Source organism: Triturus cristatus, chromosome 1_1 (genome assembly GCF_964204655.1).
Source record: "Triturus cristatus chromosome 1_1, aTriCri1.1, whole genome shotgun sequence".
Lineage (NCBI taxonomy): Eukaryota > Metazoa > Chordata > Amphibia > Caudata > Salamandridae > Triturus > Triturus cristatus.
Window position 1 is genome coordinate 569,361,832 of NC_140579.1, and position 72,089 is coordinate 569,433,920.

Below are 72,089 nucleotides of genomic sequence, written 5' to 3' on the forward strand. Positions count from 1 at the left end.
CAGATTAAAGATTTAATTATTTTACTAAAAAAATGGGGCGATGTAGACAAATGGAAAAGTAGATGGTTTCGAAAACGAGATGATGCAACGGACAAAACGTTTGCAGCTTATCCGGTAAGTGAAAAAGAAAAGGTAGCAACTGAATGTCCCATGAGAGAGATTCTAGGTGGAGGCTATGTACATGTCCCCTGGACCAGACAAGATATTTTATCATTCACCAATGACTTTCCTCGCTTGCGCGAGAAGCCGGTTGAATGGTACAGGCAGGTAGACCGGTTTGTAAAATTATCAAAAGTACTATGGATTGATTTGAATAGTTTATTTGACATAATTGTACCAGCAGATATATGGACAGAATGTAAAATTACAATAAGTTGGCCTACTCAAGAATACCCTAGAGATCCAAAAACAGGTGCCCCTGATCCAGAAGTAATGAGAAAATATGAACAAGTAGTTACCTTTCTGAAAAATAAAGTACCTCCTAAAGAAACTGATTGGTAAAGATTGATAGAACTCATCAAGAAGCGAAGGAATCCGTACACGCATATTACGAGAGGTTGATACTTGCCTTTAAGCAGTACAGTGGTGGTGAAAATTTGAGTGAGAAGGATTTGAATCATTTTGTATATCGATTTGTGTATGGGTTACGACCTGAAGTAAGTGAAATGATTAAACAGCATACAGTAGATTGGCAAAATAAAAAGATAGATGAAGTCCTGAGACATGCAAAATATTTTAGTGATGAAATTGAAGCAAAGCAGCGTAAATTAAAAGAAAAAGCCATGTGGGCTCAAGTAAAAGTGGCAGAGAGACAGGAAGGTCAATTGATTGAACAAGCAAATGGTACGGTGTTAGATCTGGGGGTCTCTAGTTGGCAGAGGTGATCACCTTAGACCAAATAGGGACCCTTGCTTCTAGTCAGGGTACAGGGACACACACGGTAGATAACCCCTGCTCACCCTCTAGGTAGCTTGGCTCGAGCAGACAGGCTTATCCCCAAGGCAATGTGTAAAGTATTTGCACGTAACAACCACAATGACCCCCCTAGTACACCACAAACTTAGACCACACAGGTGAGTATATTAAAAAATATAGCTTTATCTAGTTTCAGCAGTAAAAATCTATTATCATACCATTGCACATTAATCTTCTGTTTCTCTTTTAGCTTTCTTGGATCGCTAGGTACGCAAAATAATTAGTCTCTAGTCTCTTGTGAGCGTTAGGTGTCGAAAAGAATATGGCTTTAGACTCTCAGGACGGAAAACACCGTTTTAGCTATGCCCCTGCGCTTATAATTGAAGCGCTCCTCTCCGGCTGCTCCTCCAGGCTAATGCACCCCGGGCGTTGGTCTCCGGGCCCCACAAGCTATGCGGGACGTTCGGGGGTTAAGCGTGCTGTCACACCAGTTACTGATGCTCTCTCTCCCTGCACGGACTCACCAGGCTGCGGGTCGGGGCGCAAGAACTCTGCGCGTCGGAGCCCTTCCTCGGGACAGAGTTCCCGTAGCTCACGGACGGCGGCCAATCAGGTCGCGGCTCCCTCGACGAGCCCCCAGGGACGACGTCAGACGTCACCAGGCCTCCGCCAATCGTAGCGCAGTTCCTCCGGCCAGGCCTCCGCCGTCAACCAATCAGGTCGCGACCACCTCGCTTCGTTCTTCGCAGTCTGTGGAACGGAGAGGCACAGCTCCTGGACGATCTCGGGCCCCCGGGCCGTGGCGGTGAATTACGGGCAGGATATTTCAAAGCGCCGTAGTACAGGTACCGATAAGCACGTTGATCTTCTCAGCGCAGCAGCCGGTTTCAGGCACTAAACAGCGCCGCTCTCTCAAGCAAAGCAGAGAGCAGACAGCGCACTTCACGGGACACAGCAGAGTCTTGAAGTCTCGGCAACCTTTATATCCCTGGGTTGCCAAACAGGAGGCCAGCTCTTCTCAGGCCCTTGGAGATTCAGAGTTGAAGACACAGCACACAGCAAAGTCTTGTCAGGTCAAGCAGGCAGGGTCACAGCACACAGCAAGGCCCCTTCTCCTCCTCAGCTTCAGTTGCACAGCAGAACAGGTCAGCCCTTAAAGCACACAGCAAGGCAATCTTCCTTTAGTCCTTCAGCAGTCCGTCTTTCAGCAGAGGTTCCTCTTGATTGTAGAATCTAAAAATCTGTTGTCAGGGGTCTTGTACTTATACCCCTAAAAGTCTTTGAAGTCTTTGTGCAAGTGGGTCCTGAGCCCGGTCTGATCCAGTTCTGGGTGTTGCTGGAGCACTTTGTTTTCCTGGCTTCTGCTTTCTTTTCAGAGTGAGGGGCAGAGTCGTCAGCCGCCCAGCAGGAGGTGGAGCCAGCAGTGGGGCAGGCAGGCACAGCCCTATTCACTCCCAGGTGCTATCTCCTCCCTCCACTCTACTTGCAAATGTCGCCATTCAGCAAAGGGCTGACTCAGCCAACCTCCTGGGGGATCCCCAGCCCCTGTCACTCTCAAGCCAGACAGTCAATCCACAAGCATGCCCAGGCACACAGAAGGGTCAGACGAGAGAACAGCTACTCTCTAAAAAGTACTATTCTCCAACTCAGGATTTAAAAACAACCTCTCCTAAAAGATGTGTTATTAAATGCTGAGCTCAGGGATATCAAACACTCATGTCTTATCTTGTTCCTATGGGAAGATAGGCGGATAGCCATTGGCACCAGCCTCCCCCATGTTAGCCTATGGAGCAAGATAACCTTGCAGCAGTGAACACACAAAATGGCCGTTGTTCACTACCAGAACATGTTACCTGCACCAGTACATGCTCTACCTTTTACATACACTGCACCCTGCCCAGGGGGGTACCTTGGGCCTTCCATAGGGATGACTGACGTGTATAAAAAGGGAAGGGTTAGGCCCGGTCAGTGTGGACACTGGCCAGGAGGACATGGCAGTCTGGGGACTGCAGGCAGGCCTGCGGTGGCAGGCCTGAGACACCATTTTAGGGCTACACAGGTGGGTGGGGCAATCAGCGCTGCAGACCCACTAGTAGCATCTGTCATCACCAGCCCTGGCACACACAGTGCACTTTACTAGGGACTTCATGGTGATACAGATATGCCAATCAGGTATATCCAATCAATATGATATTTTACACAGGGAGCACTTACACTCTGGCACTGGTTAGCAGTGGCAGAGTGTCCAAAGCATCTAAACCAGCAAAAACGAAATCCATCACAGCATCAAAAATCCAGGTAGCAGAGGCAAAAGATAGGGGAAAAACCCACGCCAAGGATGTCAGGTCTAACACGTGTCCCCTCCAGCTGAAAGTGGGGAGAATTACCCACCCTCTTGGGAGTTCTCATCACTAAGGCGGAAAAACCTGGACAGACCATCAGCATTGGCGTGTTCTGTACCGGGACGGTGTTCCACCGTGAAGTCCATTCCCTGTAGGGAGATGGACCACCTCAACAGTTTTGGATTCTCACCCCTCATCTGCATTAACCATCTGAGGGGCCTGTGGTCGGTCTGAACACGGAAGTGAGTCCCAAACAGGTAGGGCCTCAGCTTCTTCAGGGCCCAGACCACAGCAAATGCTTCCCTTTCAATAGCGCTCCACCTCTGTTCCCTGGGAAGTAGCCTCCTACTAATGAAAGCTACGGGTTGGTCCCCGCCCTCGTCGTCCATCTGTGAGAGTACTGCTCCCACGCCTTGCTCTGAAGCGTCTGTCTGCACTACGAACTCACTCGAAAAGTCAGGCGCCTTAAGCACCGGTGCTGTGCACATTGCAGTTTTCAGGGCATCAAAAGCAGTTTGACAGGCCTCGGTCCAATTCACTTTCCTGGGCTGATTTCTAGAGGTTAGTTCTGTCAAGGGGGCAACAATGGTGCCGTATCCCTTGATGAACCGTCTGTAATACCCGGTGAGTCCTAGAAAGGCTCTCACCTCTGTCTGCGTCTTGGGGGGCTCCCAAGCCAGAATGGTATCAATCTTCGCCTGTAGGGGCGCCACCTGGCCGCTCCCCACCTGGTGTCCCAAATACACCACTGATCCCTGCCCTATCTGGCACTTACTGGCCTTGATAGTGAGGCCTGCCTTTTGCAGAGCCCTCAACACTTCACAGAGGTGTTGCAAGTGTTCCTCCCAAGTGGAGCTGAACACAGCAATGTCAGCCAAGTATGCGGCGCTGAATTGCTCCAGCCCGGTCAGTACCCGGTTGACCAGTCTCTGGAAGGTGGCAGGGGCATTTTTCAATCCAAAGGGCATGACGCGAAACTGGAAATGCCCCTCTGGTGTTGAAAATGCCGACCTCTCCTTTGCCCCCTCAGTTAAGGCAATCTGCCAGTACCCCGAAGTCAAATCAAAGGTGCTGAGGTACCTGGCAGCTCCCAACCGATCCACGAGCTCATCAGCTCGGGGGATGGGGTACGCGTCAGTCTTGGTGACCGCATTGAGCCCACGGTAGTCCACGCAAAACCGAAGTTCTGACGGGCCACCGGGTGTAGCAGATTTCTTGGGAACGAGGACCACTGTGCTAGCCCAGGGACTGCTAGAGGGCTCAATTACCCCTAATGCCAACATCTTGGAAACTTCTTCCTTGATGCTGGCCCTGACCTTGTCAGCTACTCTGTAAAACTTCTGTTTCACTGGCAGACTATCTCCAGTGTCCACATCATGGATGCACCAATTGGTGACACCTGGGGTCAGGGAGAACAGGGAGGCAAACTGACCCAACACCTGGCGACAGTCTCTGCTGTTCTGGGGTCAGGGTGGGCGAGAGGACCACACCATCCACTGACCCGTCTTGCTCCTTGGTGGCCAGGAGGTCAGGGAGAGGATCACTATCCTCCTCCCCACCGTCATCTGTAGCCATGAGCATCGTCACTTCAGACCTCTCAAAGTGGGGCTTGAGGCGGTTCACATGCAAGACTCTCAGGGGCTGCCTAGGAGTCTTCATGTTGATCAGGTAGGTCACCTCACTCTTGCGCTCTACCACCTCATATGGCCCGGTCCACTTGTCACGGAGCGCACAAGGCTCCACCGGCGCCATTACCCACACTTTCTGCCCAGGATGAAATTCAACCAGAGTGGTATTCTGGTCGTACCATCTTTTCATCTCCTCCTGGCTGGCTTCTAGGTTCTCCTGAGCGAGCTTCCTGAAGCGCTGCGTCTGGTTGTGGATGGCCAGCACATAGCTGAACACATCCTGGGGGGTTTTCCCACGGGATTTCTCCCACCCCTCCTTCTCTAACAGGGTGGCCATACAGCAGTTCAAAGGGGCTGAACCCAAAGGACTTCTGCAGGCAAACAACAGGCATGGTAACAAGACGTCCCACTTCCGTCTCATGGGCTCCGCTAGGCCCATAATCATGCCTTTCAGGGTACGGTTGAACCTTTCAACCAACCCGTTTCCTTGAGGGTGGTAAGGAGTGGTGAACTTATACGTTACCCCACACTCCTCCCACAGTGACTTCATGTACCTAGAGATGAAGTTGGTATCTCGGTCGGAGACCACCTCTCTGGGGAACCCCACACGGGAAAAGATCCCCATCAATGCACGGCCCACCACGGGGGCTGTGATTGTCCTGAGAGGGACGGCTTCCGGGTACCGAGTGGCGTGATCCACCAAGACCAGGATAAACCTGTTGCCTAAGGCGGTCTTGGGATCCAGGGGCCCTACGATATCAATGCCCACCCGCTCGAAAGGGGTGCTCACTACAGGAAACGGCTGGAGGGGCGCCACGCACTTCCCTCCGCTCTTACCACTGGCTTGACAGGTTTGGCAAGACTTACAAAAGGTACCGACGTGCTTCTTCATCTGGGGCCAGTAGAAGTGGGTGACAAGCCTGTGATAGGTCTTGTCTTGCCCCAGATGTCCTGCGAGAGGCACGTCATGAGCCAGACCCAGTAAGAAGTTCCTGAAGCGCTCGGGTACCACCAGCACACGGGCTGCACCGGGCTCAGCAAACTTAGGCTCACTATAAAGTAAGTCATCCTCCCAGTAAATCAAATGTTCTTTGGACCCTAGGCCCGCTGCCTGGTCTGCAGCCTGCTGCCGCACACCAAGGAGAGAAGGGCACTCCTTCTGAGCCTGGCAGAATTCCTCCCTGGAGGGACCACCCTCTTGCTGCCAATGGGTCAGCTCAGGCAATTCCCCCAGTTCGGCCACCTGTTCCCCTGTAGGTTCCAGGGCATCCCCCTCAGGTTCTGCTTCCTCCTGGACCGTGGGAGCAGTGGGGGCCGGTTTCCCGCGCCCTCTGCCTCTTCCTCTCCTGACAGGTTCCTGGGCCATTGTTCCAGGCTCCGGTTCTACTAATCCACCCTTACTGGCTGTCATGGCACGTGTGGATACACAGATCCACGCTGGCAGTCCTAACATCTCCAAGTGAGTTCTGTGCTCTACGTCCTTCCATGGAGAACTCTCCAGGTCGTTACCCAACAGACAATCTACTGGCAAGGCATCACTGACACAGACTTCCAAGGTACCAGAGACTCCCCCTCATGTAAAGGGAACACGCGCCATCTTGCAGAGGCGCACTGAAGTGTCAGCTGCCACTACTGGGCGGAGCACATTGGGAATGACTTGCTCTTCAGACACCCACTGACACCTGACAGATGTCACACTAGCCCCGGTGTCTCTCAGAGCCTCTATCTCCCTCCCATTGATGGTCACCTTTTGCCCGTATTTCTTAGTGTTAGCGGGTATCAAGGTATCCTGGACCATCTCTTGGTCTCCTAAAGAGACAAGGGTCATCATAGATAATCCCTCTTCCCCACTGGAAATCAAATCCCCTCCCAAAGCTACACTAGTTAACCCTGGGACTGGAGCAGCAGCTGGTACTGGGGGTTTCTTGGGACACTTAGGGGCGATGTGCCCCACTTCCCTACAAGCATAGCAAGTAGGCGGTGGTCTGTTATCCTGTCTGCCCTTATGGGGCCAAGACTTCTTAGGCTTGGGGGCTTGGGACTCCTTCTCCTGGGAACTGTTTTGGGGCCCTTTAGAGAACTCCTTACTGTTACCCTTGTCCTCCCCACCTTTCTGCTGGGGACCCTGTCCACCCTTGGCTGGGATACTTACCACCCCTTTGTTGACCCTGGTGCTAGTCCAGTGGTCTGCCTCTTTAGCAAGCTCACTGGGATCAGTTAACTTGCTGTCTAAAAGATGCTGGCGCAGCTCTGGAACACATAGACTACTCAAGTGCTCCCAACTAATCAAGTGACACAACCCCACATAATCAGTAACTTTGCTGCCCTTTATCCAACCTTCCAGTGCACGCGTGTACATACTCACACACTCCACCCAAGTACTTGAATCAAGTTTCCTGAAGTTCCTAAACTTCTGGCGGTACTGTTCCGGTGTAAGCCCATACCTGAGGCATAAGGCCTCCTTCATAGTGGGGTAGGTTAAGGTACCTGCTGCTTCTAAGGGTGCTAAGACCTCCCTCCCAGAGGCCTCAAAATGCTTCCACAAACCTGCCCCCCAACTCTTCTCAGGCACTTCATTCATCTTCAAGGCAAGCTCATAGGATCTAAACCATGCATAGATATCCTCACCCCTCTGATAATTCTGCACCAAATCTTTCGGTATGTATACTTTACCCGCCTGTACTGGTTGTGCGCTGCCACCATTCGGACTGGACTCCACCTGTTTAGCTTTAATGTCCAGCTCCCTCATGCTCAACTCATGAGCCAACTGGAGTTTTCTCTCTTCCAAAGCGAGAGCATTCCTCCTCTCCTCCGCCTTCTTCTCACTGTCAAGGCGCAGTTTCCTCTCTTCTGCTTGAGCTTTGAGCTTAAAAAGTTCAATCTCATGGGCCCTAATCCTCTTCTCCTCCAGTTCCTCTGGAGAAAGGTCCCTACTGGAATGGGTGCTGCTCGCCCTAGAAGGCGACACATTTACTGGCAAATCATTGGATCCAAATCCATGCTCCTGTGTATCATCCTCTCCAGTAGTATCTTCTGTTACAACATTTTTGGCCTCCCACCAGGCCCTTAGAGCTTTCTGTAGCTCATCTTTGTTAGCGCTGCCCTTCACTGGGCATCCAAGCTCTTTGCAGAATTGCATTAGTTGATCCTTCTTATATGTGAGCAACTTTTCTACTTCAAATTGCAATTCCACCTCCTTGCCTACTCCATTCAGAGACATGATGCCTAGGTCTTCCAAAAATAGGTTTCAAAAACTTTGTGCAATGCAACTGCTAACTAGACTAGTGATGTACAAAGAATCACTGCAGGTAAAGTGCAAATACTGGTTCTAATCCGCACCGCTGACCACCAATGTTAGATCTGGGGGTCTCTAGTTGGCAGAGGTGATCACCTTAGACCAAATAGGGACCCTTGCTTCTAGTCAGGGTACAGGGACACACACGGTAGATAACCCCTGCTCACCCTCTAGGTAGCTTGGCTCGAGCAGACAGGCTTATCCCCAAGGCAATGTGTAAAGTATTTGCACGTAACAACCACAATAACCCCCCTAGTACACCACAAACTTAGACCACACAGGTGAGTATATAAAAAAATATAGCTTTATCTAGTTTCAGCAGTAAAGATCTATTATCATACCATTGCACATTAATCTTCTGTTTCTCTTTTAGCTTTCTTGGATCGCTAGGTACGCAAAATAATTAGTCTCTAGTCTCTTGTGAGCGTTAGGTGTCGAAAAGAATATGGCTTTAGACTCTCAGGACGGAAAACACCGTTTTAGCTATGCCCCTGTGCTTATAATTGAAGCGCTCCTCTCCGGCTGCTCCTCCAGGCTAATGCACCCCGGGCGTTGGTCTCCGGGCCCCACAAGCTATGCGGGACGTTCGGGGGTTAAGCGTGCTGTCACACCAGTTACTGATGCTCTCTCTCCCTGCACGGACTCACCAGGCTGCGGGTCGGGGCGCAAGAACTCTGCGCGTCGGAGCCCTTCCTCGGGACAGAGTTCCCGTAGCTCACGGACGGCGGCCAATCAGGTCGCGGCTCCCTCGACGAGCCCCCAGGGACGACGTCAGACGTCACCAGGCCTCCGCCAATCGTAGCGCAGTTCCTCCGGCCAGGCCTCCGCCGTCAACCAATCAGGTCGCGACCTCCTCGCTTCGTTCTTCGCAGTCTGTGGAACGGAGAGGCACAGCTCCTGGACGATCTCGGGCCCCCGGGCCGTGGCGGTGAATTACGGGCAGGATATTTCAAAGCGCCGTAGTACAGGTGCCGATAAGCACGTCGACCTTCTCAGCGCAGCAGCCGGTTTCAGGCACTAAACAGCGCCGCTCTCTCAAGCAAAGCAGAGAGCAGACAGCGCACTTCACGGGACACAGCAGAGTCTTGAAGTCTCGGCAACCTTTATATCCCTGGGTTGCCAAACAGGAGGCCAGCTCTTCTCAGGCCCTTGGAGATTCAGAGTTGAAGACACAGCACACAGCAAAGTCTTGTCAGGTCAAGCAGGCAGGGTCACAGCACACAGCAAGGCCCCTTCTCCTCCTCAGCTTCAGTTGCACAGCAGAACAGGTCAGCCCTTAAAGCACACAGCAAGGCAATCTTCCTTTAGTCCTTCAGCAGTCCGTCTTTCAGCAGAGGTTCCTCTTGATTGTAGAATCTAAAAATCTGTTGTCAGGGGTCTTGTACTTATACCCCTAAAAGTCTTTGAAGTCTTTGTGCAAGTGGGTCCTGAGCCCGGTCTGATCCAGTTCTGGGTGTTGCTGGAGCACTTTGTTTTCCTGGCTTCTGCTTTCTTTTCAGAGTGAGGGGCAGAGTCGTCAGCCGCCCAGCAGGAGGTGGAGCCAGCAGTGGGGCAGGCAGGCACAGCCCTATTCTCTCCCAGGTGCTATCTCCTCCCTCCACTCTACTTGCAAATGTCGCCATTCAGCAAAGGGCTGACTCAGCCAACCTCCTGGGGGATCCCCAGCCCCTGTCACTCTCAAGCCAGACAGTCAATCCACAAGCATGCCCAGGCACACAGAAGGGTCAGACGAGAGAACAGCTACTCTCTAAAAAGTACTATTCTCCAACTCAGGATTTAAAAACAACCTCTCCTAAAAGATGTGTTATTAAATGCTGAGCTCAGGGATATCAAACACTCATGTCTTATCTTGTTCCTATGGGAAGATAGGCGGATAGCCATTGGCACCAGCCTCCCCCATGTTAGCCTATGGAGCAAGATAACCTTGCAGCAGTGAACACACAAAATGGCCGTTGTTCACTACCAGAACATGTTACCTGCACCAGTACATGCTCTACCTTTTACATACACTGCACCCTGCCCAGGGGGGTACCTTGGGCCTTCCATAGGGATGACTGACGTGTATAAAAAGGGAAAGGGTTAGGCCCGGTCAGTGTGGACACTGGCCAGGAGGACATGGCAGTCCGGGGACTGCAGGCAGGCCTGCGGTGGCAGGCCTGAGACACCATTTTAGGGCTACACAGGTGGGTGGCGCAATCAGCGCTGCAGACCCACTAGTAGCATTTGTCATCACCAGCCCTGGCACACACAGTGCACTTTACTAGGGACTTCATGGTGATACAGATATGCCAATCAGGTATATCCAATCAATATGATATTTTACACAGGGAGCACTTACACTCTGGCACTGGTTAGCAGTGGCAGAGTGTCCAAAGCATCTAAACCAGCAAAACGAAATCCATCACAGCATCAAAAATCCAGGTAGCAGAGGCAAAAGATAGGGGAAAAACCCACGCCAAGGATGTCAGGTCTAACATACGGGCATGAGACAAAAACCTAACATTGGGAAAGGGAAAGGACAGATTAGTTTAGATGAAGCCAAAAATAAATGGACATGTCATAATTGCGGAAGAATAGGGCATTGAGGAACCATGTGTAAATTTCCCCGAAGTGCTAATGGTGATAATGCATCATTGAATCCACAGGTGCAGAATGAGGTGAGTTGTCAACCGCAGCGACAGCAACAGGTTGTTGCCCAACAGAATCAGGCGCCAAAACCGCCTTTTCCACAGAGCGTTAATCCTCAGAAATACAGTAATGAGACAGGATTCTACAACGAAGAACAGGTAACTAAGCTGCCGCGCGCTAGTGCTGTTTCGCAGTATTGGCTACAACGCGATGAGAGTGAGTCAGAAGAAAGTTATTGATGGTGCCGAGGGGAGGAAGAGGAGTGTGTACTTGGCACAACTCTAGAAGTAGACCAGACAGGCCCATTTGTGAATGGAAAGGTTAATGATGAAAACATTACTTTCCTAGTAGATACTGGTGCTACTCGTTCAACTGTTAGGTCAGCTGGTGTTAAAAATCTTCCTCTCTCGGATGAAACGATCCAAGTAGTTGGAGTATCCAACAGACAGATAAAGCCGTATCTCACTGAACCAGTTAAAATTAACATTGGGAAATTTTCTGAAATGTACCGTTTTGTTGTCAGCGATTCAAGCCCTGTAAATTTGTTAGGGAGACACTTGATGTGTAAAATGTACTGCACAATATTCTGTACTCCGGATGGTATAGCTTTTGAGACTCCTGATGAGGACGTACTGTATAAAATGACTAAAGCTAATATGGAACCTGAGATTACTGAGGCATTTGCTGTATTTGACCCCGAGGAATTGCCCCAAGAATTGAAAAAGACAGTAGAAACGATGGTATGGGATTTCACAGGAGAAGATGTGGGATTAATGAAAAATGTAGATCCCGTAAAAGTTACTTTAAAGGAAGGAGTAAGTTACCCAAATATTCCGCAGTACAAATTGACACCCGAGATAATTGCAGGAGTCACTCCTATAATAGAGAGATTGATTGAACAAGGTATTTTGAGGGAAATAATGAGCAGTCCATGTAATTCACCAATTATGGGTCTGAAAAAGCCTAACGGAACTTTTAGAATAGTACAAGACCTGAGAAAAATAAACAAAATTGTTGTATCATGTTGTCCCATTGTCCCGAATCCATCTGTGATTTTGTATCAGATTCCTCACGATGCAGAATGGTATACAGTGATTGATTTGTGTCATGCTTTCTTTTCCATTCCATTGCACACTGACAGCCAACAGATTTTTGCGTTCCGGTTTGGCAAACGTATTTTGGCATGGTGCCGAATCCCACAGGGGTATACAGAGAGTCCCTCAATATTTAATCAGATTTTGAAAAAGTCTTTAGAAGATTTAAAAATGCCTGAGAGTTCAGTGCTGGTTCAATATATCGATGACCTGCTTGTGGCATCGAGAACTCGAGAAGCATGTGTAGTGGATACCATTGCATTATTGAATCATTTGGCAGATGGAGGACTTAAAGTATCCCCATCAAAATTGCAATTCTGTCAGAAATAAGTACAATATTTGGGCCACAAAATTGAAAAAGGATTAAGGAAAGTAACTGCAGACAGAATCAAGATAATAAAAGGAATGAGAGCCCCAATGACTCAAAGAGAAGTGAGAATGTTTCTTGGAATGGTTGGATATTGTCGTCAGTGGATCAGTAACTTTTCCCTGATTGCAAAACCTTTGGTACGCTTGACAAGAAGCGATGTAAAAGATCCCATTGAATTAAATAAAGAAGAGTTGAAGGCTTTTAAACAATTGAGAGATGGGTTGTGTGAAGCACCAGCTCTTGGCATGCCTGACTATGAAAAAGAATTTGAGCTCTATTGCAGCGAAAGAAATGGATGTGCACTTTCTTTGTTAATACAGAAACATGGAAAATTGAGGAGACCAATTGCATATTTTTCAGCTATATTAGACCCTGTAGCTGCAGCATTGCCTGGTTGTTTGAAAGCTGTAGCAGCTACTTGTAAGAGTCTGGAACAAAGTGAAGGAATTGTGATGGGATATCCTGTGAGAGTGTTTGTACCTCATGATGTGGCAATCCTTTTAACAAGGAGCCGCACTCAGTTCATGACGCATAGTCGGCTGACTAAATATGAAAAAGTCATCTTAGGTGCAGCGAATGTAAGCCTTGTGAGATGTCTGAATGTGAATCCTTCAACATTGCTACCTGATGCTGAGAATGTGGAAGTCAGAGATGATGTGGATCATGACTGTTTGGAAGTGCTTGATTTCTGTACAAAACCATGTCCAGATATAAAAGATGTACCTTTGACAGAAAGTGACTATGTGAAGTTCGTGGATGGATCATGCTTGAACGGATGAGGGAATTCTGAGTGCAGCATATGCAGTATGTACGGTAGCAGCTGTACTGGAAGCATCTTGTCTGAAAGGAGTAAAATCAGCCCATGTTGCTGAATCTTTTGCATTAACGAGAGCATGTAAGTTGGGAAAGAATGTGAGAGTGACTGTGATAACCGATAGTCAATACGGCTTCGGTGTAGTGCATGACTTTGGGAAAATTTGGTCCCAAAGAGGGTTTTTGACATCAAGCGGAACTCCTATAAGGAATGCTGAAGTGGTTGGAAAATTGCTTGAGGCGATACAGCTGCCTAAGCAGTTAGCAGTGATGAAATGTGCTGCACATGCTAAGTCCAATGATTATATTTCAGCGGGCAACCGGTTTGCCAACGACATGGCTCAGTATTGTGCACGTAATCAGAACTCAGTTAATCGAGGGAGAGAAAAAAAATGAATTCATGTCCCTTGTTGTTTACTAACACTGTGAATACATGGGAAGAAGTGAGGCAGTTACAGGAAGAAGCAAGAGATGAGGAAATGAGACAGTGGGTAAAAGCAGGATGTGCACCACGAAAAACAGATCATGTGTGGGTTTATCGGGATGGAAGACCAGTAATGCCTGATAGCATGGTTTCTACCATGGCACAGATGTATCATGGACAAGCACATGTAGGAAGAGATGCTATGATCAGACTTTTCAAACAGACACGGTATAATGCAAAATTTAGACTTGTAGCTGAAAGCCTTTGTCAAAGATGCCTTATATGTCAGTGTGAGAAGTTGGCCTGGTATATGATGCTCACTAGTTAAAGTGATCACCTTGTACCATGCCAAGCAACCCTTATGGTGTGGTTGTAAGTCAACCTTTTCGGACTAGCTGCCCTAGTGGTAGCGTAGGCTAAGCAGTCTTTGAGGCTAAACTCGTGAAGCGTGTTAAGCCAGCTGTTTTACCAAATGCAACCCCCTTTTATACCAATGAAAGGACACCACACAGATATATATTCAAAATATATATGTATTTATTTCTCAAAGTAACCCCTAGTCTCTTTATGAGCACAGGAGCACAAATCGTCAAACAAGATTATCACAGAATACACAGAAGTTGCACTTTATATGGATAGGCCCTGGTGGCCACTCGAACCATATACTAAAATAGTGGTATAAGTACCACGAACAGGAAAGGGAAAAGGCCTAGGGCCTCTAGAATCGCTGGGCCTACAAGGAGCTAACGTCAGTTAGTGACCAGGAGGTCCACGGGTGGCGTGTGCAGAGCAAATAGTCACACGCGTGCTCCCATAGGTTTCAATGGGTGCGTAAAAAGTACAAAGTTACTGCCAAAGGAATCTTCCGGATGACCTAGGAACTTAAGATTTGGAACACAGGCACTAGAGATGTAATACTACACTTGGGCACAGGTGTGCCAGCTTTACCTCACCCACAGGAAGCGGGTGCATAGGCCTCGAAGTGCGTCGGGTTTCTTCTATCTGTTCCGTGGGGCCTGTAGACAAAAGTGCTGCAGGCGGTCGGTCGGGAAGAGATGCAGTGGATCCAAGAGTGGATCGGAGATGTTGAAGACCTGTAAGCAGAGGGGACAGTGTTCACAGTCACTAGCCAGTGACCAGCGTGGCACCAGGTGGGTACCAGGCGATGTCGGGTGCAAACAGGTGATGAGGGGTAGCTTGTCTCCGCAGCCACGTGGTCCCTGAAGGTCGACGACGTCCAGGAGTCGGCTCACGAGCTGTCCCACGCAGGCTCTCGCTGTCGGCGGTGTCGGCGACTTGATCGAAGCAAACAAGCCTTGGCAAAAGCAATTGCAGGAGGATTCGGAAATCAGCTGTTGGTTCTGACCAGCAAGGTCAGAGGGATTGCTCCTTTGGAGGGGAGCAAGGGCCAGTCTGGAGCAACCAGACCAGCGGTGTTTGTCGTAGATTTCGTCGCCAAGATGGCCACTAGCCAGCGGGCCAGCAACCGGTTAGGCGCGTCGAGTGGCAAAATGCAGAAGGGCCCCACGCAGATCGTGGAGATGCTGGAGGGCTCACCTTTGGTGCAGATGCTGCTCGAGGGTTGGGCTTCTCAGGACCCAAAGCACAACTTGGAGGGAGCCTCGGTTGTTGCACTGGTCAGCTTGTCGTAGTCGTTCCAAGATGGCTGGCTCCACGTGTCTCGGTGCCTCCACGGGTCTCCTCTTTTCAGGGACTGTGGATCGGGCGGTGAGAGGTCTGGAGGTCCAGGTCTTGTCAGTCTCTGGGCTCGGGCTCCGGCGGGAGGCGGCGGCAAAGCAGACGGTGATTCGCTGGATGGTGCTTGCGTTAGCAAGGTGGTCACTCCCTGACCACAGGGGAGATTTTCTTCAGTCTTCTGTGCAGCAGAATGTCGAAGTTCCCGTCTTCTTCTTAGTTTCAAGTTGATTCCAGGATGTCTGAAGTCTTAGGACACAGCTCCTACCTTTATTCGGATTCTAGGGGCCGGACTACCTGCTAGGTCCCTCCCTATGGGTGGGACCAGGAAGGGGGGTGGTTACACCCCCAATCCTTTGTCCAGCTCGCCCCAGGCCCGGGACTGGTGTGCCCCAGGACCGGTTTGAACTGGCATATGCACCGAGGCTCCTTGTGAGCCACAGGCATGTCTGGTTTCTTTCAAGCCCTACCTGACCAATACACAAAATCCTGTCTGGGGTGGTGCATGCACCTCCCCTGGCAGGAAACCCTTTGTCCACACCTCCCAAGCTGGAAGGACTCCCAGCAGCAGGAGGGCAGACTTGTGTCTGTGGTGGCAGCATCCATTTTGTGGAGCTGAGGCTATGTCTGATTTTACCCGGGTTTCAGGTACTGTACATGTCGTGTCCCTCTAGAAGGGTGGAATGCTAACCCCGTCGCCAGAATTGGCGAGGGGTTAGTATTCCAATTCGTATGACACCTTACTCGACATGTTTTGATAAAGCCAAACCAAAGATAGCATTTAACCGCGAGGTTCATAATGCACTTAAGAGTATATGGTATGACGATATCTGGAAACAGTAGAAGGAAGTTGTTCCGACCACTGCAGACAGGCTCAGCTCATGCCAGAGCACCATCTCACATGGAACCAAGCACTCTGCCTTCAGGATTGTTAAGGCCTGCCATAGGAGTGACTTATAGGTTACCAGGTGTCCCATTTAAGGTTAGGTATAGGTATACTACACCTAAGTAAGAGGTGATTACACCAACTTACCCCAGCTGAGTGATCAGCCAGTTGTGTCAGATTGTTAGGCCAAGCCTGGGGTGGCATAATACATGCTGCAGCCCCTGGCAGGCCTTGGGTACACCAATGCCCTGGGTACCTAGTGTACACTGGTACAGGGGCTGACAGGGTGATCCAACCAATTGGGTATGTACCTAGGGTACATGGAGTCCATTTTAAAGAGAGAACAGCCAGGCTGAGATCCTGAATGGCAGGATCTCAGGCCAACTAAGTCGAAAAACCAGCTAGACACTAGGCAAAAATTTGGGGGTAACCATAGTCAGATATCCACCTTCCTACACAACCCCCCCCCCAAACGAAGGGAGATAAGGCTGACCTTGACCAGGTAAGCCTATATTGCCCAAGTGGCCATATAAGGAGGAACCAGCACTGGCATGGTTACCCCCTGTCTCATGGTCCACTAAGCAATCCCTCACCCTAAGGGTATCAGAGGGTCTCCACCATAGGGAATCTCTACCTTTGGTGTGTCTTGGCAAAGTAAAAGGCTGGTGTTGAGATGGAGTACTGAAGTGAGTGTCCTCAAAGTGAGGCCTCAGCTTCCTCCAATCATCCTCCACCATGGATGCCTTTCTTTCCTTAACTGAGTTGCACTGTGCTCTCAGGGTCAGCCTCTGGCTACCTAAAGCTGGAGGCTGGGTCCCTTTTGTGGGCTTACTGGAGGGACAGGTCAGGTCTGGGGCCCTAAGGTCCCATGTTTGCCTGTACCCAACAGAATCCCTCTGGGGGAGGTCCCTAACTACCTGTAAAGGAGATCCCTCAGGAATGTTTTTACCCATCACCTGACTAGGGCTACTAGCCAGGCAATCCTCATTCTTTTGATGGGGGGGTTCTTGTGGACAGGGGCCCTCTTGGGGTCCACTGGCCTCCCTGACCTCTGCAGCCCTGGGCTGACTGAGGCAGGGTAGAGAGAGGCAGGCTACCTGCACCAGACTGGGTCCCACCTTGGAAGGGGCCACTGACATCAGAGGCTCTGCCAGGCCAGGCCTGGCTACCTCTGGGGCAGTTCCTTCACAAGGGGTGAGGTCAGCTCCCTGAGGAGGCTGGCGTTTTCCTAATGTCTGGGGAGAGGGAGACTTTTCTTCCTCCCCACTACTCTCTGTTTGTGTGGAGTGATCCATAGTTTCAGGCTTCACTACACCTATGTCAGTCTGAGTATAGGCTGAGACCATTACAGCCTTGCCAACCTTTTCAGGGAGGCACTCAGTTTGTGTTTGAGCTGTGACTGTCACAGCTCTGCCAGTCTCTACAGGGAAGTCTGTCTGTGCCTGGGCTGTGGCTACCACTGCCCTTCCAACCTTTCCAGGGAGGAAATCTATTTGGACAGGGGTTGTGAATGGCACAACCCCACTACCCTTTTGTGAAAGGCCTACCATTTTAGAATGGGTGTCTTGTTCAACTCCAGCCCAAGCTGAGAGTTCTAAGTCATTCCCCAGTAAGCAGTCTACAGGCAAGGTTGGGGACACTGCCACCCTTTTAGGGCCAGTGACACCTCCCCAGCTGAGACATACCTCTGCCATGGGATGACTGTTCTGTTTGCCATCAATGTTGGTCACCTGGTAGGAGAAACCAGGCAAAAGCTGCTCAGAGGGAACTAGCCAATGGGCCACCATTGTGATGCTAGCTCCAGTGTCTCTGTAGGCCTCAGCTTTTGTACCATTGATGTAGGGCTCTTGTCTGTACCTACCCAAAGTGTTGGGACAGGCAGTGAAGTTGGCAAACCCCATGCCACCATCACAGACAAGAGTATCTGCTGCAGGGGAATTGGCTAAGCCAGGGTCCCCCTGTGTTCCCCAAGTAAACCCACCCAAATTTTTGGGGGCACTCCCACCACCTGGGGGATTACTGCTGACAGTAATAGGTGGTGTGACAGGAGTAATTGGAGGAACAGTTTTGTTTGTAGCCCTTGGGCAACTGCTGTCAGTTTTCCAATGCCCAGGAGTTTTACACTCATGGCAGTAAGGCTTTTTACCTGTGGTAGAGGAGGGAGCTTGGGACCCACCACCCTGTGTGGAGTTTTGGGGCCCTGAGGAAGATTTCTCTTTTGCCTTATCCCCTCCCTTCTCTTGAGGTTTGGTGGTATCTTTCTTTTGGTCACCACCCTGATTCTTAGGCCTGATCCTGGTCCTGACCCATTTATCTGCCCTCTTTCCCAATTCTTGGGGAGAGGTCAAATCTGAGTCTACCAGGTGTTGATGGAGGAGCTGGTTTTGACAGTTACTTAAAATCTGTTCTCTCATCATCAAATTGTACAATCCTGTATAATCAGATACCTTACTTCCCAGCAACCAACCCTCCAAAGCCTTAGTGGCACATTCAACATATTCAGACCAGTCCTGAGTCTGTGTCTTTTGGGTATCTCTGAACATTAACCTGTACTGTTCAGTGGTTAAGCCTAACCCATCAACCAGAACACTCTTCAGGACTCTGTAGTTTCTGACATCCTCTTCTCTAACAGTGAGGAGTCTGTCTCTGCCTCTTCCTTCAAAGGAGAGCCAGAGGATTGCTGCCCACTGGTCTTCAGGAACCTGCTGTACTTTGCAGGCTCTCTCAAGAGCAGTTATCCATTTGTGGATGTCATCCCCACTTTTGTAGGGGGGCACAACCTTAGACAGGTTCCTATTATCAAAGACCCTATCTTTGTCCTTAGGGACAATGCTGCCACCAGCGGGTATAGACCCACTCTCTCTAGGTTGCCTAGCCTTCCTCAGTTTTTCTTCCATCAGGGCTACCTCTAGCTCCTGCTTCCTGATCCTCAGCTGGGCTTCCTGCATTCTGGCCTCATGTTCCCTCCTCTGAGGGGTGGTCAGTCTCCTTCTGGAGTGACCTTGAGAGCCTCTAGAGCCATGGGAAGCATTGGAGTCACCTGAGCGATTCCTTTGCCTTCCAAGCCCTGTGTTAAGTCCACTGGGGAGATCCAATGGGGTGAACCCACTGTCAGTCCCCAATAGCCTTAGTTTAGCTGGGCCAAGTATAACACTTGGCACTGGGCTAGTTCTCCCTTCATCCCCACTCACATCTGTATCCCCATCACTTTCTTCCTCTGTGGTAGGCATCCCATCTAAGGGGTGACTATTGGAAGGGGGTACCTCTGTGGCATCTTCAGAAGGGGGGCCTCCTGTTCCTGACCTTAAGGGGGCTAACTGGGAAGCTTTCTTGAGTGCTCTCTGATTCTCATCATTCTGTAAGAGCTCTCTGAGCTCAGCAGAGTTTGGGTTCTTGGTCTGTTTAAGGCCTCTAAGAGTTGCCAAATGCCTGAGCTCATTCTGATTAAGGGTAGCAAAGATGGATGGTGCCCTCTGGGGGTCACTCTCGACAGAGATGGGTACAGTGGACCCCTCTGCCCCAGCCATTGCTCTTAAGTGTGGGTGGATGTGTTGCAATCTACCTACACTTGGGTTTACCTACTAAACCTATCTAGTAGTTGTAGTCAGGGTGTGCTACTCCCTTTGCTCTACAACAACTAAGTTCAGTAGAACTTATGTATATCTAATCTTGTTTTATATGTACCTACAGGTACCTATGTGATCTTTCAATTGGTAACCAAGAGATTACAATGGTAAAACACAGCAAGCTCAAATCCAACCGCTGCTCACCAATGTGAGAAGTTGGCCTGGTATATGATGCTCACTAGTTAAAGTGATCACCTTGTACCATGCCAAGCAACCCTTATGGTGTGGTTGTAAGTCAACCTTTTCGGACTAGCTGCCCTAGTGGTAGCGTAGGCTAAGCAGTCTTTGAGGCTAAACTCGTGAAGCGTGTTAAGCCAGCTGTTTTACCAAATGCAACCCCCTTTTATACCAATGAAAGGACACCACACAGATATATATTCAAAATATATATGTATTTATTTCTCAAAGTAACCCCTAGTCTCTTTATGAGCACAGGAGCACAAATCGTCAAACAAGATTATCACAGAATACACAGAAGTTGCACTTTATATGGATAGGCCCTGGTGGCCACTCGAACCATATACTAAAATAGTGGTATAAGTACCACGAACAGGAAAGGGAAAAGGCCTAGGGCCTCTAGAATCGCTGGGCCTACAAGGAGCTAACGTCAGTTAGTGACCAGGAGGTCCACGGGTGGCGTGTGCAGAGCAAATAGTCACACGCGTGCTCCCATAGGTTTCAATGGGTGCGTAAAAAGTACAAAGTTACTGCCAAAGGAATCTTCCGGATGACCTAGGAACTTAAGATTTGGAACACAGGCACTAGAGATGTAATACTACACTTGGGCACAGGTGTGCCAGCTTTACCTCACCCACAGGAAGCGGGTGCATAGGCCTCGAAGTGCGTCGGGTTTCTTCTATCTGTTCCGTGGGGCCTGTAGACAAAAGTGCTGCAGGCGGTCGGTCGGGAAGAGATGCAGTGGATCCAAGAGTGGATCGGAGATGTTGAAGACCTGTAAGCAGAGGGGACAGTGTTCACAGTCACTAGCCAGTGACCAGCGTGGCACCAGGTGGGTACCAGGCGATGTCGGGTGCAAACAGGTGATGAGGGGTAGCTTGTCTCCGCAGCCACGTGGTCCCTGAAGGTCGACGACGTCCAGGAGTCGGCTCACGAGCTGTCCCACGCAGGCTCTCGCTGTCGGCGGTGTCGGCGACTTGATCGAAGCAAACAAGCCTTGGCAAAAGCAATTGCAGGAGGATTCGGAAATCAGCTGTTGGTTCTGACCAGCAAGGTCAGAGGGATTGCTCCTTTGGAGGGGAGCAAGGGCCAGTCTGGAGCAACCAGACCAGCGGTGTTTGTCGTAGATTTCGTCGCCAAGATGGCCACTAGCCAGCGGGCCAGCAACCGGTTAGGCGCGTCGAGTGGCAAAATGCAGAAGGGCCCCACGCAGATCGTGGAGATGCTGGAGGGCTCACCTTTGGTGCAGATGCTGCTCGAGGGTTGGGCTTCTCAGGACCCAAAGCACAACTTGGAGGGAGCCTCGGTTGTTGCACTGGTCAGCTTGTCGTAGTCGTTCCAAGATGGCTGGCTCCACGTGTCTCGGTGCCTCCACGGGTCTCCTCTTTTCAGGGACTGTGGATCGGGCGGTGAGAGGTCTGGAGGTCCAGGTCTTGTCAGTCTCTGGGCTCGGGCTCCGGCGGGAGGCGGCGGCAAAGCAGACGGTGATTCGCTGGATGGTGCTTGCGTTAGCAAGGTGGTCACTCCCTGACCACAGGGGAGATTTTCTTCAGTCTTCTGTGCAGCAGAATGTCGAAGTTCCCGTCTTCTTCTTAGTTTCAAGTTGATTCCAGGATGTCTGAAGTCTTAGGACACAGCTCCTACCTTTATTCGGATTCTAGGGGCCGGACTACCTGCTAGGTCCCTCCCTATGGGTGGGACCAGGAAGGGGGGTGGTTACACCCCCAATCCTTTGTCCAGCTCGCCCCAGGCCCGGGACTGGTGTGCCCCAGGACCGGTTTGAACTGGCATATGCACCGAGGCTCCTTGTGAGCCACAGGCATGTCTGGTTTCTTTCAAGCCCTACCTGACCAATACACAAAATCCTGTCTGGGGTGGTGCATGCACCTCCCCTGGCAGGAAACCCTTTGTCCACACCTCCCAAGCTGGAAGGACTCCCAGCAGCAGGAGGGCAGACTTGTGTCTGTGGTGGCAGCATCCATTTTGTGGAGCTGAGGCTATGTCTGATTTTACCCGGGTTTCAGGTACTGTACATGTCGTGTCCCTCTAGAAGGGTGGAATGCTAACCCCGTCGCCAGAATTGGCGAGGGGTTAGTATTCCAATTCGTATGACACCTTACTCGACATGTTTTGATAAAGCCAAACCAAAGTTAGCATTTAACCGCGAGGTTCATAATGCACTTAAGAGTATATGGTATGACGATATCTGGAAACAGTAGAAGGAAGTTGTTCCGACCACTGCAGACAGGCTCAGCTCATGCCAGAGCACCATCTCACATGGAACCAAGCACTCTGCCTTCAGGATTGTTAAGGCCTGCCATAGGAGTGACTTATAGGTTACCAGGTGTCCCATTTAAGGTTAGGTATAGGTATACTACACCTAAGTAAGAGGTGATTACACCAACTTACCCCAGCTGAGTGATCAGCCAGTTGTGTCAGATTGTTAGGCCAAGCCTGGGGTGGCATAATACATGCTGCAGCCCCTGGCAGGCCTTGGGTACACCAATGCCCTGGGTACCTAGTGTACACTGGTACAGGGGCTGACAGGGTGATCCAACCAATTGGGTATGTACCTAGGGTACATGGAGTCCATTTTAAAGAGAGAACAGCCAGGCTGAGATCCTGAATGGCAGGATCTCAGGCCAACTAAGTCGAAAAACCAGCTAGACACTAGGCAAAAATTTGGGGGTAACCATAGTCAGATATCCACCTTCCTACAGTCAGCAATTCAATCCTGGAAGAAAAACGGTGGTAAGTCTGGGAACTATAGGACGAGAAGGAGGGCCTTTCACGAGAATGCAGATTGACTTTATTGAAATGCCTCCCTGCAACAGGTTGAGGTATGTTCTAGTAATGGTTTGTCTGTTCTCTCGATGGGTGGAAGCCAACCCAACAAGAAGGAGTGATGGAATTACAGTAGCCAAGCTGTTATTGAGAGAGTTCATTCCTAGGTTTAGTTTTCCAGTCACGATCGAGTCAGATAGAGGAAAACATTTCCATAATGAAATTATGAAATTAATTTGTGAAGCATTGAATGTACAACAGAAACGACATTATGCCTATTGCCCAGAGGCTTCTGGTGTGGTGGAACAGGTAAATGGCACCATTAAAAACAGACTAGGGAAAATGTGCTTAACCACAGGTTTCAAATGGCCTGATGTCTTGCCTCTGGTACTCATGACCATAAGATCTATTCCAGACAGGAGTACAGGTTTGAGTCCTCACGAGATAGTAATGGGAAGAGCAATGCGACATGTTTTCATACCAGTCAACAAGCTATTGCCTATATCTGATGACTTGGTGTTGGATTATTGCAAGGGGTTGGCTGATTCCGTTCATTTTGTGTTTCATCAGGTTGGATCGGATGCCACCACTATTGAAAAGAAGCCAGCTCATGATCCTAGCCCAGGTGACTGGGTGAGAATAAAAGTGCATAGACGAAACTGTTTGGTCCCATGGTGGGGTAAACCACGTCAGGTGATCCTAACCACGACGACAGCTGTAAAATGTGCAGGGAGTGAAGAACCGGATTCATGCTAGTCACACCTTGCGAATTCCAAATCCAGTGGATAACAAGGAAGGAGAATACTTTGAAGAATCAGATACAAGTTCTGAATCAGATGCTGAAGAAATAAGAACAAGACAAACTCCTGAAAGGGGGAAGTCCGAACCAAGTCCAACTATTGCACCAGAGAATCTTCCATTAAGAAGAAAATTGCAGATTTCTGACACCAGCTCAGAATCAGACACTGAACCAGTACAAGTACACGAGTGAAAATAAAAACAGTGAAGAGACTGTCAAAGGAATTCTTAATAAAGAAGTTCCAAATGAAAATTCAAGAGAAATTCCACCTGAAATAACAGAAATAGATGGTAAGGTACCAGATACAGAGAGTGAGGGAAAGATTTTTGCGGAAGACCCCCGAGGAGTTGTAGGGAAACCATACATCCAGGTAGAAGAAGGGACAGCTAGTCAGCAGGAAGATTGTGTGGAAGAACCACGAGGAGGGACAGAAGTAGGTAAGAAAAAGGAAGTGGTGGAAAGAAAGACTACTGAAAGTAAGAGTCAAGTTGGAACTGAATCAGAGGACAGTGATGATGAAATACCAGATGGTCGAGTCCTGAGGAAAAGAGCATGGATAACTGAGAGAAATGAAAAGGGAAGTAAGTTAAATAGGCCAGCAAAGGATGACATTTGGCCAAACAAGATAAAGAGATTGAGATACAGATTGACACGAGTAAATTCATCTAGAGCTGAACAAGTGAATGAAGTGTCTAGCCAAGAGAAATCAAAAGACGTTGAACAGACATCATCAGAAGAAAGCAAGAGAACGAGAAAACCTAACCAGAAGTAGAAGTCACCAGAATGGTCGTATGTGGCACTTCCTGAAGTACGAGAAGAGGCAGACAGCAAAGGAGATCTAGAGGTGACTATACCAGAAGTGGTTGAGGAAGACGAAGAATCAGAAATCCTGAGAGTTATCTTGTCCGACATGTGGGAAGAGACGGATGTTCAGGAAATTCTGAATCAAGATTGTGAAAGGAAAGTAAAAGACTATCAAATGCCAAACTGAAGAGACAAAAGTGCTCTGAAAGGAGAAACTTGAAATTACCGACAAAGACATAGAACTGAAAAGAACCAAGTAGGTGCTTAGAGCCTTGGGTTAGAAAAAACTAGTTGTGAAGTAGAAGAGGCCAAGTCAAAAGACACTGATCATTTTCCGAAATGGCAAACACAGAAAGTAGACAATCTAAATGTGTGTTCCTTAGAAGATGGTGCAAAATGTGTTGTTGTACAGAATTACTAATGCTTCTGTGGAGTGCGTTAGCTGTAATGGCCTCATTTAAGGTTACATTAGAAACAATAGAAGGTCATAGTGAGAATAAGACTAATGTAGAAAAGATTCAAAAGATTTATCCGACTAAAATAGATAGAAATTACTTACATAAAGATAGGTCCATTACTGATTTTTCTAACAATGTTTTTATAAAATTATTGTACGAATATGTGAAGACAATGGATGCGAGGGATTGTTATGTCTGCATGCATTTGCCTGCATCAGTATCTGAAGGAGTGACATATCATCACCTCCCAGTAACATATGGAATAACATGTAGTGTATTAGCAAGTTTGTTTTACAAAATAGGGAGACTAGAATATTATTTTTCAGATGTAGATAACATATTTTCACAAGTACCTGTAGTCAATAAACTGAATAAAGTAAAACCTGCGAAGGTATTATTCTAAGAAACTAAAGAATTAACATTAGAGTCAATTTTTTTAAATAATCTAACTTGTAGTCTGAAAAGAGAAGAGAAGACTTTCTTAGATATGGTAGAAAAAAGGAGATTAAAAATGCAAAAGAAAGTACTTGAGAGAAAAGACAGTTTGGGATGTTGAAAAGGAAAAACATTTGAAAGGAGAAGCTAGTCCAACAATGGCTTTAGATTGGCCTCAGAAAGGGAAGTTGTGTATTAGAAGAAATCAGACTGCATATGATAACTATTTTGTAGGCACAAGTGATTGCCATGATACTTATAGAATCATGGGTGGATGGGGATTTAAAGGAGGAAATGATCTGGTTTTTCCTGGATTTTATTTTATCTGTGGGAACAAAGCTTATTATCTATTACCTGACCATTGGTATGGCACATGTTATCTAGGCCTGGTTTTCCCAAAGATATTTCATGTGGGAATAGGAAAAGATGGTGCACATGAGATAGGTAGACAACTAACACGTAGGAGAAGAGAATCTTGGTCAGAAATAGTAGGAGACATCTTTGGAGCGTTGATACCAGCAGTTGTAATATCTCTGAATGCACATAAAATTAGAAAATTATCAACAGTAGTGGATCGCTTGTCAACAAGCACTGCTGGAGGATTTTTATTGGTAAATACCAAAATGGTTGCGATGAGAGCCATGGTAATGCAAAATCGACTTGCCCTTGATATAATTTTGGCAAAAGAGGGTGGAGTCTGTGGAATGCTGAAAGTTCAACATTGTTGTACTTACATTCCTGACGAAAGTCAAGATTTAAAGACGTACATAAAGACTATAACTGATTAGCATGAGGAGATTGTTCCACTGGAGGTTGAAGATATTTGGGAAAAGATTGGAAAAAGGTTTTCTACTATTAAAAACTTTTTACTAAAACTAGGTAGTACTTTTACTGGTAAAATATTATTTCCAATAACATGTGTGATTATTCTCGTATTAGTTCTGAGATTAGGATGTCTATGTAGCAAAAGAAGGAAAATGTGAAATAACATAAAAAGAGAAACTGTAAAGAAAAGAGAGAAAGAAAGAAAAGAAGGAGAATTTGAAGAGGTAGAATTAGAAGAGTGGAAAGAGAGTATGTATAAAAAGACAAGAGAAGAAGAGACAGGAGAAAGTCATGTGATCTAACAAAATATTAAGAACTGAATTAATTTCTATTTACCAAATTTTACAAAATTTAAGGTAGTGTGGTGATGTTAAAAATCACCAAAGGGGATATTGATGGAGCAGGTAGAACAAAATTTTGTATACCTCCTCTATTTTGCATGAAAAGACTAACTATATAATCTACTGATTATATTTTTACTAACGGATTGTTGTGTTATACTAAACCAACCAATTACATACACCAATTACACGTGGGAAATTGCTATTTGCATGGCAAAATAACTCTAGTAACAAAACTTTGTACGCATATTAAATGTAGTACATGTGGTAATAGATATCGTATGATTTATGTTGCTTATGTGATGTTTGCGTTCCTGTTTGGATCCTAATGGTGAGTATTATAGCTTTAAATGTCGCTATATGCTAGGAAAATACTAATATATTAAGGGATTAGTGAGGGTTTAACATTAGAATCATAATTTCTTTGTATTAATTATTCTTTTGTGTTTGTTTCGCTTAAGTTGACATTTGGGCATACCTAAAAATGGCGACCGAATACGAGTTCAGAAGTGGCCACCGTCTCGTGAGCGCGATGCCTACTGCGCAGACACGGATGGCTCCGTGAACTTCCTGACAACCCCTGTGCACCATGTCCTCGGTCAAGGATAGGATCTTGGTGGACTGCCAAACTTCAGTCAGTAAAAACTGGTCTAAATGAACAATTGGGACATGCAAGCAAACCTTAAACATTGTTGCATAAGGGCAACTACAGCTACGGAAATGAACAAGCAAAATCCATGGGAACCTCATAGAATAAAAATCGGACGTTTTCCAATCAGCCAAACACAGACTTTCGTCGCCTAAAAATGTTTCATGTTGTCCCGAAATTTATTATAAAAAGAGCAGAAGAATAGGAGGGGAGCTCCCTTTTCCCATTTTTCTTGATGACGGCATTCGGCGGTTTCTTTGACAGCACACCCTCTTTGACCCCACAGACGATGACGGATGCTTGCACGATTTCTGGTCCTTTGGAGATCTTTGGGACTATAATGTGCTGAGCAAAGAACTTTGGACTTTAAGCTTTGGCCTGCTTTATTTGGACAATTAACGGCTAAATTCAGTTTTGCAGAGCCAAATGAATTAGAGAAAAACCCAGATAGCAAGAATAGGTAAATATAAATGTCCTGCGATCTGTATTACTTGACTACATTTCTAAACTTCTAAAGTTTGATTAATCATAAATGTCAATTATTTGCAAACAATATTTAGATAAACATATTTGATTAACAGAAATTATGAGTTTGTGGTTTTTCGTTAAAGAGAATAAAGGATTCTGTGTCTTAAAATGTGTTTTAGCTGGTTCTAGATCACCATCAACCAATCCAACTAATTGGTACGTCGACCAAGTGGGTGGAGTGCCTTGATGTTTGGGATTAAGAATCTATAGGTGGTGAATGCTAAATGTATATTCTGTAAAATAACTTCTCTTTCGTATAGGTAATAAGGTACCCCCCACATGTCCAGCGCGAAATCATCATCCCTCCTGTGTGCAGACGCATGAGTAAGAGATGTGTGAGTGTTGGTGTTATGGGCCCCACCAATGACTGCGTGTGTGAATGAGCTAGTGTGACATTGGGTCTGCGACGCAGGGAGGATAGCTGTATATACATATTTTTCCCTTTCCCTTTATCTCCGGCCTCGCGCTGGATCAAAAGCACCACAAATTAATTCAGCCATAAATTATGTTAAGCAAAAACGTCTGGTTTAATAGGAAATAATATTGTATCACATGTAATAACATCAGGGACCGTATTACTGTAAAGGCGCATTTTCATTGTTTGCATCAGGCACACCTTTTAAAAGGTGCACCTGTTGCAAACAATGAAAATGCACCCTATTACCATGAATGAGCTGACCCAAGGGCAGCCACCAACTGTGGCAACCCGCCTGCACTTTGAAAAGGGCCTAGAGATCCCCTTGCAGGCGGGTGCAGTCAGTGACTTCACCCACCTGCAAGGGGATGTCTGGGGGTCCATAGGGCCCCCTCTACCCAGACAGCTTCTTTGCCGCTGCACCCGCATCTGTAATACGGCGAGAGTGCAAAGACAAAGGGATTCCCTCATTTGAATGTGGCATGCCCCCATGCAAATGAGGGAACACCCCCTGCAGATAGGCCGGCGCTTTATGTGCACCAGTGCTATCGGTATTACAAAAGGGGCAGCACAATCGTCTGCCGCCCCATCTGTAATACTAAAGTGCCTCAGGGGTGCGCAAATGCCCGTTGCGCCCCCGGAGCACTTTATGTAATAGGGCCGCTGAGATATTTATAGTGTGTTTGACAAACCTTCCATGGCAGGCTCTTGGCAACATCATCAAGGCACAGGGGTATTGTATGTTTTTATCTTTACATTTAAAAACACTTATGTTAATAGAATAACCTTCTTTTTTAATCGTAAAGTGTTTTTCGTATTTTTACATGCCCTTTTGTGCATGATTTACATGCCAAATCTTTTTATAGCTCAGCTCATTCCTTGGCTCTGGTACCATGGCAGACCAGTGGCTCCGCTCTCATATGGGAAATAATGGTCAAAATTGATGAAACTGTATTGATCCATAATAATGAAATTACGATTTTTCTGATGAGAACTTACAATGACAGAATTTGTTTTTGTCAGTATAGCAAAAAGAATGAGGCACTTATGGAATTCTCAGCAGATTTGACTCCTGAAGTTCTTGCTGCCAAAATAAGATCACAGGATGCAGTAAAATCAGCAGGAACCATTTTAAGAAATGTCCTGAAAGATTTAGATTTGAATGCCTGATGTTGTCTTACCATTTTTTGCATCATTGTTTAATATCAGCAAAGCAAAACTGTTACAAACTAAAGTTCTTGAGTTTGGAACAGAAGCCGACAACATTGATGAATGCTTTGAAGATGTAAGCGAAGAAGTGGAAGACAATCCCATGAACCGGCAGGCTTATGCTATGCAAATATACTGTCTTATACAAATCATGTTTTATGAATTACATCAATGCAAAAATAAAACTCTGATGCACATGACTGCCCACTCAATCTATGTCAAGTGCGAAAGTACTTGACAATGAATAGGATTGGTGTATCAACAAGTTATGACACAGTACGGAGCAGGAACTTGATAGCAGTAACCCTGGGCGGAGCTGGCGGAGCGGGGCTACGCGGAGGTCCACGGAGTTGGAAACAAACTCTGTGGAACTTAGCTCCGCTACGTTCACCACCCGCTTCCACCCCACCTATTAAGAATTAATTTAAAATACATTAAAGGTAAAAGAAAAAAGACTTACCTTGACTGTGACGTCCTCTGGCTGCCGTCCTCCTCTTTTTTGCCATTTCAGGGTGATCTGCGCACACCAGTGCATGCGCATTTCTCACAAGGAATGCGTGGGTGTGCGTTTGTGCAGATCACCCTGAGACGGCGAGGAAGAGGACGACAGCAGCCCGGGGATGCCGCAGTCAAGGTAAGTCTTTTTTCTTTTATCTTTAATGTGTTTTAAATTAATCCTGGTCAACTCCGCCCCACTTGCGGAGTGAGCGGAGGTATGTCTGCTCCGCGTTCTCCGCGGAACACGGAGTTGGCAAATCTCCGCACACTCTGCGGGCGGTATGGAGCTCTCCACCCGCGCCTAGATAGCAGCTCATGCTGTAAAATCGTGTGAATCCGAAAGCGCACCACTTCAAAGTCACTTTACCAGGAATGGATTTGCAATAGCTGCTCTCGATCATTTTGGTTTTGAAGACAGCTCTTCTTTGGCTGGAACATTAAGCAAGCATGATACTGCCATGATGCTTTTTCAAGACTGTACCAATAAAGTAGCTGCTGGAAAACAAGCTGTGTCTGCTATAGGCATAAACAAAGCTGTAAACTTATAACCCAACTGCCTTGCCAAAGTGTGCGAAATCACCACAAGCCATCAACACATCACAGTCTACCAGAAAGTTTCAAAGTGGCTGAGGGCATGGATCTTCTACCTGATGCTGCCGTCCACAAAGCTGATTTAACTCAATTTATCATGTTGCTTATTCGGGGAGGACTGAAGGAGGAAGAAAAGCCAGTTCCTCTGTGTGCTGGAATTCATGCTCTCATCTCCCAGAATACTGTCCCTCTGAAAAAGGTTGGGTTTTTACCAGTAATACCATCTCCGGTCACAATCTACGCAACAGTATGCACAGTGCTACAAAAGTTCAAAAATGTACGTACTCGGATTGAAGACCAACCTATCCTGCCAGTTTTCTGAGATGAAGGCGTTTTCCATATTCTAGCTATAGTTTGCAGGAAGTGATCTCAGTGGATGTGGCATAGTCAATACACTTATTGAGGCTGAAATCTTTGGAAGCAAAACTGTCCAGTCTGTATTGAGCAGAACTCATTACGTTCATTCGTTAGAAGGCATGCTCATCATATCTGAGGTTTTAAAAACATTGTGTTGGAATGCTTACTGGAACAAGAATGACAAATTAGGTTTTGCATATCTTATCTCAGAAGTGAACAAGGCACAAAGTGCACTTCATTTAAAAGACATAATGCAAAGCTAGGCAATGTTCAATACACTCAGTTCAAAATCAGAAAACCAAGTTCGTAGAGTTTGTCAATGAATGTGAAGAAAAATCCGAACTTTGCAAGTACTGGGGAAATGTTTTACACATGATAGCTCTAGTGAAAAACTTGGCATTTGCTGATCGGGAAGGTGATTGGGAGCTGCACATGAAGGCTGTGGAGTCACTGATTATTGTGTTTCACAAATTCAATTGTATAAACTACCTGAGATATGGGTCCTGGTATTTGGAAAGAGTGGTGAAAGACATAGAGGGAAGGTTCAATGCATGGATCTAGATATGAAACTGGAACAGACGATCCAGAGATCACAGAAAAGCTCTAAAGGATTTGTTGGTCAGAAAGTGAATATGTGGCTCCATGGCAGCTAGTTTACCATGAAGTCCTTTCTATTTGCAATGTTTTGAGAATGTTAACAAATTCAAAATGAATGGACCATTGTGAAACTATTCCTCATCACAAACTTGTGGGAAAGAGAGGGGAACATTTTATCATACATGTTGATAGCCTTCTTTATTTCATGCAGAAGCAAGGAAAACACTTTCAAATGGCTGAGCCTCTGCAACTACACAACTTTGTGACCAAACAATATGTGGATAATGATATGAATAAATGTCTACTAGATGTCCTGGAAGATGGATCGAAACTATACACAGAACTGAAGCAGCAGGAATTTGTATTGAAAGAGAAAAAACTGAGATAATCACTAAAGCTAAACTTTCATGCTTTAATTGCCATAGGAAGAGTTTTGTCCAACCAGCCACTACAAAACCGGTTACAAAAAAAACAACTTTTGCAGGCACATAGAGAGAAGGATGTAGCAAAACAAAGGGGTGAATTTATCAAGGACATTCTGTCGAATGATCTTCTTCCAATAAACGCATCATTTGAAGGAGATGCTGCAACCAAACCAGTGAAGCACAAACTTGTACTAGAGCTCGAAAAAACCTTTCATCTGAAGAATTTCAATTTAAAAAGGTGTCCACATTGAAAACTGCTATTGTTGTGGACTATATGTCACAATTGCTAATGGTCAAGACTTCATCCATGCAAAACTTTGGAGAGGCCGTTCAGACTGTTCTACACATATAAAAGTCAGTGTGCACCTTGCAAGAACTGAACATTATCTTTGACAGTTATATTGAACTATCTGTCAATGAATGTGAGAGAATCAGACAAACATATACAAGTGGAAAAATTGACCTTGCCTGCATCAAAAATTCGACACCTAAACCTGTGCAACTGAATAAATTCTGGTCATCAGCATCAGACAAGATGAACTTGGAGATGTTAACTCACCAAAACATTGCTGATGCTTCAGTGAACACTGAATTTCCAATTATTGTCAATGAAGAGTTGGTGCCTGCAGAGATATATTCAAAAGGTATGGGCTATATTGTTCAAGAACTTAACAGCAAACTGGAGGAAGCTGACATTTGTGTTGTGCCACATGTTGAGTGGGCTGTTCGAAATGGTTTCCAATTTAGTCTCTGTACTGTCAAATGACACAGATGTTATTATTGTTAATGTTAATGTTACTGACATTTCTAAAGGGCAAACTGATACCCGAAGTTGTCCTGGCACTGAGTGAAGTCCTACCATCCTAGATGAAAGGGAGAAACCAGACAGGATCTAGACAGAAAAGAACTAGGTCTTCAGAGCCTTTCTAAAGGCAAGCAGGCCTGTTATGTCTCTAAGATGCAACGGAAGACCATTCCATGCCTTAGCTGCACCAACCACAAAGCTTCTGCCACCCCAGTTACCTTTTTTTACAAAGGGTACCAACACCAGTTTATCTTCTGAAGAGTGCAGACATCTAGTTGGTACGTACCAGTGGAATTGCGTTTTCAGATAGTGGGGACTGGTTCCATAAAGGGCCCTATGTACCGTACATAGAGCCTGAAACTGATCCCGTTTTCACACCAGCAGCCAATGAAGCCTTCTAATCTCGGCAGAGATGGAGGCATATATTGGGGTGCCAGTAAGCAATCTGGCAGCTGCATTCTGCAGTAGTTGCAGTTTGTTTAAAAGTCCTTCCTGAATATTGACATAGAGCCTATTACAATAGTCCAGTCTGGACATGACTAGAGCCGTAATGACTAACTGTTGGCTTTCTTTGGGCAAGGATGGCATCATTTTCTTGCAGGCTCTTAAAATATAAGGAGTGGAAGAGACCACTGCATTCACTTGGTCCTTAAGACTGAGCCTATCATCTATCCAGACTCCAAGTTTTTTGCCTTTTTTACAGGAGTGGGGAGAGGACTTAGTGTGTCAGGCCACCACTCCGGAGTCCAGAAATTAGCGTCATTACTAAATAACACTACCTCCGTTTTACTGGAGTTCAATTTGAGGCAGTTTTGGGCCATCCAATTACCCACCGCTAACATACAATCATGGAAACTGGAAGCCTTACCCTACAGCTTTCCTGGCCTTAACGACACCACAATTTGGGTGTCGTCTGCATTTGAGGTCAGATTAAAACTGAAAGATTCGATCTGGGGGGCCAGAAGTGACACATAGATGTTAAAAAGTGTCGGGCTTAAGGAAGACCCCTGGTGGATCCCACAAGGCAGAGAATAGGGTTTGGCTGATAATTCGCCTAGTGAGACTGTCTGTAGTCTGTCAGATAAAAAATATTTCAGTAATTTCCAGGCAAGATCTTGTACTCCACACTCTTGCAGCCGGTCCATCAGCAAGGCATGATGGACCGTATCGAAAGCCGCGGAGAGGTCCAACATGATCATAGCAGCTTTTCCTCCTGATCTCCTCGGTGGGTTTAAGCAAAGCGGTCTCCATACTATGGCCACCACGGAAGCCATATTGAGTATGATCTAGCACCTGGGCTTCTTCCAAGAAGGCACTAAGTTGTACATTCATGATTTTCTATGCTATTTTTGCAGGCAAAGGAAGTCTAGATAGAGGTCTAAAGTTATTCACATCTTTAGGATCTAGACTTGGCTTTTTGATCAGGGGTAATATAGATGCCTTTTTCCACATTTTGGGAAAATAACCTACGAAAAACATGGCATTTATAATGGAAGTCAGGGTCCGAGTAACAGGTTCAGCTGCCATTTTAAAAACGAGACGGTCAAGTGGGGAGCCCGATTTCACCTTCATAAGTAGGTTGAAAGTATCTGTGGTGGTAATTACAGCAAACCTATCAAGGTTTAAACCGGAGCTTGTGCCTGACTTCGAATCTATTTCCTGATCTATGGAGGTCTTACTCCCTGATCCAGTGAATGTAGAAAAAATGGCATCAACTTTGTCGAAGAAAAAGTTAGCTATTTTGTCGCATAATTCCTGACTGGCCAAAACAGGAGGTGGGGCTAGATATGCTAGATTAGTAACTGTTTTGAATAGTTCTTTTGTTGAATTTTTAGCTAAATTGATTTTTTTCGCGAAGAACTCTCACTTTGTTTCTTGAAGCATCTGTTTATACAAAACCAACCCTATTTTATATTCATTTTTTTCTTTTTCATTATATTCCTTCCTCCAAGTTCTCTCGAGGTGCTTACAGATCAATTTCTGGTCTCTAAGTTCTTGGGTGTACCAAGGAGAGGAGTGTCGTGCCCTATTGGAACGACAGGACTTTTGGGGGGCTAGCTTGTTTCCAGCATCTACCAACCAATTCATGTAGAGAAGTGCAGCTTCATCCAAATCTGTTGGTAAAATGATTGATGAAGAAGTTAGCATATTCTGTAGTGCTACTAAGATTTCTTGCAATGTTCATAAGTCAAGGATTGCCAGAGTTATGGATATGTTATGGAACAGGTGAGAAAAGACACTTAATCCTGCTTCATATTCTGTACAAGAAACTTGACCAAGAGCGGCCCAGTGTTTTTATTAACCCCTTCAGTGCCACACCCTTTCCCCCTCCTGTGCCGGGTGTTGCACTAGTGGGTGGGGTTCATGACGAGATAGTCTCGTCATGGGCACAGCGCAACCGTGCTCCATGACGAGACTATCTCGTCATGGGCACTGAAGAGGTTATGGTACATATTCTTACGGTGCTGACACTATGAGCAAAACTGGAACAAAGCTTGGAGCTTTAACTGCTGAACCTGTGAAGTTTTTAAAAGGATTCACTGAGACAGAAGAAGAATTTGACTTTAAAGACGTAGAAAAATATCTTGTGCATGTGTGTTAAATGAGTGCTAACTGTCACACTTTTGACGATCTTCGGTACAGTGAGTTCAAGAGGTCAGTCCCGCTAAGTGACCTTCCACCGACGTCATATTTTGTGCTTGGACACATTAAAAGTGCATTCTACTTGATCAGAAGATGTGTAAATATTTTGGATCATGTATTTGTAGAGAAAGATCCATGGGAATATGATGGGGTGCTAAAACCTACGAAATTTCTAAAGCCTTAACCCACAGAACTTACACCTACATGTACTTGCAAAACCTGTGCTACAAAAAGATGTCCCTGTCGAAATACTCTTCTCCAATGTTCAACATTCTGCAAATGTACCAAGAGAGATTGCCGAAGCAAATAAATGAAAGAAACTATGAAAATGTGTCTAACACAGGAGTGTAAACATAATTTTTCTTCATATTTTGATCATAAACATTGCTGCATACATAAAAGGATTAAAAACCATTATTATTTTTTTCATTTTTATATATGTCTACTACCATTTTGGAAAACGGCGGAAGGGTTTATCTCAGGAGTTATTTTCTGTCTCAATAAGACTACTTGACCCCTAAAACCTATGCTTTGACACCAAAATGAAGTATATAGGTCTCATGGTTCCTGAAATATTACATCATGAATGCACACACCGCCATTTTAAAATGTCATTAAAAAATTCGGCCTGGATCAGCAATGTCTACCCAAGCTGAATTACTTCTCTAATGATCCAAAAACACAAATCAAAAACGAAAATCTTTGGATAAGATTTTTTTTTTACAGAGGTATATATCAGGGGCCCGGGATTATGTTGCTCAAGTGCGATAAGAGGGGGTGCTTAAGTTGGCACAAAGAGACTCCAAGCCCCAAAATGCAACATTTAATGCGCTTCAATATATCCTCAATAGGCAGTGAAATGCTATATAAATGCCAATACAATGCAATACAAAGGAGGTTTGTGAATCAGGCGCCATCTTAACTGCCTGATGGGCTCTCAGTAAACGTAACCAATGATCAGATTTCTATCTTCAGTTTCTTGACACTTCCTTGCGTCTTTATTTTCTTCTAATGACCTCCTCTTTTCTACCTACATTCCAACACTGCTTTTCCTCTTCTGTCCCTTTCTTGGTCCTTTTCTCCACCTGTCATGGTTTCCTGTCCTCACAGCACTCTGCTTCTGTTATAGGTGCTTTCTGGGGAGTACCAAAGGCCGTGCATTCCCATAATAGTGTGGAAAGGCTACAGTGATCTTTTGAGTTTTCTTTCATAGTGCACACTATGACATTGGTCGCCTCTAGGCACGAAGGTGATTTTGAGTGCGAATAAGTGCCTGTGAAAGGCACTGGATTATTCCACAGCAGTGAAAGGTTCTCCCGTTCTCCTGCATTGTGTGCAAAAATGTGAACTTCCTTGTTTGAAGCTAGCTCAGACTCCGCGCAGATACAATCCTTGGCCTCCCTAAGTCTGCCATCAGCTGTCCGATGATTATGTGGTAAATAGCATGGCATATGCATGGATATGAAAGCTAACAATCAAACCACAGATTTAGTGTCTGAGAGATGGGAACAACTAGCTCTTAATTTCTGTACGACCTGGTTGGGAAGGGTGTAAAAAGGTGCACGGTGGGAGAGTTAAGTTACTTCAGGCATTCAAGTACGTAAAGTGAACATGAACATGTGCTTGGTGATAAGATTGGCATCGAAAGGACCCTGAAAATAGAATTCTGTGGGAGATGGCCTCAAGTGAGGGTGCTGGTCTTCAAAAGTGTGGGATTAGGATGTGCGATGAGAGTGGAGAGAGGATGGGATGTTTGGTGAGGTTGAGCAGTATGGTGAAACAGGTGAGAAACCAGAGTAATTCCTTTGATAAGTGGTTGCAGAGTTGTGGAGACGAGGTTGAAAGATGGAGATGGAAGTGCAAAATGAGAGCTGTGTGGAACTGTACACCGGTTTAGCCGAAACAAGATTTTTTTCACATCATGTTTCCATAGCTTACATGCAGATTCCACAGCCTGCATGATGGCTCAGTGAGCTTCGTGTGCGACATTGACCAATGCTATGCTCTGGAAGTCAAGAGTTTTAATACTGGTACACAGGTTCCGCCTTCCAAAGTCGGTAAATTGAGTACCATAAATTAAAAGCGACTCTTAATTAATAGCGCATATAAATGGCAGAAGTACATCATGAAGCACTACATAAAAACAAATTATTATATCTTAACCTTGTTTTCATTACTTAAGATTTTTTCCTTTTTTCTTCTTTCATCCTGTCTTTCTATTCTTCTGTTCTTCTATTTTGTTACTCTCGGTTCACACAAGAGAGAGGTGTAGTATTCTTGCCAGATGATGTGACTAATCTCTTGTGGCGCTATGGTGATGGGATAGATGAAGGTTGTGGAATTAGAACATTGGTGGCTGTCCTATTATATTCTTTTAAGGGGACTTTTTCTTTAAAGTGGGACCAATAAACACCCTTCTTTTTGTAATGTGCTTGAAATCACATGTTGGCGATCCAGGAAAGAGGGGTTCTCACATTCACCCCAGGAGCACTAAGGGCAGATCATTGCTCTCCCTGTGCCTTGGGTCTTCAATGTAAAAATGTGGGAGTATTTCGTTAGAAGCTATCCCACCAAATCCCAGAAAATCCGACAATACATAATAAAAATGGACGCTGACAATACAAGGTCACTGAAGAATGGTGCTGGAGTGCTGCTAATTATCAAGCAATTCTTTTGAAATCCCAGTACATTCAAAGGGTGAAATGATCCTTCTCAAGCAATGTGTTGGAGGAAAGGTGCTGATGCTTGTTTGCCGTCTAGTTTAAGATTAACAGCAAATGCTGTTCCAAGAGCATGATTTCCTCTTAAAAGTAAAACTTATTAATTACTGGTGCATATTCCACTGATAAAATGGATGTTAAATAATTTGAGTAACAGAAAAAATAATGAAAGGGGACCTAACTCCCACCTAGATACGCTCCTCACCTAAAGATGTTTATCACCCACCTCCATCTGGTCCTTGAAGTCCTCATCGATGCAAGCTACAGCTTTCAATGCCTAGACTGTGCAAACAAAATAGGAGGTGAACTTGCAATTCTCCACAACTCCTCTTGACCCTGTACCCACAGATGCCACAAAAACTATATAGAAGAAATCTCGGGAATTTATCACTTTTGAATCCATTAATGACACACCCTCTCTATTCCATGGAGACTTTTACCGACCCAGCAACTTTTACACAAAGACAATGACGGTGTCCCTCTGTACACTCCCAAGCACTCTGGCAGTATATCAGTGAACCAACCTACTTAAAGGCAATACATTTCATCCCATCAGCTTCACCGACAATCCTCCACAGGGTCCCAATACCCTCAAATGGACAACCCCTTCACTATCCCCATCTTCATTCTTCACACCACAGCATTGCATTGAAGTCAAACAAATAAAAAAAACGACAACATTATGCTCTTTCAAAATCCTGTCCATGGATGTCAACCAAGAAGAACTATCACCTTATTATATTCTCTACAACCCATGCCAGATTTGGAGTTCCTCTTGGAAAAACACTAGACTGAAAATCAATGTACAGCTCAACGCTTCACTAAAAACAGAATTCTCCAAACCTAAACCCTCAGCACTGTGGTACACCGAAGAAATCTTAAAGAACAAGAGGCCCATACAAAGATAGGAAAATAAATGGAGACAGACCTCATCTAACTCAAAACTCTCTGCACAAAAATCTCTCATTGGCACAACTCAAAAACCTTCTTCAAGACTACCATATGTGAAACAACAAAAAGAAACAATTCACTCTTTAAGGCCATCCAACACTGCATCAGGCACTTCCAGACCCTGCAATCTGACTGACCATCAGTCAAAAATGCAGCTCCATGAATCACTTCACCACTGAAAGAATTAACAAAATCAGATGGTACATTACCATCATGAAACAGGCAACCACACTTTTTTGTATCCCCATCATTCCACCCCAAAGTAAAAAACATTTAACCTCCCATCATGCTCTGAATTCCTCAAACTTCTGAAATAACTAAATACCAACTTCATTAAAATGTTCATTAAAATGAATTTCCATCTTCATCCATCATTAAACCTTTACCTAAAGACACCCCATCCTCTCCCCAGCATCTTCAACTTCACTCTCTCCAATGGCACCTTCCTAGATGCTATCATGATAAGGCAGATCCTCAGCCTCCTGAAAAAACATGGCCCTGGACTCAGATCATCTCACCAAACTCTGCCGCATCATCATTCTGGAAGAAGAAGTCTCCGCCCAGATAAAGGGCAACAGGAACAGTCCACCACAGGACTAGTCCTCTGGCATCAGACCAGGCTGCAACATGGAGACTGACACTCTGCAAGTAGTTGATGTTTCCTTATCCTGCTCATCATCTCTGCAGCCTTCAACACAGTTTAGACCCAACATTGATCTACTCCCTGTAACCCAGTATGGGCTTTTCCAACACAATCTTACAATGGTTCAGCTCTTACCACAACAACCACCGCCAACTTGCACAGATACGAACAACAAGATTGCAGAAACTACCCAGGTTTCTAACCTCTCGTCCACCAACTTCAACCTCTAAAGGCACTCTGTCTCATTGACAACATCGAGATCCATCAATATACCAAAGAAACTCAAAAGTACCCCAAACATTTCTCAGTCTTTGACATTCAGTGACTCAAAACCTACCTCAAGCTAATCAAAAAATAGATGTAAAGTACCTCCCTAAAACTCAACATGATGAAGACTGATTTCCTCTTTTTCAATAACATCTCCAAACAAACACATGTATGCACCTCTGAAATAACCTTTTATAATTTCAACCTACAGCTGCCAATGCAAAATCCTTTGGATTACCCCTTTGATACTGATCTAACATTTAGAGAACAAGTAACCAGGAAAATCAAGACAACATGGTATCTGCATGATATCTGCTGTCCTGCATGAAGAAATCAGAACCCTTTCTTCCCGAACCCAGCGTAAGAACGATGCAAGTCATGGTCCTTTGTCCCCCCGGATGGATGCAGCTATCTGCTCAATGACTACCCCTACACAAACCTTGTACCTCTTGCACCAATTACACTCTGCAGCAAGCCTTCTCAAGGGCTCCAAGATGTTTGACCATGTCACCTCAATATTCAAAGAACTACATTGTTACCCTGGAAAATTAACATAATCAGCAACATACTTTGGCATATGGCAGGGCAACACAAAAAGCCAGGACATCGTGAAGCTGGAGATAAAGAGGTACAAGAAGGAAAAAGAAGGGAAAAAGAGAAAGCAGGACTTCTCCCTCTATGCACAAAGGATCTGGATAAACAGCCTCTGTAAAATCAGAAATTGAAGATACAGCTCTTCAATGAGCAATAATATCACATCACTCTCTCACAAGTTACCTGGCTCATTGTTAACAATCTCTATCGTGCTCTTGGGCTCTCACCCATTTTTTAGCACTCCAGCGCTTCCCAGCTAGGTGCATGCTGTAACAGTACTACTACATACTTCCTCACAGACAAGCCATATGTGTGTCAGACTGGAAGGGGTAGAGAAAGGATAAGAAAGGCATCCTGCCTGAGAAATTTGAACCAACCAGGAGATACTTAAATCAGTCACCATCATGACTTTGTATGAAGAAAAGAAATGTCTCAAGTCTAACAAGAAGAAAATAACACTACGTGCAGAGAATTAAGAGGCTGTTTTTTTACTTCTGTCTTGTTTGTGAAGATCACAGCTACGTCCAAATAAAACAAAATAGCAACCAAATTATATTTTTTGCCTACTTAGAATATGTAATGGAATTTTGATTATTTTTCTTTTAGTTGTTAAGTGCTGCCTCGGGTTATCCTTTTAACCAGAATGCTTTGCAACAACATTAAAAACGTGGTGAATATTTTAAAGAGGATCCCACTATCTTTGCATGTTAATATATTTTAGCTTCCTCTTGTTTACCTGTGATTAGAATAAATATTCCTGTTTGAATATTCTACTGGCTGGTCTGATGTCTGTATGCTCAATTTCCTCAACATTGTTAACACTATCTTACTCTTTGTTTAGATCCCTTACAATTTTTTTCTGCTCAAGAGCTGAGATACATACAAACCTCAGGTCAATCACTTGTATAATACTCCATCCCTTTTTAAAGTCAAAATATACAGAAAAGCAGGTTGTGAGAAAGAGGCCTGATCTCAAGGAAACCTCAGTCGCATCAAAATTGAAAGCATGTGACGATTGCCTCAGGAAGTCGCTCCAGCACTGGCTGCCTGTACTGACATAGGGCCTGATTTGTGGGGACTGACATTTGTTTCAACGGCGACGGAGTTCCCTCTCTGCCAATATTATAGTCCGTCCACTCAATTAAGAATCAGACAGACCATAGCTTTGACAATGATGGAGACTACTCCGTCTCTATGGGTGTCAAACACCTCCAATGGTCTGACGGAGTAAGGAACCGCTGTGACGATAGTTCCTGCCAATGCTAGAAATATCTGCTGGGCCAGGGGATATCCCACATTTGACGGATGACACCCCCGTAATTACTCCATGCCTTGGTGGAGGAATGGGCTGCCCGCCAACATTTATATCATGCCTATATTCCTCCCACCACAATGAGCAGGAATGCTGCATGCACACAGTGCCCACCAAAGAGTTGGAGAGCCTTGGCTAAAATAAAAGTTGCTTAAACGTATTCAACAAATTAAATAGCTGTAGTAAAGAAACACCCGTTGTTCACTATTTCTTATGAAATGGTGAGTAAAGGTGAAACATTTACTCGGCAAAGGAATGCAGCGGAACCCCCACGAGGAGCAGAGCCAAATGATGATGCTTCACACTCGCAAGGGTTTGTGAGGGCACAGGAACACACAGGAGTAGCACTCCCCACTCTTGCATACTCAATCCTAGCCATGGAGACTAGCACTCCCACTCGCAACTGATAAGGGCTGCTGAGCGCCCCCTCTCTTTCAATCTTTTTGAGGAACTGATACCATTTAATGTGTTTGATGTTGTCTTTAGGAGCATTGGTACAGGACCTATTACAATATTTTTTCCAACAGCTCCTAGCCCCCCCCTCTCTTGAATTGTGGTTATATGTAAAGAAATCTCACCTCATCATTTTCTGTAATTCTTCAAATTCCACTGACCTGGTCAGAGGTTATCACTTAGGATGTGGCTTTGGGTTTTTGCTTTAGGTCTTATTTCTTGTAGCTTTACGGGCAGACTAGGGTGCTAGGTGCTAGCTACCTTACCCATATTGCTGCAGGACCAACTTATTATTCTTGGGAGCACACGAGGAGGTGTATCGGTCCCTAGAGCTAGGCTTGCCAGTAATGGTTGATCCTAAGAAAAAACAAACCTCAAGAAGCAGAAACTGCAACATTATATTCACCCAACTGCAAGAGTTCACCAACAAATCTTCCTACACAACCACCAATACAGCTTCCATTAAAAAATATAGGACAAAGGTCACAACTATCCAAGGAGTGAATGACCTTCTGCCCCTCACTGATCTCAGTCTTAGCCCTCCTTTGGCAGTTGCTAGGGTAGCAAGTCAATATTAAAAGCAAGACTGCTGATGCTCCCAATGACCAGGATACTGGATACTCTGCAGTGAAAAGTTGTCCTCCGGCCCCTCCTTGACTCTTCTGGTAAATTATCATTATTTATGGTTGTTTGTTGAGCCCTCATTCACTTACAAGGAGTCTCTCGACACTGTAAAATTCTGGAAGCTACTGCAGCTGAGTAAAGGACAGTACAAATTAAGGTGAAAGCGCCAGTTTTTGCATATTTCTTTTTTGGGAAAACTGGAGTGGGATAGAACATTGATGAATGTTTAATGGGGAGTTTTTCCAGAGCGGAAGCACCTCTCTTTTGAAAGGTTTGCCGTTCCTCGTTTTATTTTTTACTCTTAGTGCAGATAAACCTGAGTTGAAGGTGTCGGGCTGGTTCATATTTGCTTTTTCTTCATGAAAATTGTAGGACCCATTTTGCTGACTGACAAAGCAAGCTACTGATGGAGCAAGGATTCAAAGAAAAGAAACTTGCTCAAATCAACCTCTCGTTAACAAGTACTACAAGTACTAACAAGTAGGAATAGAGACTTGAAAGAAAATTAACATACACACAACATTCATACACGGGGAAAAGGCTTTCTGCTTGCTGAAATAACAAAGAATAATGTGCTACGTAACTGAAATCCCGCTTGAAACCGAAAATCGCCTTGCACATGTGTGAAACTCTCCCGCGTAAATAACCACGTGGTTAACCCATGTGAGAAGAAAAGTCTCACGCATGTTGCTAACTGTAGGTCTTGAAGTACTGCATGCCTGGCATATGCTCGCCTGGATTTTAAAAGAAGTTTTTTGCTACTAACGCTTTGCTTAACAAAGAAGCAAATAACATGGGATAGAATAGAAGGGGGAGGTAAACAGCGATAATAACATATTTGAGAAAATAACATCTGTTTATGATTCTTTCGTCAAAAGTGAACATTTTGGGCCTGATGTGCTAAGCCAAAAGAAAGATGGTGGGTGAAACGTAACGGAAGCTGAGTCTGCGGACTAAGAACTGGGAAATGACCTGCTGACCGGAACATTGACCGGTTGCCAAGAACCAAGGACGTGTGCTTGAGAAAAGCTCCTCAACTAAAGAAATTATATAAAAAATGTATCTATCTATTTTGTGAAATGCATGTGAAAGGAAGTGTCCTGAAAATTGAATGAATTAAGTGGGAAGGGTTTACTAAACATAGAATTAGTTAAGAATTTTGGGATGACCGCATGAGGTGATGACAACTCCCCTGCCCCGGACCAATCACAGTTCAGGATTCACAGACATTTGCAACCTTTGAGGGTGGGACATGCAAAATGAAAGGGTATAATTTGAGTAATTTAAGATTAAGATAGAGATAGAGAGAGCTGCTACGAAGAGACGTTGATGCTCAGTGAGGAGTGGGCGAGAACTGCTACTGGGAAGAACAGACTGAGAAGATTCAATGCTTAAGACAGCCTCATTAGATTGAAGATTTGCAGAAGAATATCGAGGAGGGAAAGAATGTAAGAGAGGGATGCGCTCCGGTGTGTTGGGTCTTAAGAGAAGTGTAGTAAGTATAATCCTATCCTGCACCTGTCTTTGTCTCCTGACTCTTAAATCAGGCGACCTCCACCAATCCTTTGGGCCAGGGGTTGTGTTTCCCGTTTCTTACTTGGTTAATTATCCTTTTATCTTAAATTTTGCAGAATCATTGCAGAGGTATGAGTTATTGTGTCTTTTGTCTCTTCATCTATCATTCCTAATGCTTTGGGATTGTTGAATGTATTTGTGTATTTGAATGGTATTTGTTAAATTAATTTTCTCTCCCATGAAAGTTAAAGGAGCGTTCATTTTGATTGAATTATTAGATAAAATCTATTGAATCTTACTTGGAGTCTGTAATCATTTTATTGAGAAGTTGTAAGATAAATTAATGAATTTGTTACTATCACCATCAACTACTCGATTAATGGTCCATTGACTAAAGGATGAGTGTTGATCTGTGAAGATTAGTTAGGCGTTGACTAATTCAGATCAAAGAAAACAAAACTTGACCCCCAGCGAAACAGTTAGGAAATCTGAATGTGTATATGGGCCCATTGTGAATGATACGTTGATGTGTGAAAAGTTCATCCTGGCCTTTCGTTGGATCACTACTTTGAATTGAACTAATTTATTGACTGGCAAACAAGGAGGTTTTTCCATGTGGTCAGATTTGTGCCCTAATTGTTTCAAACAGAACAAGACGTGGATAGCAGCATTTTATTTTAGGGAAATTTCGTGAGGGTTGCATTTCCATAATCGAATCTGGAGTGGATAAAGGCATTGATAGTAGTCATTTTATGGACAAAATTAAGAAAAGGAAAATTTGATAAAGGGGTCACAGACAGAAGACAGATGTTTTAGTAATATGGGTCAGGTCTGTTTCAAAACTGAGATGAGGAACATAAACTGTTCCTTAACTGGAGTGGCAGTGGGGACCATGGTTGTTGGCCATTGCTCGGGACCCAAGTATTCATTTTGTTTGCTGTTTTGTAAAATCTCCATTTTGGAATGCTTTAATTTCAAGAAATTTGTGCACATCCATGTCTGCACTTCGCTCATGATTAGTCCCATGCTTTTGTTTTCTTCAGGATTTTGGTTGGCACGGTTAAAATTGTTTGGGTATTATTTGCAGTTAAGTATGGGATGATATTGAATAGTTCGAAGAGCTGGGCAAGTGAACAAACAGAGAGACTGAATTTAGTGGGTGAAGGGGTGAACCCTGTGGTACTTCTCATTCGAGTGGTGGCAGTTGGATCAACATTTCCAAGCTGGACTGCCAGGTATCTTCCTGTAAGGCAAGAGGAAATCCATTTTGACATTTCCAGACATATTGTATGTTTGAGGCGATTCACTAGAATAAAATGGTCTATGTTTTTGAGTGCCACACTAAGGTATAATAATGGTAATAGATTGATCAATAAGGCTACGGAGTAAAGATGAGAATAAATACAGTACAATGTAATTATGACAATTAGATTAAAGCTGAAATATCTAGTGTTAGCTATTTATTGTAAATAAACAACACTTAAAATGAATTAAAATGCAGGATTGGACACTTCATAAAACCCCATACAAAAACAATTAATCCATAGAAGAGTTTGCTTATTGGTACACGTTCTTGGCTTTGTTCTCTGTGACACCATGCAAAAGTTGACTGATATCATTACATGCTTCTGGCCAAACACTGACATGCTTGTCCAGCTTTAAAATTTGGGCTCACTTTTTATTCTATCAGAAGTGTTGGGCTTGGCATCTCCTGATTTAAATCAAGTGCTCGGGGTACATGGAAGGGAGGAGAGCGGTGATGCTTTCAAGGCTTGGACCTCCGGCTCAAGATAAGTATTGTATTGGTTACTTGAACAGTAAAAAGTTTCTATAAATGCATAACACACAGCATTGACCATCCATAAAGCACACATATGACAATGCATCAATGCAATTGTGTGCATATTGGTGCAACTTTATGACGGTGTTCTTGTATCACCATGTTGAGGTTAGCAGATATTGTCACATACGTCATTTCAAACCCTTGGTTCAAAGACTACAGCTTGCAGTCTTGGTGGCTAAATAAATAAAGAGGATCAGGCTCTCAAGGTTGAGGCTCCTCTTGGAAAATAATATTGTCTGTGTTAATTAAGCACAAAGCTTTTTCCACCAATGGCTGGTGGGTGGCACAATCCATGTGGCTTGGTTCCCTTATGCACGTAGGGCCATGTCATGAGGAGAGCGGGAAAGCAAGAAGGAGGAAGTGGTCATGTAGCCATGTGCAATTGGCTTATCTACAGGCAGCCCAAGGCTTCCATGTGCAGTCATGGTCATTAGGCAATGGGATCATTCAGGGGAAATGTAGCCATCTGTAAAAATAATTGGATTACTGATTGAGGGAGGTGAAACTCTATTCAAGTAGCCACCACAATCTTTGTCAGAGTGAAGTCACAAGCAAACCCTAAATTAACCTGTGGTCAACCCTCGGATAGCTTGGCAACGAGCAGTCAGGCTCAACTCAGAGAAAATGTGTAAATATTTATGCACAACTTCAAACTGTAATAAAGTGAAAATTCAACTAAAAAAGAACCCCCCCCACCAAATTACAAAACCAAAGTACAATTTAAGAAATAAAACATGACCAAAAAGATACAAATCTAATCGGCAGAACTGGAGATATGCAGGTTGAAAGGTTTCAGTGAAAAAGTTCAGGTTGACCTCAATGGAGTGCGGACCAGTTAGAGGGATGCAGTTAGGCCTGCTGAACAAGAGTACCTTAATTCCGTGTTGCGCAGAATTGCGAGCACGCACGTCGAGGATTTGTCACGCAGCCGGGTGATGCGAGTCCAGAAATGAGTCAAACAGCATCAGTTCTGGGGAGCTGTGCCGCTGTGACACGAGGACTGCACCATTGTCAATGAGGCTGATGACGAAGGTGCTTGCGATGCGGAATCCTGCTTAAAGGATGTGTCGCGCACCGGCTGGTTCCGAAGAAGCGGTGGGGCTTGAAATGCATCATTGTTGCGGATGCAGTCGACGGGGGGCCTTGCGATGTGAGGGCCTCCATTGAGTATGCATTGTGCAGCGACGGTTCCGACAAGGCTGCTGCAGTAATGCAAAGTTTGCATAACTGAGGCAATGTGCCGGCTCTGCCTGGGGTTGCACCACGCCCCAGAGATGTGTCTGTTCTGCAGGGTCCAGAGATGGGCTGGCAGAGAATCTTCAGGACTACTTCCAAGGGTCCAGGCCTGGGGTAGCATCACTTTCAGCATCACAACAGTCTTTCTTCCTTGCAGAATCTTCCACAGGTCCAGAAGTGTACAGAAGAGTTGGTGTTGGATGTTCAATATTTATACCAGGTGCCTTCTTTGAAGTGGAAGAAGCTTCTAGAGATTTTTCTTTGAAATGCACAGGTTTTCTGCCTGCCTTGGCTCCAGACTAACTACAGGGGTTATGCAGCCCTTTGGGTGAAGGCAGGACACAGCCTACGCAGATGTAAGTGGGTCTGTGCCCAGCTCATCCCCTCATCCTGCCAGTGATGGCCCATCCAGGCGCATCTAAGTTCTCCATTGTTTGTGGCTGTCTGGGAGCAATACACAAAGACCAACTGGCAACTATACCTAGTCAAGTGACCCAGATACATGCTGCAGACACTAAAGGGCTTAGGCAGGAAAACAGCATCTTTCTAAAAGTGCCATCTTCAAAATTGAAACTTGAAATCTGAAATTACCATAAAAAGGGGTTTCTCATCACAGTTCCAAAGACACCATAAAACAAATAAGTGGGCCAAAGAAAACATCACTTTGTTGGCAAAGTGTGAGGAGCAGTGGCGGCCCTTTTGCAAGGCCAATCGGTTAAGCAGCTGTTCTGCCACTGGCAAATTGGATTTGGAACAGCAGCTTCTACGCTTTCTGCATGGTCTGCTGGTGTTGGGGGCCTGCCAGGATGGTGTAGAGAGCGTTTGGCGTTCTGGTCAGCACTGCCGACTTTGGAACCTGGGAAACGGGTTTGAATCCTGGCCAGGATGAATTTTCTTTTTGTGTTTGGCCTCACAAAGATTTGGAAAGGCCTTCCTAATAGCTACGAATTTGCATGTACTAATTAAGCAACTTCTAATCTTCTACTTTGTGTCCCAACTCCAGGTCTCTGTGTAGTGATACCAGGTTCAGCGAGTCTGTATTCATTCTGATGGCTTTGGGTGAGGTATTGCAATCACACTGTAAATTTAGGGCATCCAGAACAGTAAACACAGGGTGCACTGGGGATTATAAATAGCTAGCTCAAACTGCACTTACAACATTCTCTTGTCTCCCAATAAGACTGAGAGGGGAAAGAGGCAGCATTAACCCCTATAAAAAGTTTGAGAAAAAGGTTTCCAAGCTGTGCATTTTTAACATCCTGTCACTCTGGGCAAATCACGTAATCTTGTAGTGACAATAAACAATGAATGCGTCTTTGTGTAATGTAATAGGTGCTCATTTAAATAGCTCCATTGCCTTTAGACCTACTTAACACTATGTAAACTGGAAAAAAAAGATTCACTAGCAGCACAGCAATTTGGGGGCAGGCACAACGCAGGTATGAATGTATTGTCCATAGCATTTATTTATTGTGGTGGAAGTGGCCTGTACTTCAGCCACAGTACGGGTAGCTGATGCAGTTATCTGATTGACTGTTTTTCAGTTCATTTTCAAATACACTCTCTTTTAATAAATACTTTCTAAATATTCTGATATACTAAGGGGAAATGCTTCTGCATGTTCAAGAAATACACTTTCTTGAATTTTGTAGGCAAGTTTATCATGTTCAAAAGGGACAGAGTCATGAAAAACAGAGTCTCGCTGTCAACTTATACATTATCTTTTTCAAAACTCTTCTGCAAAGAAACTTCAATTACAGAGAAGTTGGCAGCACGGATTAATATGACAGTAAATCTGCAGAGCTTAAATGGTCACAAATGCTGCCTTATAAAATATCCCATGGGGTTAAGGTACCTTCTGCAGAGATATTTGTGTGCCCAGCAAATCTCAGGCCTAACAATAGTGGTAAGATAACTCTGGTGGTTAATGCTGTGGTTGGAGAGATCTGAGTTTTGTCTGTTTACAGTTTTGATCGCAGATTTTTATTTTATGTAGATAGGTAAGTGGGTTTTTGCTTTTGACACATCCTTTTATTATTTGAAGTTCATAAACTGTAATTCTTCTAATATAGCACAGTGAGCTATGAACGGGACCAGCATCAACAAGCTGCTTGCAAACTGCAAGACATGGGCTTAGAACCTTATTGTTTTCTTTCTCAATCTTTCATAAATGTCTGCTAAAAAGGGTTCCTTTGCATAGTAATAAAGTCTTAGAACTGTAGACAATACCAGGTACTGTGTTACACTTTAAATCCTGACTTTTTGTTTCTCTCAGGTATGTATTCATAACATTCAATGTCTATCCTCTTACAGTACATTCATATAGCTTATGTACAAGGGGTGATCAAAGTCAAAATCCTGCTCCAAATGATTCTTTTAAGTAGTTTACTTGTAAAGTGATAAGCTGAGTGTCTTTGTTTCCCCTCCATTGCATTGGCATCTAGGTATTAGGCTCCAGGTGGCTCCCAGCCAGGATCACTCTTGAACAAAAGGAGATCTGATGGCCCTTTAAATTAGGCTTTTGTTTTTGGCCTATCTGGAGCTGTAAAAAAGAAAGCCCCTTCACCGCTTGCAGATTCCTGCTCTGGAAGGAAAGCAGACAACTTGCGGTTGCTGCTAAATGTGTCCCTGTGTTGGTAAATTACACTGGGAAACATTTCAGCATAATTCACTGGGCCCAGCCCAGATCTCAGTTCCGGCTTAATAGTAGCTGCCTTGTTCTATTGACTGCTTGGATAAATCCTGCTGTTCAATAAAATCTTATAATGGGACAACATTAGGAGTCCTGTCCTTTTTTTAAACTGGGGTGTATGTGCCACAAGAGTAAACAATTCATGTCATGATGGTATTTATCTACATTTCAAAACTGTCTCAAGACCCTATTAAATAGAGATATGTGTGAAATGCACCTGTTTTCACTCTTGTTGTAAGCAAAAGTCTAAAATGGTAATTGCCACTGATTTATTTTGCTAAGTACAGCGCTCTAAAGAATATACAGTTCCATGGTGCACATAGCCTTGATCGTAGTGCACAGAGGTCTTGCACTACTGCACACAGAGGAAAATGATTAGAAGGAACATTGATCAGGACACTGTGGGATAAACCTCCTTGTCTGTTTATCAAAGAACACTTTCTTCGTTTGCTCAGATTAGGACTGGCTATGACTATTCCCTTGGGAATTATTTTGGGGGCATTTTGGAAACTCTTTATTTTTAGGTTTTTCTCCCCCCTCTTTCTTCTGGTGGTACCCTTCATCATCCTTTTGAAAGTCCCCCCTAGATGCCTTTTTGGACACTCAGGTACTGGCCCAGAGGTCCGCCTCCTCAGCAAGCTTTCTGGGATCAGTCAGCTTGCTGTCCACTCTATGCTGGCGCAGCTGTAAAACATATATTGAGCTTGTTCTCCCTCAGAATCAACTTGAACGGCCCATTAAAATCATTAACTATGCAGCCGCTCAGCCAGCGATTCAGTGCCTTCCTGGCCTAATCCAAGAAGTCCACTCCAGGCAGATTTTGGAGATTGTGGCTGTCCCTGAACCTCTGTTGGTGCTTCTTACGGGTCAACCCACATTTAGCGACAAGTATGGCTTAAATGGTGGTAAACCAGATTTGGACCTCTATTTCTAGAGTGGGTAGTGTGTTCCTCCACTCAGGGGGCATTTTTTTCCACAAGCCAAACACCCTAACCACCCCCCGCCCCTCCAGTGCCCCTATTGGATCTTGTGTACCCTTGGGGTTACTTCATAAGCAGAAAAACATTTATCTATGTCATCTCCCACCACATAATTGGGCACCAGATTTTCAGGTACGCGGACCTTCTTGTGTCCTTCAAACACTGTCAGTATGCTGCCACCATTGCTGCTGGACTCTGTTTGTTTGGCTTTAAGGTCAAGCTCTTTTAGGGTCTTTTTGTGAGCCAGTTTCTTTTCCACCATCTTGATTTGGACCATCTGTAGCCTGAACTCCCTCTCTGCCTTCCTGTCTTACAGCTCTTCTGCAGAACTGATTGACCTCAACTACAGTTAATTTTCCAGGATGGCCACGTTGAATTCTATTACTGCGGGTATGGTTCCAGACGGCTAGCAATGAGAGTTGCTTTGAAAAAACAAAAAGAGCCAATCAAGAATTTAGAAAGCTTAAAATGCTCTTAAATTATTTTATAGGGTGGTAGTGTAACACAAAATTACTGTATGGCACTGGACAAACACCAGTTCAAACCCTCACCGCTAATCACCAGTGGAAGAAATTTAGTTACTGGAGGAGGGGAGTGAAACCCTACTCAAGCAGCAACTACAATGCTTATCAGGTTGAAGTCACAAGCAAACCCTAAATTAACCTGTGCTCATCTCTTGGGTAGCTTGGCAAAGATAGGTCAGGCTTAACTCAGAGGTAATGTGTAATGTATTTGTGAATCAATCAATCAGGGATTTGTGAAGCACACTACTGACCCGTGAGGGTCTCAAGGCACTGGAATGGGGAGGGGGGTTTGGCGCAGCTATGTCTCATCCCAAGAGCCAGGTCTTGAAGCTCTTCCTGAATGCTTGCAGTGTGGGGAATCGTCTGATGCTGATAGGAAGTTTGTTCCAGGTCTTGGCTGCGGTGTAGGAGAAGGATGGTCCCCCTGCTCTGGCTCTGCTGATGCAATGGATTTCGGCCAGGGCCAGATTGGCGGATCAGAGGCTTCTTTTGGGTGCATGAAGCACTTCAAACAGTAATAAAGTGAAAACACAATGCCAGAAGAATCCTACCAAATTAGAAAAATAGAGTACATTTTAATAAATAAAACAAGACCAAGACACCAAACCTACAATCGGAAGAACCGTAGAAATGGAGGTTTAAAGATTTCAGTGAAAATAGTGCTGAAGGCACAAAGAGTCAACTGTGAATATCTGGTTGCACCTGGTGGTACAAAGTCACAAGTCTAGGCCGACCATGATGGAGAATAGACCAGCTTTGGGGACCCAAGTATGCCCTCTGAACGAGACTATCGTAGATCAGGGTTGTAGAATGGGGGGAGATCCCGCATTGAGGATGCATCATGCAGAAGAGGCTATACGAGGCTTGGGTCGAAAATGCATCATGCGGCGTTGGTACAGGGGAGGCTCCAATGCAAAGTGGTGGATCGAGGATGCATCACACAGTGGCTGGTTCCGAAGAAGATGTGAGGCTTGTGATGCAGAGTCCTGCATCGTAGGCGAGGATACCGTTGATGAGTGGTTTGCGAAGCGAGGGCCTGTGTCGAGGATGCGTTATGCAGCAGCAGTTCCGATGGGGCTGTGGTGATGCAAAGTCCTTGCGACTGGGAAGTCCACACAGCAAAGGCAATCAGTTGGTTCCTGGAGGTTCACTGTTGGGCTGTCAGAGCACCTTCAGGCCCACTTCCAAGGGGGGCACCACTTGGCAGGGTAGAACTCACAGTTGCAGAGTCCAGATGATGGTTACATGAGACTAGCCCTTGGAGTTACTCCGGAGTTTCTGGATACAGGTTGCAGATCCAATCCTTCTCACCCAGGCAAGATGGCAACAGGTCAGCACCGGAGTGCAGACATCCTTCAGGTCAACAGTCCAGCAGAGTGGCAGTACATTCAGCAGCACAGCAGTCATTTTTCCTGGCAAAGTCTTCCACAGGTCCAGGCCAGGAGTGTACTGAAGAATTGGTGCCTAAGGTCCAATGTTTATACCTGGTGCCTTCTTTGGAGTGGGAGAAGCTTCCAGAAGTTTCCCTTTGAAGTGCACAGGTTTCCTGCTTCCTCTGCCCTGGTGCCAGACTAACCACTGGGGGCTATGCAGCCCTTTGTGTGAAGGCCGGACACAACCAATTCAGGTGTAATTGGGGCTGTTCCCAGCTCCGCTGCCCCCATCCTGCCAGTTATGCCCATCCAGGAACATTTAAGCTCTCTATTGTGTGTGACTGTCTAGGTGGAATACACAAAGACCAACCACACCTAGTGATGTGCCCAGAGACTGGCTGCAGGCACTAAATAGCTAAGACAGGGAAATGCCAATGTACTAAAAGTGTCATTTTCAAAATTGTAACTTGAAATTCGACTTTACCATAAAAGCAGATTTCTCATTACAGTTTCAAAGATACCCAATATGAACTGTTTACATGTTCCAGTTTGGAACTTACAGCTTATTAAATGTAATAAGGTAACTCCAATGTTATTCTATGGGAGAGACACACATTGCAGTGGTGAAAATTGATTTCATTGTTTTTCACTACTAGGGAATGTAAAACTTAAAACTACATGTCCTACTTTTTGAATACTTCAATGCATTAAAAAAAAGGTTTAGGCCAACAAAAATGAGATCAGAAAAATATGGAGGAGTAAGGCAAGATGTTTGAGGGAAGACCACTCTAAGGCTGATAGGTCTATAACCATGCCACTGATTGTGACAGTGGACAGGGCTTAGAGTATGTCACTCATTGTGGCCTCAGATCCAGGTAGGTTGAAAGAGGGTATGGGTGAGACCCATTGAAGGTGCTTGTTAACAGCGCTAAATTCTTACAAACACTTAGGCATCTAATTTGGCTTAAAACATTAATGAATCCAATGTATGACTGCTAAAGATAATTACTTAAAGGCTTTGATTAAGGCAGGTAAAATTTACCATTAGGGTTGGCTGTTTAACACTCTCCCAATGGCATTCGCCTAGAAGGGCAAAACTAACTCCTGCGATGAAGCACATTTTTGAAAATCCGGCTTTGATACGATGGAAGCTGGTTCTGGCATCAATTCTCACCTGTAAAATTTAAATACCCTTGTTGAAATTGTATTGCTAAAACAGGGGGTTAAGTCAGCCTGGATTTCTACTATACTAACTGCTTTTCTGGGTTTATAAGCTGAGAAGATCTGCCATGAACGTGCTGCCCTGTTAGACTTGGATTGCGCTTCAGGGGATAACAGCCAGCACACTTAGATATTATGTGCAATACTTTTTCTTTTATTCTGTAGCTGTAGACATTTGATTTATTGATATTTTTGATATTTTCTCTGCTTTTAATGATGTTACTGTTGCTTTAACAGTGTTCCTTAGCAGAGTGAAACAGAATGCATACAATAGTCACCAAAGGCCCACATTGGGTTGAAAGCGAAGAGCACCAAACCTTATTACAGGACATTCGAAACTGCCCTTTGACTATTAGGACATTGCAGGAATTCTTTTTGGGAACAGAACTTTGTCTGTGATCACAGAAGTTCAGTCACCATACCACATCAGTACCTATGGGCCCAATTCCTGAATAGCTCATAGTGCCTTGTCTGCCCTCCTAACCTTCCCAAAGTAACGGGTAAGCTGGCACCCCAGAACACAATACTCTAGTCCCCCAGGGGAACTGCAGTAACAAGTCATCACCTTTCGTTCTCTCACTCATAAATGTCCATAATAAACAAATGAAAGACACAAGAAAAGTTTACAATATATATTGAAACTATTGTGCTCTTTTATTTAGCAACTGTGCTGCAATTAGGAAACCTATGCAACTAAGAAGAGGATTAGCATTATCAATAAACTGTACAAAATGAAAGCCCTATCATGGCAAATGATATATTTGCCGAAGCCTAACCTCACTACATGAGCACAATGACATATCAGGGATCTCTGGGATTAAAGCTGGACCCTATACATGGCATTTGCCGTTAGCTGGTCTACATCTTTGATTACGCAGAGCTGGCGCTCTCTTTCAGGGACCTTTCCTCTCCTAGAAAATCCTCCTCTCTATTTTCAAAACTGCTTATATGATGAGAAATGCCATGTTAGAAAACAGCAGTTGGCTCTCTCTATTATGTCTATGTGTTAGAAAGTGTTAGTGACAGACCACTGAGAAAAACAGGGCACAATGTTGTTTGACCTTGTACGAAATGTTCAGACTGAATCCCACTAGAAGAGCTGAATAACAAAACATGTGCAGCCTATTTCTAAAACAATAGTTTGGCACAAAAACAAATGTGTTGCTTCGAGTGCAAAGCAAAAGCGGCCTACAACATGTGCAGTTAGGCTAACATAGGGGACCACCACAGTGGCCCTATAGGGGACTCATGACAAAGACATGTTTAAGATTAAGAGTGGCACAGTTGATGTTATTTCAAGTTAAGGTACAATTGTTCACCATGGAGTCATTTAAATACAAAAATTCAAAAATATTGCTGCTCTAAATGTCACAATCCATAAAAATATGCATGAAACATCTATTTAAAAACTATCTTGACAGCAATGACAACATGTCAGTCATTGAAACATGATCACACAATGACTTAATGAACAAAAGGAACTATGAGAATGAGATACATAGAATTCGATTTTTTTTGTTATTCTGGCTGGTAGCCAGATTGCAGTAGTTAATGGCAGATTTGCTCATGAACGCCGATGGCGTTTCAACCTTGTAGGTTAATGAAAGGTCGTCATTAGGAAAAAATGGCCAAGAATCTCGGTATTAGCCGAGAAAGAAGGAGCAGAAAATTAATCAGGATTATACTAGTAATTAAATAAAATGGAGTCAAAACTAGCCAAAAGCGAAAACACTTACCACACACACTGGTGTTTGAGAGAAATCCATAAAATAATTTAGCGGGTGGGACCAAATATCTGAAACAGAAAATGGTTCAGTACAATACGTATAACTCAGAAGTGCAAAGGTAATGTGGTGCACACGTGACATGAATGAACTGGATTTTTTGTGTAAACATTTACAATACTCAACTGACTAAATTTTTTATTAATGTAATTTACGTTTCACTAGTAGAAAATGCAAAAAATAATGACACTTTGAGTTTATTCTTTGATTTGACTTTCCTGTTTCTAAACTTTTAGGTGATACAAAGCTCTTTTTTCCATATAGTTATAAATTTCATATTTTATTGGCATCCTACTCAGATAATTCAGTGGGGCTGACCAGTATAACTTAAAAAGGAGGCAAAAATGGATGCAGCAGAGGGCTTCAGGAAAGTAGAGTGAGAGAGAAATCATGCCAGATGGAAAGAATATGTAGAAACAGAAGGAAGACATTTTCGGAAGTGAAGTTACTGATAACACATTCTACAGACGCAAGCGTTTAAGCCTTTCTTCTTGGTATCTTAAAAAGTACCAGTTTTCCCCCCAAATAGCTCAAAATATATGGTGATATCCCTCTTTCTTCACTATAGAAATCAAGCATGACTTGCTAAATGCCAATCCATGACCACAGTTTCCTGGAATTTAGACATAAAGCAAGTAGAGGGAATGGAACCATATCTCACCTGAGTTTCGAACTCTGAACATAGATTTTATCTGACATGTTTTAGATTGAGCACTTTCCACTTTCTGATAGCCCAACCCCGGCAGGGCGCTTGGTTTCATTCTTTATCACCCTGCCCCTGTGATAGCATGTCCAAACAAACATTGGCTCACTTTGGGCCATATTCACAAGGAGCTATCGCCAAATTAACGGCACTTTATCACAGCCAAAGTCGTGATAAATTTACCACCCCATTCACAAGTTTGTGCTAACAGCCATTATCACCAGTTTACATGCGAAAGCAGCCACAAAAAACATCGCCACAGAGGACCCCCGCAACTATCGCTAAGGAGATGCAGAGTGGGCGTTCCTGTGCCAAAAGCCGCACCCACACCACTCCTCACCATTCTCAACGACCAGACAGAATGGCGATAAAAACACAAAACAGGCGATAAGGCGCGTTAGCATCAGAAAATCTACACCTACTCTGACCTGGTGTTAAGTCGGACGGCAGCCAGCACCACAAAAGGGAGACCAGCCCAGGGCCACATCGGAAGGGCAGCAGATGTCAAGGAGCCACCCATCATGTGGCCCGGACACCCAAAAGGGCCACAACACCCACCGACACCACCCCAGGACCCCACCCCACACCCGGAACACCCCCCCCGGACAACCCCAGCGGCACCCCAGGAAGCGTACCAGCCACCCAGACCCAACTTCTGACAATGTCACAGTCCATCACAGGCTGAAAGGGACTACCACCACACACATCCCGACCATCATCGTCGAACAGGCCTACAGCACCAACACAGCAGACAACAAACATCCCACCCCACACCAAGCTGCGGGCTTGGCTGCACCTGTTGGCCCCTGGCGCCCCCAACCAACACCCACCAGAGTCGGAGGAGTCTCACTGCAAGCCACATCCAAGTCCCTCACACCTGTCCTGGACATCAACTTCACCCTGGTACCCCAGTCCCCATACGTCAAACACAATGCACAGGTCGCGCTGGAGACCAAGCAAGGATCATACGCCATAGCAGGATGCATGCACGTGTTGGGGGCAATCCACAGCACACATGTCCCACCTGTGCCCCCTGGTGACACAGCACACAATCACCGCAACAGAAAGCACACGTCTCACCCCAATATGCAGGCAACAACAGAACACCGTGGAACCTCCAACAATGTCGCCTTCAAATACACAGCCAGTGTGCATGATTCCTCCATCCTCCGACAGTCCATCACCAACCAGTGTCCCCAGGATGGCACCAAGGGAAATGCACAGCCCCTTGGCAAGTTCCAAATGAACACCCCACTCACCTCAACTCCACAACCATGCAAATCACAACTCTGGCAATGCACACGTCACAAAATCACAACCAACATACACAACAACATGCCCAGACACCACAGAACAACTCACAATGGTCCCTGGCCAAGCCGCGAACATGAGCCGTCAACGGCATAGCACCTCAGCCACACAGCAGCCGAATGTGGGGAGAGGTGGCAAACAGGCATGTGTGAAGGATACAGTAGTACCATGATTGGGAAAGTACACAATGTCAAGAGTGGCAGAGATGTGCTGAACAGACTGCAGTATGCAGCACACACCCATATCCTTGGCGACATACACCTCTGGTGTATGGAGTGTAGTGGACAGTGGACGCAACCATGTCACCACAGCCAGTGGGGGACCTCAAGGAAATCTTGCCTGTTACGCCCTCCCTAAGCGTGACCGGAGTGGGATGGCCCGGCGTACACCACACCGGCGAAGGGGTGTGAACAAAAAGCACGTAGCCCTGGGCATGGTCGTCTTCTGGAAAGCACAACGTCTCTGCCAGGGCGGTGCCTCTCACCCCGCCACAAGGTTGAGGCAGACTTCGTGAGCGGAGTTGCCTGCTATCCCGTGCACCTCCTGGACTCTGGCACGCTGGACCATAAACCCGTCAGGCCCGCCCCTGCGCAGCCAGGCTACACTGATCACCTGCCGACACCGGCGTGTGTCAAGGAGGGCCCACCATGTGCCGGTGCAAACTCCAAGCCCGAGGGCCGCGACCATGGCAGCCTCCTCAGTCCATCACGGCCTCCACAACACAGGCCCGCTTGACTCCTTTCTCGTTGATGTACTCTACTGCCGCCTTCGGAATACTCTTCGGCCCAGTTGGTCACATGTGTGAAAATGTGCCCAGATTCATGAAAGACAGTGACCCCAATTCCGGGCCAGCGGCCACAGCACCAAACCCACCCCGATCAGTGAGGCATAGTTCCACATGGGCTATTTGTGACATGTGGTGCCACTAACCTTGTCCAACGCTGCCAGCGACACATGGTGCCACTAACCCTGTTCACCGTCAGCCTGCGACACGTGGTGCCACTAACCCTGTTCAACGCTAGCCTGCAACACGTGGTGCCACTAACCCTGTTCAACGCCAGCCTGCGACATGTGGATGAGGGACCAGGACTACCCTGAGGACTAGCAGGTCCCACATCCAGCATCTTGGTACTAATCACGAATGGCAGAGTCCACACCAGTGGTCGCACGGAGAGGAGTAAGAGGAAGATGCGGCTCAGTCCGGACAAAAGCAGGGTCACAGTCACAGAGATGAGCGAACACGTGGTGCCACTGAACCTGAACTACGCAGGCCGGTGGGGCCACCAACCTATGCCGACAACACTCGGTGAATGGCCCGTGCTGACCGCTGCCTCCGGCCTACACTGCGGTCCAGTAGGTCACAGACTCTTCATTTTGCATTAGCTGAGTTCATATCAGTGTACCGGTATCATCGCAGACTGCATCCCCTCTCAGCCCCGGTGCCACTAAGTCTGATCCCCGACAATCATGGACACTCTCTGGTTCTAACTTTGGTGGCGTATGAGTCTATGGACCAGGAGGCAGTTTTCATCCTCAAGTAGCTGATACCGAATTGGTGGTGGCAACGAGGCTGTCGCATTCCACTCCTCCATTTGCTGCTTCCGGATAAAATCAAACCTTTCGGCGTCATGCCCTGGAGGACACCTTCCACTGTCCCCCGAAACCCTCCGCAACATACACCTCGGACATTGATGGTGACCCGCCCAGTTCGCATGGCCCTTCTGACTGCACCGCAAGTCACCGTCCCGTGGCGGGGTGCCTGTGCCGGCCGCTGTGCATCCGGGGCCACTAACTCTGTACTAGTCAGGTCCGGGACGCCTTCTTCTGAGAAATTGGATGGTCCCTGAAGCATTGGCCTTGGGGTCTGATGCAGCGCGACTAAAACAAACCCTTTACAAATATCACCCAACCCAGGAAAACTCACACACCACATATCATCGGTGGGGCTCATAACACCAAAAACACACATTCTCTCAGTTTTGCGGAAAAGTGACAAGCTGGCGAGCTGCAAGACAACACAGGGTACCTTATTACTATTATTTTTCTAAATAATATCTATATACATTATATACATTTAATCCTATAGTTTTCCAATTTAAACATCAAGGTACTCCGTTATTTTTGGGTCGATGGACCAACTAGTAGGAATCCGTTGAAAGCGATTAAGTCCAGCTCAATCACAATTGAATAAATTGAATAAGTAAAATGTATTAGACAATTTATAATCATTAATTTCATAAGCGTTTTAAGTAAAGATTCAAAAGAAACAGAAAAGTACTCATTACCCTTGGCCTTAGGGCGATAATGAGAATGGTTCACCAGAACATGAACTGTAGATCATAGGATAGGTTCCCAACACTGACTGCCTGTCCCTCTAACCTCCTCGGACGTATTCCCCCCCAGGATTGAATCCCACGACTGTCTTGTTCCTTTCTCCCATCAAAGTTCGAAGTTCAGAATGAGTTAAAGTCTTTTCAGCATCAGGGAGATAAATTATCTCAACAGACAGCGTGTCGTGTTGAATAGAAAAAGCAAGTGCCACAACGTCATCACAGGCACTAATTTTTATACCCTTTCACTAACTTGCTATACCCAGAATTGAAACTTTTTAGGGGCTGTACTTAATTTCCATTGGTCCATTGAAGGAGTGGTGATGGTCACCTCATTGTCCTCCTTGCCTAAACCGGCTCCGTAAATTACCTATTCATGTATCCTTGTGACTTGTCATGTTCCACCATTTGTTACAACTATTATTATTAATGAATACTGGAGTCCAAATTCTTCCATCCGTTCCCATGCTCTTGTATAAAAATCTTGGCATCCACTCTTGTCCTAGGCCAGTGAGACCTTGACATCTCTCACTCTAGGCATAGGCTACACTCATGACTGTAACTTCCATTCTGCTCATGCGCAGGGGCCATTTTGATCACACGTGATTACATCTCTCGGCAGCGGCCATTTTCTCAGTGAGGCGAAGCAGGCCCGAACGGAACTAATGTGAAAACAACATAGCAGAAATTAGACATAGAAAATAAGCCCTTCTGATTACCACCCACCATTCTAATGACCAGTGTTAGGTGTTACCTAGCGTACGCAACATTTAAAGCCATTTTTACTTACCATCTGCATTCTTTGCCACAATATTTAACTACACAAAAATACATACAATTTTACTTCTATTTTCGACACGAAGCACAAAGCTATGTTAGTTTAAGTTCACATTTGTAAGTAAATTAGATTTTTCATATGCCAGTTAGTTTTCCCGTGTGTAGTGTCTAAATAAAGGTGCACTGATTGATTAGGACATTCATTCAAACAATTAGTAATATTAAGGTTATAAGGTCATTGACTTTGAAGGAGATACAAAACATTTTGCATTTTCCCCTGCTCCATCGATTCCCCCCTTTGGTGATTTTTAATATCACCACAAAACCCATCTCTACCAATTTATCAGAAGTCATGTTTCTTGTCCTTTTTATTTTGTTAGTTGAAACAATTGTATTCTTCAAATTCTGTCTCTTAGTTTTGTTGTACATTTTCTCTTTAAATTCTTCTAGTTCTATTTCTCCCATTTCTCGTTCTCTTTGTTTATTTTTCTCATTTTGTCTTTTTACCTTATTTTCTCTTTTCTTTTTCTAATACATATATATGCTAATTTCAATATTAATGTCATTAATATAACTATTGTCACTGGTATTAATATTTTCCCAACTAATAAACTACCTACTTCTGTGAACCATTTCTTTACTGAGGAAAAACTCTTACCAAGTTTCTCCCAGGCACCATCAACCTCCAGTGGGGTAATTTCTTCATGCAATTCAGTAATATTCTTTCTATACTTTTGTAGATTTTGACTTTTATCAGGGATGTAAGTGCAACAATGTTGTACTTTAAGCATTCCACAGACTCCTCCCTCTTTTGCCAAAAGAATATCAAGGGCAAGTCGATTTTGCATCACCATAGCTCTCATGGCAACCATCTTGGTATTTACCATCAAGAACCCTCCAGCAGTATTCGTTTATAAATGATCTACTTTTGTTGACAATTTCCGAATCTTGTATGCATTAAAAGATACACCCACTGCTGGTATCAATGCTCCAAAAAACGTTCCCTTCTTCTATGTGTTAGTGGTTTACCTATTTCATGAGTTCCTCTAGTTCCCCTATCTACATGAAATATCTTTGGAAAGACCAGACCTAGATAGCATGTTCCGTACCAATGGTCCGGCAACCTATAATAATCTTTGTTTCCACAGATAAAATAGATCCCTGGAAATACTGGATCTTTACCGCCTTTGAATCCCCTATAATTGTGTATGTATCTCGGTATTCACTAGCACCCACGAAATAGTTATCATATATAGTGTTATCGCTACGAATACATAATTTCCCATGTTCAGGCAAATCCAGTCCTATTGCTACATTAGTATCGCTCTTATCATAGCTTCCGTCCTCAAAACCCCAAGGTGGTGTTTTCATCCTTTCTCCTGCCACTTTTCTTTGAAACGTAACCCTTCTATCCTCTACCATGTCTAAAAATACTTTTTCTTCTTTTCTTAATCTACAAGTGAGGTTATGTCTAAATGCATATTCTAATGTTAGTTCTTTTGTTTCTAGGAAAAATTCTCCAAATACTTTACCAGGCTTCACCTTGTTTAGTTCCGAAACTACAGAAACTTTAGCAAAAACAGCATCCATATCAGTATAGTGATATTCTAGTTTGCCTGTCTTATAAAATAAACTAGCCAACACACTGCAAGTTATTCCATACGTCAAGGGAAGGTGATGATATTTTACACCCTCTGTCACAGACGCAGGTAACTGCATACAGACATAACAATCCCTAACATCCATTGTCTCTACATATTCATATAAAGGTTTTGTAAAACCATTCTTGAAAAATCATTTATTGACCTGTCTCTGTGTCTCAGTATTATCTATCAGTGTTGTAGTATTCTTTGCGTTATGTGCCTTATTATTATTTGTTTTATTGTTCATTCCAGATGTATTTTCTGCAGTTAATCTAAGTGGGTTGACTATTGCTAAAATGAACCAAATATGCATCAGTAAACCTGTACAGTAAAAACACATCCTACACCATCTGTGTAGAAAACTACACCTAGATCTTCCATTTTCAATTTCTGCCATGAAAAACTATAATCTAAGATATGTACAGAAAAATGTATCTCTCCACACTCAGAAAGTATATGGCCTTTGAACCAATTGCCCTTGGCGCACTGTTTGGTCCTTTCAAATCTTTTTTCAAGTTCATCAGTCTGACCTTATTCTGGTTTCTTCAGTCTCTTCACGATGGGCACATTTCACTTTCGCCCTCCTGTTTACAATTTTCTTTTGAGTTTTCTTGACTGCTATCCACCTCTTCAATGTCAGGCAGTGCTATGTAAGTCCATTCAGGTGATTTATATTTCAAATTGGGTCTCTTTGCTCTTTTCGGTCTCTGTAATTGTCCTTTATCCAAATGTATTTGATTCCTTTGACTTGTTATTTCAGTCACTTGTTCTTCCTGTTCTTTGTTCCGATTTATTATTTTGTATCTCAGTCTTTTATATTCGTTGGGCCAATTATTTCCTTTTCGTAGCCTTTTTAGTCCAGCCTCTGTTTCCTCTCGTTCCACTTTCCAAGCTCTCTTTCTGGGTCCTCTCCTTTGTCTTAGTTCTTCTTCACTTTCTTCTGATTCTGTTTCAGACCTTACTTCGTTCTCCTTAATTTTGAACTTTATGATCCCTAATTCACCATCTGAATTTTATTTTTTTCGATTACTGTTGAAGTGATTTCCTCTAAACTTGTACTTGGCTGTTCGACATCACTGTGAATTATTTCTGTTTCTACAGTTTCAATATCAATTGTCTGTGTTTCAATGTCCTCAGTTTGCTTTTCAATGTCCTCAGTTTGGTTTTCACCAGATTCAGATTGTTCTGTTTCAGATGTCGAGCTGGTATCCGATATTTCCAGATGTCGACTTACAAGTCGATCTTCAGGATCTGAAACTCTGATTGTTTCAGTTTCTGTCTCAGATGCCGAACTGGTGTCTGATATTTCCAGATGTCGTCTCACAGGTCGATCTCCAGGATCTGGGACTTTGATCGTATGACTGGCATGAACCCAATTTTTCACACCTGCACACTTTACTGCTGTGTTAGTCACTAGGATCACTTGTCGTGGTCTGTCCCAGCGAAGAACCAGGAACTTTCTTCTTCGATGGACTTTTATGCGTACCCAGTCCCCCGGATTCAGATCATGAGCTGGGTGTCTTTCAAGTGTGATCGCATCCAGTCCAACCTGATGAAACACAGAATGCACAACCTCAGTCAATCCTTTGCAATAGTCCAGAATAAGATCATCAATTATAGTCAGCAGTTTGTTAACAGGTACGAATGCTTGTCTCATTACTCATCCCATTATTATTTCATGCGGACTCAAACCAGTTTTTCTGATTGGCACGCTTCTCATGCTCATAAGCACAAGAGGTAAGGCATCTGGCCATTTGAGTCCTGTGGCGAGACACATTTTCCCTAACCCATTCTTGATTGTGCCATTTACTTGCTCAACCACCCCAGAAGCCTCTGGTCTGAAGGCACAATGCAGCTTTTGTTGAATGTCGAGTGCTTCACATATTAGCTGGCTGACTTCATTTTGAAAATGACTTCCTTTATCTGTTTCTATCGTGACTGGAAAACCGTATCTAGGAATGAATTCTCTCATCAGGAGTTTAGCTACAGTAACTCCATCATTCCTTCTTGTCGGATATGTCTCCACTCAACGAGAGAACAAACAGACAATTACTAAGACATATCTCAATCTGTTACATGAGGGCATCTCAATGAAATCTAGTTGCAGTCTGGTGAAAGGACCTCCCTCTCATCCTATTATTCCCAGACTCACTACTGTTTTACTTCCTGGATTCAATTGTTGACATTTAAGACATCTTTGACAAAGGCTTTCAGCTATAACCCTAAATTGTTGGTTGTACCAAATCTGTTTGAAGAGTTTGATCATTGTATCTCTACTTATGTGTGCCTGTCCATGGTACATCCGTGCCATGTTAGAGATCATGCTATCAGGCATAACTGGTCTTTCATCCCTGTAAACCCAAACTCCATCTTCTTCTCTTTGTCTGCAGCCTGATTTTATCCATATCTCTTTTTCCTCATCACCTGCTTCTTCCTGCAATTGTCTCACTTCTTCCCACATTTCAACTGTGTTAGTAAACATCAAAGGACATGAAACATGTTCTTTTTCCCTTCTCCGATTCATTGAGGTTGTATGTCTGGCACAATATTGAGCTATTTCATCAGCAAACCTATTGCCCTCTGTAATGTAGTCATCACCATTCTTGTGTGCAGCACATTTCATGACTGCAATCCGTTTCGGCAGCTGTATCGCCTCAAGCAACAATTTCACAAATTCACCATTTCTAATTGGAGATCCAGAAGAAGTCATGAATCCCCTCTGGGACCAGATCTGTCCGAAATCAAGCACCCCTCCAAAGCCATACTGGCTATCCGTGATTACAGTGATTCGGAAATTTCTTCCCAGTTTACAAGCTCAAATCAGAGCAATCAGCTCGGCAAATTGCGCTGAACGTATTCCTCTCAAACAAGATGCTTCCATAACATCTGCCACCGTACATACAGCATATGCGGCACTCAAAATTCCTTCTTTCGTTCTCAAGCATGATCAATCCACAAACATCACATAATCTAATTCTTCCAGAGGTTCATCTTTAATGTTAGGGCGAGGCTTTGTACAGAATTCAAGTACATCCAGACAATTGTGATCAACGTCATCTTTTACCTCTGCATTTACTGCATCAGGTAATAAAGTGGTAGGATTCACACTTATACATCTCACAATCGTTACATTATCTGCACCCAAAATCACCTTCTCATATCTGGTTAGACGACTATGTGTCTTGAATTTGGTTTTTGTTCTGGTCAAAAGGATTTCAACTGAATGTGGGACATACACCTTTAATGGATATCCCATCACAATACCTTCACTCTGTTCCAAACTCACACACGTGGCTGCTACTGCTCTTAAACATCCAGGCAATGCCTTTGCTACTGGGTGTAAAACAGCTGAAAAGTATGCTATGGCCCGTCTCATTCTTCCATGCCTTTCTACTAGCACTGAAAGTGCACATCCATCTTTTTCACTACAGTCCAACTCAAATTCTTTCTCATAATCAGGCATTCCCAACGCTGGAGCTTCACACAACCTATTTCTCAGTTGCTCAAAGGCTTCCATCTCTTTCTCATTCAACACAATTGGATCTTTTACATCACTCTTTGTCAATGGTTGTAAAGGCTTTGTACTCAATGAAAATCCATGTATCCACTGTCGACAGTAATCAACCATGCCAAGAAACATTCTCACCTCTCTCTGTGTCATTGGGGCTCTCATTCCTTTTATAATCCTGATTCTTTCTGTTATTACTTTTCTCATCCCTTTTTTAATCGTATGAACTAAATATTGCACTTCTTGTTGACAGAACTGCAATTTGGATGGAGACACTTTATGTCCTCCTTCTGCCAAATGATTCAACAGTGCAATGGTGTCTGTAATACATGCCTCTTTGGTGTTTGATGCCACCAACAGGTCATCAATATACTGGACCATAACAGATTTCTCTGGCATTCTCAAACTTTCTAATGATTTCTTCAAAAGCTGATTAAAAATGGAAGGACTTTCAGTACACCCTTGAGGAATTCGGCACCATGCCAAAATACGCTCACCAAACCGGAAGGCAAATACTGGTTGACTATCAGGGTGCAATGGAATTGAAAAGAATGCATGGCACAAATCAATGACTGTGTACCATTCTGCATCATGTGGAATTTGATACAGTATTACAGCAGGGTTTGGTACAATTGAACAACAAGGAACAACAATTGTTATCACTTTTCCCAGGTCTTGCACTATCCTATAGGTTCCATTAGGCTTTTTCAATCCCATTATAGGTGAATTACATGGGCTACTCATTATGTCTCTCAAAATCCCTTGTTCAATCATTTTATCAATTACTGGTGTTATTCCTTCAATAATTTCTGGTGTTAATTTGTACTGTGGAGTATTCGGGTAAATTGCTTCTTCCTTTACAGTAATTTTTACAGGATCAACTACTTTCATTAAACCTATGTTTTCACCTGTAAAATCCCATACATCAGTCTTCACTGTTTCTTTCAGTTCAGTTGGGATTTTCTCTGCATCAAACACAGGAAATGTATCACAATTCTCTGGTTCAAGTGCTACCATAGTCACCTTATACAGAACATCGTCATCTGATGTCTTAATTGCAATACCATCGGGGGTACAATAGATGGCACAGTTCCTTTTACAAAGGATATCGCATCCAAGTAAATTTACAGTACTGCAATCACACACTTCAAAATGGTGCATATCTTTGAAGGAACCAATTTCCACCTCCACTGGTTTAGTAATTTGTCTATTGGAGACACCTACAACTTGGATGAAATCACCTGAGAGAGGACGGTTTGGTATTTCAACTGATCTTACAGTAGAATGGGTAGCGCCAGTGTCCACAAGGAAAGTAACATTTACACCATTCACCGTTCCATCCACGAACGGACCTGACTGATCTAGCTCTAGAGTTGCGCCAAGCACGCACTCCTCTTCCCCTCCTAGGCACCGTCATAAACTTTCATCCGATTCATTTCCATCCGGTCCTAGCCAATACTGTGAAACAGCAGCTGCGCGCGGCAATTTTGTTACCTGCTCTCCACCATAGAATCCTGTCTCTGTATCTTTGAAGATTTACACTCTTTGGGAGAGGTGGCTGCGGCACCTGACTCTGTAGAGTAACTACCTGTTGCTGTGGCGGTTGTTGATAACCCACCTCATTCTGCACCTGTGGATTTAATGATTTATTTTCGGTATTAAATTTTGGATGTAATTTACACTCATTTCCCCACTGCCCTAACTTTACGCAATTATGACATGGCCATTTCTTTTTAGCTTCTTCTATATTCATCTGACATTTTCCTTTATCAATGTTAGGTTTCATTTTTGTCTGCCCTGCGTCATTAATTTGGTTTAATATTTGAGCTTCTTGCTGTTCTGCGACCTTCACCTAGGCCCACATTGCTTTTTCTTTGAGCTTACGTTGTCTGGTTTCTATGTCATCACTACAATATTTTGCATACCTTAACACCTCATCCACTGTACTAGACTGCCAACATAACATGTGTTGTTTAATCATCTCACTTATCTCAGGTCTCAAACCATACACAAATCGATATACAAAGTGACTCATGTCTTTTTCACTCAAACTCTTGTGTCCACTGTACTGCTTAAAAACTAGGCACAATCTTTCATAATAAGCTTGCACAGACTCTTTTGCTTCCTGTATTGTTCTATCTATCTTTACCCAATCTGTTTCTCTTGGAGGAATCTTATTTTTCAAAAATGTGATTACTTGCTCATATTTTCTCATTACTTCTGGACCTGGAGCTCCTGTTTTGGCGTTTCTAGGATATCCTTTCTTTGGCCAATAAATTGTAATTTTACATTCTGTCCATAAATCAGCAGGTACAACAATCTCAAACAGTCCATCCAAATCTTCCCACAATACCTTCGAAACCTTTACAAATCTTTCTACTTGTCTGTACCATTCTACAGGCTTTTCTCTCAATCTCAGGAAATCATTTGTAAATGACAATATATCCTGTCTAGACCATGGGACATGTACATAGCCTCCTCTTGGAATTCCTCTCATTGGTTCTTTTTCCTTTACTGGGAAAGCTAAAGTCATTGTATCAGTCATATCTTCTTTTTTCTCTGTCCATCTACTTCTCCATTTATCTACATCCCCCCCATTTTCTCAGTAACACAATTAGGGGTATATTATCTAGAAACGGAGTTAAAATTATCGCCGCTTTAGCGGCAGAAAACTGCCGCTAAAGCGGCGATAATGGGCTTGATAATATGCCCTTGAGAATTCCCATAGAAGCCCATGTTCTGGTGTCAAAATGGGTTTCTATTGGAATTCTCTTCGGCATATTATCAAGCCCATTATCGCCGCTTTAGTGGCAGTTTTCTGCCGCTAAAGCTGCGATAATTTTAACGCGGTGCTTGATAATATGCCCCTTAGTTCTTTTATCTGAGTTAACTGTCCTGAAGTGTTCAAAATTTCTACTCATCATCTGTATCACTGTCTCCATATCCACATCCTTCTGTTATTGTATGCTTCTTTTTCTACGCACACTTTTTCCCTGTTCTCTCTTCAACTGTTCTAGCAGGAAACATACCATCCGTCATATTAGCATACCGCCCTCGTCTCATCCTGTCCTCATGATTCCAACCCCATACTCTTCCAGGAACAAAACCATCATCCCTTGTACCTCTGTGTCTCTTTCTTTCATACATCTCATCTTCCCATTCACCTAGGGCTTCAAACTGTGTCGGTCTAGGTCTCGGTTCAAGCTTCATCATTTTATTTCTTAAATTTCGTATTATAGCTGTGCTAAATGAACCAGTTGCTGGAAAAGCCAATACTCCATCATTTTGAGTATATTTTGCCCAATTTTCCAGCCAAATACAAGTATGATAGCCATATTTCATCATCATGTAAGATGTGGGTGTTTTTGGTGGAGGAAGTACTTCTCCTTCTCTCGTCACAATCTTTTTATCTTTCTTAAAGAAACTCTTGATTTTCTTAAACCATGAAGGTTTCTCTGTTTCTCGTTCATCATAATAAGCCATATTTCACAACTATTTGTCGAAGCAATTCACACAACTCTTCTCCAATATGCTTAGTTATTCTGTCCTATCCCAGCGCAAATCACACTAACGCACCAATCAGAAAGCTTTTATATCACCCTCACACTGACCAATACCAGCGCGACTCACACCTACGTACCAATCACAGAGCTCTTCGTATTCCCGCAACTGACCAATCCCAGCACGGTTCTTGTTGACGTTAGCTCTACTCCAGCTTCTACTGAACCCTCCTTTACAAATTATCGGCACAATTTTATAACTCGTTTCATTTACAAAGTCGGTTAGTTATAACATAAACACGTTTTCCACTGTTTGTTTCGTTAAACAAAAGTGATAGTTTCCCAAACATTAAAGAATTCTGTTTTTCCAGTAGGCAGCGCTTACCTCCACCATACCAGAGAATGTTGAATTGCCGATAAATTAGCACTCCCCTCTACCTTACCCTTCTCTCAAGCAAAAAGTAAACCCGTTTCTCTGGAGATAAAACACATGTGGAGACTACACTGCTCCTAAGAATTAAGTCCAGAGTTTCACAAGAACACCTGTTGCTATTCCATTCAACATTATTCACACATGCATTTTCCTACCATAACACAATCCTGTCTTATCACCAGATTGAAATCAGACAATGCACAATTCCATGTGACTTCTCTTGTCACACAAATCCACTTCCAACTTCCCGGAAGCTTCGAATTCCGACTACATATAACGTGACACAGACGCAACATGGAGTGTTAAACATAGAGATTAATAATCAATAATCAATAATCCGCTTAACTGACCTATAGAAACCATAACTCTGCTACCACGAAAACTGATGCAGTGCGACTAAAACAAACCCTTTACAAATATCACCCAACCCAGGAAAACTCACACACCACTTATTCATCGGTGGGGCCCATAACACCAAAAACACACATTCTCTCAGTTTTCTGGATAAGTGACAGGCTGGCGAGCTGAAAGACAACACAGGGTACCTTATTACTATTATTTTTCAAAATAATATCTATATACATTATACACATTTAATCCTATAGTTTTCCAATTTAAACATCAAGGTACTCCGTTATTTTTGGGTCGATGGACCAACTAGTAGGAATCAGTTGAAAGCGATTAAGTCCAGCTCAATCACAATTAAAACTTTAACCTTTATAGATCATAACTTTGATTTTAATAACCACAGACTCAGTTTGAGTTAGCATGACATTTTATCTAGATTCTTTGACTAAATTGAATAAGTACATTTTATTAGACAATTTATAATCATTAATTTCATAAGCGTTTTAAGTAAAGATTCAAAAGAAACAGAAAAGTACTCATTACCCTTGGCCTTAGGGCGATGACGAGAATGGTTCACCAGAACATGAACTGTAGATCATAGGATAGGTTCCCAAAACTGACTGACTGTTCCTCTAACCTCCTCAGACGTATTCCCTCCCAGGATTGAATCCAGCAACGGTCTTGTTCCTTTCTCGCATCAAAGTTCGAAGTTCAGAATCTCTCGAAGTCTTTTCAGTATCAGGGAGATAAATCGTCTCAACAGACAGCGTGTCGTGTTGAATAGAAAAAGCAAGTGCCACAACGTCATCACAGGCACTAATTTTTATACCCTTTCACTAACTTGCTATACCCAGAATTGAAACTTTTTAGGGGCTGTAATTAATTCCCATTGGTCCATTGAAGGGGTGGTGATGGTCACCTCATTGTGCTCCTTGCCTAAACCGGTTCCAAAAATTACATATTCATGTATCCTTGTGACTTGTCATGTTCCACCATTTGCATTCATGACTCGGGCATAGGCGTACTCGCCGATGCTGACCTCAGGGACCACATTTCATTGGGGTAACACGCTTGGTAGGTGGAGCAGTGTGCGACCAATTAGACTTAAACACAAAGCTATGTTAGTTTAAGTTCACATTTGTAAGTAAATTAGATTTTTCATATGCCAGTTAGCTTTCCTGCGTGTAGTGTCTAAATAAAGGTGCAATGATTGATTAGTACATTCAATCAAACAATTAGTAATATTAAGGTTATGAGGTCATTGACTTGTGCTGTGGAGTGGTTGTGCAGCAATGTCACCTCATGCAGTGGGGAAGATGTTGGACTATGATGAGGAAGATGTGTCAAGTGTGCAGACGGGAGATGGCACAGACAATGGGAGGACAGGAGGCAACATCCACAAGGCAGGAATGCAGACTGGAGGTGGTAGTCCGGAACCATCACTGGGTATTGCGCTGTGGACTGCGCACACAACTGTCACCTCAGACAGTGTGGGAGACCTGGGACGTTGATGAGGAAGTTGATGCAGGTGCAACACACCCCACTGCATCTGCATCAGGACTAACACGAAGGGACACAATCCTAGCATTTCCTTCACATGAGCGCGCTCATCTCTAGTGCCCCTTCCTCGGTGCACTGCAACTCACGGAACCTCCTGACTGAATTTCGGGTGACCTCTATCCTTCCTCCATGTTGCTGTGCAGTTGACTCTGTTATGCATGTGTTTGCTGTTTCCGTTGCACTGGTGT